Below are 72,089 nucleotides of genomic sequence, written 5' to 3'. Positions count from 1 at the left end.
GAATGTTTCGGATTTAAATTGTTTTTATAAAACTGTGAAATTAATAAACGGCTGCTGTGGCCATTTCACATCCAACCTCGGTGTCATGTGTCGTTACTAAATGGGGGTGGGGGATAGTATGGTTTAAGGTTAACACACGACTCTACCTAGGCAGGTCATGTCTCTTTTAACTGTGCTCTCTGGAACTCTCGGTCCGTGTGCAACAAACTCACCTTTATTCATGACTTATTCCTTTCTAACTCTCTCAACCTTCTGGCTCTTACAGAAACATGGCTACACCTGTCTGACACTGCTTCCCCTGCTGCTCTATCTTATGGTGGTCTCCAGTTCTCTCATGCCCCCAGACCTGAGAACAGGCAGGGTGGAGGAGTAGGTATACACTAGACCTGAGAACAGGCAGGGTGGAGGAGTAGGTATACTTCTTTCCCCACACTGCACTTTCCAGGTCATTCCCCCGGTCCCCTCACTCACATTTCCCTCTTTTGAAGTCCACACCCTCAGACTCTTTCACCCTTTTCCCCTCCGAGTGGCAGTTGTCTACCGCCCACCGGGCTCACCCCGCCAATTCCTGGACCATTTTGCTGCCTGGCTTCCACAATTTCTATCCTCTGAAACACCCACTCTCATCATGGGTGACTTCAACATCCCCATTGATAACCCAATCTCCTCATCTGCCTCCCAGTTTCTATCTTTAACCTCGTCCCTCGGTCTGTCACAACTTACTAACTCTCCTACACATGAAGACGGGCATTCACTTGACCTGGTCTTCTTCCGGCTCTGCTCAGTTTCTGACTTTATTAACTCTCCTCTCCCGCTTTCTGACCACAATCTTCTCTGCTTTACTATCAAATATTCTCTGCCTCCTCAGGTCATCCCTACGTATCAGACATACAGAAATCTACATGCCATTAACACTGTGAAACTCATAGACAGTCTACAGTCCTCATTGTCCCCTATCTCTTCCCTCTCCTGTCCCAATCTGGCTGCCAAACTTTATAACAACACTCTCAAAAATGCATTGGATGAAGCAGCCCCCACTACACTCCGAACCACCCGACAAAGACGACGACAACCCTGGCACACGCCTCAATCCCGCTTTCTTCACCGGTGCTTGAGATGTGCCGAACGACTGTGGAGAAAATCGCATTTGGATGCAGATTTCCTCCATTACAAATTTATGCTCAAAACTTACAACTCTGCCCTTCACCGCGCCAAACAAGTCTACTTCACTTCTCTCATCTCCACACTATCTAATAATCCAAAACGCCTCTTTGATACTTTTCACTCCCTCCTTAGTCCTAAAGTGCAGACGCCGATCACAGATCTCAGTGCTGAAGACCTGGCCAATTATTTTAAAGTTAAAATTGACAACATCCGGCATGATATTATCTCCCAGTCCCCTAGTAACATCGATCCCCTTCCCCCCCGCACTCCCTCTTCTTCACTCTCAGCATTTGACCCAATAACTGAAGAAGAAGTCTCGAGGCTCCTCTCTTCTTCTCGTCCTACTACCTGCCCTAGTGATCCTGTCCCCTCACACCTCCTCCAGTCCCTCTCCCCAGCTGTCACTAGTCACCTCACTAAAATATTTAACCTCTCTCTTTCCTCTGGTATCTTTCCCTCCGCTTTTAAACATGCCATTATAAACCCATTATTGAAAAAACCAACACTTGACCCATCCAGCGCTGCCAACTACCGACCAGTCTCTAATCTGCCCTTCATCTCCAAACTCCTGGAACGCTTGGTCTACTCTCGCCTTATCCGCTATCTCTCTGCTAACTCCATTCTTGACCCCTTACAATCTGGTTTCCGCACTCTACACTCCACAGAAACTGCCCTTACTAAAGTCTCAAATGATCTCTTGGCGGCTAAATCGGACGGTAAATCCTCTCTCCTGATTCTTTTGGATCTCTCTGCAGCCTTTGACACTGTAGACCACAAACTCCTACTTAACATGCTCCACTCTATTGGCCTCCAGGACGCGGCTCTCTCTTGGTTTTCCTCCTATCTCTCTGACCGCTCATTCAGTGTGTCATTTGCTGGTTCCACTTCTTCTCCTCTTCCCCTTGATATCGGGGTTCCTCAGGGATCAGTCCTAGGTCCGCTCCTCTTTTCTCTCTACACAGCTCCTATTGGACAAACCATCAGCAGATTTGGCTTCCAGTACCATCTCTACGCTGATGACACCCAATTATATACCTCTTCCCGTGACATCACCCCTGCTCTAATACAGAACACCAGTGATTGTCTGTCCGCTGTCTCTAACATCATGTCCTCTCTCTATCTGAAACTGAATCTTTCTAAAACTGAGCTCCTTGTGTTCCAACCATCTACTAACCTCCCTAAACCTGATGTCTCTATATCTGTGTGTGGCACTATCATAACTCCTAAGCAGCACGCCCGCTGTCTCGGGGTTATTTTTGACTCAGATCTTTCCTTTACTCCTCACATACAATCACTTTCACGCTCCTGTCATTTTCACCTAAAAAACATCTCCAGAATCCGCTCTTTTCTTACGGAGGAAACTGCCAAAACGCTCATTGTTGCTCTGATTCACTCTCGTCTTGACTACTGTAACTCATTACTAGTCGGTCTTCCCCTCACTAAACTCTCCCCTCTCCAATCTATCCTCAATGCAGCAGCCAGGCTCATCTTTATGACCAACCGCTACACCAACGCCTCTAATCTGTGCCAGTCACTGCACTGGTTGCCCATCCCCTTCCGAATAAAATTCAAACTTATTACTCTCACCCACAAAGCTCTCCACAGTGCTGCACCTCCTTACATCTCCTCCCTCATCTCTGTCTACCACCCTACTCGGGCTCTACGTTCTGCCAACGACCTTAGATTAAAATCCTCCATAATCCGAACCTCCCACTACCGTCTCCAGGATTTCTCTCGTGCTGCCCCGTCCTCTGGAATGCGCTACCCCAGACAATCCGATTAATTCCCAATATCCACAGTTTTAAACGTGCCCTGAAAACACATCTATTTAGACAGGCCTATAACATTCCCTAATCTGACTCCTTTTCATGGCCCTCTATTTAGATTAGTCATCAGAATAAGATTCCCTCACACTCCTTCTCTACATGTCCGTCATACACGGATACTGGCTGGTGACCGGCTCATGCAGCTTTATGTTACCACCGCATGTGTATAAAAATGGCCGGACCATTGTACAGAACAAACACTATTACACTTTGTGTCTCCATTATGTCCTCATAGATTGTAAGCTCTTGTGATCAGGGTCCTCACTCCCCAGGTTTGAATTGTAAATGAACTTTGTCACTATGTAATGTCTGATATTGTTTGTTTCATGTTCCCTCTAAATTGTAAAGTGCTGCGTAATATGTTGGCGCTATATAAATAAAGATTATTATTATTATTATTATTATTACCACACACGCTGCTCCCTGTATATATTACCACACACGCTGCCCCCTGTATATATTACCACACACACTGCCCCCTGTATATATTACCACACACGCTGCCCCCTGTATATATTACCACACACACTGCTCCCTGTATATATTACCACACACGCTGCTCCCTGTATATATTACCACACACGCTGCTCCCTGTATATATTACCACACACACTGCTCCCTGTATATATTACCACACACACTGCTCCCTGTATATATTACCACACACGCTGCCCCCTGTATATATTACCACACACGCTGCCCCCTGTATATATTACCACACACGCTGCCCCCTGTATATATTACCACACACACTGCTCCCTGTATATATTACCACACACACTGCCCCCTGTATATATTACCACACACACTGCCCCCTGTATATATTACCACACACGCTGCCCCCTGTATATATTACCACACACGCTGCTCCCTGTATATATTACCACACACGCTGCCCCCTGTATATATTACCACACACGCTGCTCCCTGTATATATTACCACACACACTGCCCCCTGTATATATTACCACACACACTGCCCCCTGTATATATTACCACACACGCTGCCCCCTGTATATATTACCACACACGCTGCCCCCTGTATATATTACCACACACACTGCTCCCTGTATATATTACCACACACTGCTCCCTGTATATATTACCACACACGCTGCTCCCTGTATATATTACCACACACGCTGCTCCCTGTATATATTACCACACACACTGCCCCCTGTATATATTACCACACACGCTGCCCCCTGTATATATTACCACACACACTGCCCCCTGTATATATTACCACACACACTGCTCCCTGTATATATTACCACACACGCTGCTCCCTGTATATATTACCACACACACTGCTCCCTGTATATATTACCACACACACTGCTCCCTGTATATATTACCACACACACTGCTCCCTGTATATATTACCACACACACTGCTCCCTGTATATATTACCACACACGCTGCCCCCTGTATATATTACCACACACGCTGCCCCCTGTATATATTACCACACACGCTGCCCCCTGTATATATTACCACACACGCTGCTCCCTGTATATATTACCACACACGCTGCTCCCTGTATATATTACCACACACACTGCCCCCTGTATATATTACCACACACACTGCTCCCTGTATATATTACCACACACACTGCTCCCTGTATATATTACCACACACACTGCTCCCTGTATATATTACCACACACACTGCTCCCTGTATATATTACCACACACACTGCCCCCTGTATATATTACCACACACTGCTCCCTGTATATATTACCACACACACTGCCCCCTGTATATATTACCACACACGCTGCCCCCTGTATATATTACCACACACACTGCTCCCTGTATATATTACCACACACGCTGCCCCCTGTATATATTACCACACACGCTGCTCCCTGTATATATTACCACACACGCTGCTCCCTGTATATATTACCACACACGCTGCCCCCTGTATATATTACCACACACACTGCTCCCTGTATATATTACCACACACACTGCCCCCTGTATATATTACCACACACACTGCCCCCTGTATATATTACCACACACGCTGCCCCCTGTATATATTACCACACACACTGCTCCCTGTATATATTACCACACACGCTGCCCCCTGTATATATTACCACACACACTGCTCCCTGTATATATTACCACACACACTGCTCCCTGTATATATTACCACACACGCTGCTCCCTGTATATATTACCACACACGCTGCCCCCTGTATATATTACCACACACGCTGCTCCCTGTATATATTACCACACACGCTGCCCCCTGTATATATTACCACACACGCTGCCCCCTGTATATATTACCACACACTCTGCTCCCTGTATATATTACCACACACGCTGCCCCCTGTATATATTACCACACACGCTGCTCCCTGTATATATTACCACACACACTGCTCCCTGTATATATTACCACACACGCTGCTCCCTGTATATATTACCACACACACTGCCCCCTGTATATATTACCACACACACTGCTCCCTGTATATATTACCACAGACACTGCTCCCTGTATATATTACCACACACACTGCCCCCTGTATATATTACCACACACACTGCCCCCTGTATATATTACCACACACACTGCTCCCTGTATATATTACCACACACTGCTCCCTGTATATATTACCACACACACTGCTCCCTGTATATATTACCACACACACTGCTCCCTGTATATATTACCACACACACTGCTCCCTGTATATATTACCACACACAAACTGCCCCCTGTATATATTACCACACACACTGCTCCCTGTATATATTACCACACACGCTGCCCCCTGTATATATTACCACACACACTGCCCCCTGTATATATTACCACACACGCTGCTCCCTGTATATATTACCACACACACTGCCCCCTGTATATATTACCACACACGCTGCTCCCTGTATATATTACCACACACGCTGCTCCCTGTATATATTACCACACACGCCGCCCCCTGTATATATTACCACACACGCTGCCCCCTGTATATATTACCACACACACTGCTCCCTGTATATATTACCACACACACTGCTCCCTGTATATATTACCACACACACTGCTCCCTGTATATATTACCACACACACTGCTCCCTGTATATATTACCACACACGCTGCTCCCTGTATATATTACCACACACACTGCTCCCTGTATATATTACCACACACGCTGCTCCCTGTATATATTACCACACACGCTGCCCCCTGTATATATTACCACACACACTGCCCCCTGTATATATTACCACACACACTGCTCCCTGTATATATTACCACACACGCTGCTCCCTGTATATATTACCACACACGCTGCTCCCTGTATATATTACCACACACACTGCTCCCTGTATATATTACCACACACGCTGCCCCCTGTATATATTACCACACACACTGCTCCCTGTATATATTACCACACACACTGCTCCCTGTATATATTACCACACACGCTGCTCCCTGTATATATTACCACACACGCTGCCCCCTGTATATATTACCACACACACTGCCCCCTGTATATATTACCACACACACGCTGCTCCCTGTATATATTACCACACACACGCTGCTCCCTGTATATATTACCACACACACGCTGCTCCCTGTATATATTACCACACACACTGCCCCCTGTATATATTACCACACACACTGCTCCCTGTAGATATTACCACACACACCGCTCCCTGTATATATTACCACACACACCGCCCCCTGTATATATTACCACACACACCGCCCCCTGTATATATTACCACACACACTGCTCCCTGTATATATTACCACACACACTGCTCCCTGTATATATTACCACACACACTGCTCCCTGTATATATTACCACACACGCTGCCCCCTGTATATATTACCACACACACTGCTCCCTGTATATATTACCACACACACTGCTCCCTGTATATATTACCACACACACTGCTCCCTGTATATATTACCACACACACTGCTCCCTGTATATATTAACACACACACTGCTCCCTGTATATATTACCACACACTGCTCCCTGTATATATTACCACACACACTGCTCCCTGTATATATTACCACACACACTGCCCCCTGTATATATTACCACACACTGCTCCCTGTATATATTACCACACACACTGCCCCCTGTATATATTACCACACACACTGCTCCCTGTATATATTACCACACACTGCTCCCTGTATATATTACCCCACACGCTGCTCCCTGTATATATTACCACACACACTGCTCCCTGTATATATTACCACACACACTGCTCCCTGTATATATTACCACACACACTGCTCCCTGTATATATTACCACACACACTGCTCCCTGTATATATTACCACACACACTGCCCCCTGTATATATTACCACACACGCTGCTCCCTGTATATATTACCACACACACTGCTCCCTGTATATATTACCACACACGCTGCTCCCTGTATATATTACCACACACACTGCTCCCTGTATATATTACCACACACACTGCTCCCTGTATATATTACCACACACTGCTCCCTGTATATGTTACCACACACACTGCCCCCTGTAGATATTACCACACACACTGCTCCCTGTATATATTACCACACACACTGCTCCCTGTATATATTACCACACACTGCTCCCTGTATATATTACCACACACACTGCCCCCTGTAGATATTACCACACACACTGCCCCCTGTATATATTACCACACACACTGCTCCCTGTATATATTACCACACACACTGCCCCCTGTATATATTACCACACACACTGCTCCCTGTATATATTACCACACACACTGCTCCCTGTATATATTACCACACACACTGCCCCCTGTATATATTACCACACACACTGCCCCCTGTATATATTACCACACACGCTGCCCCCTGTATATATTACCACACACGCTGCTCCCTGTATATATTACCACACACACTGCTCCCTGTATATATTACCACACACACTGCCCCCTGTAGATATTACCACACACGCTGCTCCCTGTATATATTACCACACACGCTGCTCCCTGTATATATTACCACACACGCTGCTCCCTGTATATATTACCACACACACTGCTCCCTGTATATATTACCCCACACACTGCTCCCTGTATATATTACCACACACACTGCTCCCTGTATATATTACCACACACTGCTCCCTGTATATATTACCACACACGCTGCTCCCTGTATATATTACCACACACACTGCTCCCTGTATATATTACCACACACACTGCCCCCTGTATATATCACCACACACACTGCTCCCTGTATATATTACCACACACTGCTCCCTGTATATATTACCACACACACTGCCCCCTGTATATATTACCACACACACTGCTCCCTGTATATATTACCACACACACTGCTCCCTGTATATATTACCACACACTGCTCCCTGTATATATTACCACACACACTGCCCCCTGTATATATTACCACACACACTGCTCCCTGTATATATTACCACACACACTGCTCCCTGTATATATTACCACACACGCTGCTCCCTGTATATATTACCACACACACTGCTCCCTGTATATATTACCACACATACTGCTCCCTGTATATATTACACCACACACACTGCTCCCTGTATATATTACCACACACACTGCCCCCTGTATATATTACCACACACACTGCTCCCTGTATATATTACCACACACACTGCCCCCTGTATATATTACCACACACGCTGCTCCCTGTATATATTACCACACACACTGCCCCCTGTAGATATTACCACACACACTGCTCCCTGTAGATATTACCACACACACTGCTCCCTGTATATATTACCACACACACTGCTCCCTGTATATATTACCACACACACTGCTCCCTGTATATATTACCACACACACTGCCCCCTGTATATATTACCACACACGCTGCCCCCTTTATATATTACCACACACGCTGCTCCCTGTATATATTACCACACACACTGCTCCCTGTATATATTACCACACACACTGCTCCCTGTATATATTACCACACACGCTGCCCCCTGTATATATTACCACACACGCTGCTCCCTGTATATATTACCACACACGCTGCTCCCTGTATATATTACCACACGCGCTGCTCCCTGTATATATTACCACACACGCTGCCCCCTGTATATATTACCACACACGCTGCCCCCTGTATATATTACCACACACGCTGCTCCCTGTATATATTACCACACACGCTGCCCCCTGTATATATTACCACACACGCTGCTCCCTGTATATATTACCACACACACTGCTCCCTGTATATATTACCACACACACTGCTCCCTGTATATATTACCACACACACTGCTCCCTGTATATATTACCACACACGCTGCTCCCTGTATACATTACCACACACACTGCTCCCTGTATATATTACCACACACGCTGCCCCCTGTATATATTACCACACACGCTGCCCCCTGTATACATTACCACACACGCTGCTCCCTGTATATATTACCACACACGCTGCTCCCTGTATATATTACCACACACTGCCCCCTGTATATATTACCACACACACTGCTCCCTGTATATATTACCACACACACTGCTCCCTGTATATATTACCACACACACTGCTCCCTGTATATATTAACACACACACTGCCCCCTGTATATATTACCACACACACTGCCCCCTGTATATATTACCACACACGCTGCTCCCTGTATATATTACCACACACACAGCTCCCTGTATATATTACCACACACACTGCTCCCTGTATATATTACCACACACACTGCCCCCTGTATATATTACCACACACACACACTGCTCCCTGTATATATTACCACACACACTGCTCCCTGTATATATTACCACACACACTGCTCCCTGTATATATTACCACACACACTGCTCCCTGTATATATTACCACACACACTGCCCCCTGTATATATTACCACACACTGCCCCCTGTATATATTACCACACACACTGCCCCCTGTATATATTACCACACACACTGCCCCCTGTATATATTACCACACACACTGCCCCCTGTATATATTACCACACGCTGCTCCCTGTATATATTACAACACACGCTGCCCCCTGTATATATTACCACACACACTGCTCCCTGTATATATTACCACACACACTGCTCCCTGTATATATTACCACACACACTGCTCCCTGTATATATTACCACACACACTGCTCCCTGTATATATTACCACACACACACTGCCCCCTGTATATATTACCACACACACTGCCCCCTGTATATATTACCACACACGCTGCCCCCTGTATATATTACCACACACGCTGCTCCCTGTATATATTACCACACACACTGCCCCCTGTATATATTACCACACACACTGCTCCCTGTATATATTACCACACACACTGCTCCCTGTATATATTACCACACACGCTACTCCCTGTATATATTACCACACACGCTGCCCCCTGTATATATTACAACACACGCTGCTCCCTGTATATATTACCACACACGCTGCTCCCTGTATATATTACCACACACGCTGCTCCCTGTATATATTACCACACACGCTGCCCCCTGTATATATTACCACACACTGCTCCCTGTATATATTACCACACACACTGCTCCCTGTATATATTACCACACACACTGCCCCCTGTATATATTACCACACACACTGCCCCCTGTATATATTACCACACACACTGCCCCCTGTATATATTACCACACACACTGCCCCCTGTAGATATTACCACACACGCTGCCCCCTGTATATATTACCACACACACTGCTCCCTGTATATATTACCACACACACTGCCCCCTGTATATATTACCACACACACTGCCCCCTGTATATATTACCACACACACTGCCCCCTGTATATATTACCACACACACTGCCCCCTGTATATATTACCACACACGCTGCACCCTGTATATATTACCACACACGCTGCTCCCTGTATATATTACCACACACACTGCCCCCTGTATATATTACCACACACGCTGCTCCCTGTATATATTACCACACACGCTGCTCCCTGTATATATTACCACACACACTGCCCCCTGTATATATTACCACACACACTGCTCCCTGTATATATTACCACACACGCTGCCCCCTGTATATATTACCACACACACTGCCCCCTGTATATATTACCACACACACTGCTCCCTGTATATATTACCACACACGCTGCCCCCTGTATATATTACCACACACACTGCCCCCTGTATATATTACCACACACACTGCCCCCTGTAGATATTACCACACACGCTGCCCCCTGTATATATTACCACACACACTGCCCCCTGTATATATTACCACACACACACTGCCCCCTGTATATATTACCACACACACTGCTCCCTGTATATATTACCACACACACTGCCCCCTGTATATATTACCACACACACTGCTCCCTGTAGATATTACCACACACTGCCCCCTGTATATATTACCACACACACTGCTCCCTGTATATATTACCACACACACTGCTCCCTGTATATATTACCACACACACTGCTCCCTGTATATATTACCACACACTGCTCCCTGTATATATTACCACACACACTGCTCCCTGTATATATTACCACACACTGCTCCCTGTATATATTACCACACACACTGCCCCTTGTATATATTACCACACACACTGCCCCCTGTATATATTACCACACACACGCTGCTCCCTGTATATATTACCACACACGCTGCTCCCTGTATATATTACCACACACGCTGCCCCCTGTATATATTACCACACACGCTGCCCCCTTTATATATTACCACACACGCTGCTCCCTGTATATATTACCACACACGCTGCTCCCTGTATATATTACCACACACGCTGCCCCCTGTATATATTACCACACACGCTGCTCCCTGTATATATTACCACACACACTGCCCCCTGTATATATTACCACACACACTGCTCCCTGTATATATTACCACACACGATGCCCCCTGTATATATTACCACACACGCTGCCCCCTGTATATATTACCACACACACTGCTCCCTGTATATATTACCACACACACTGCCCCCTGTATATATTACCACACACGCTGCTCCCTGTATATATTACCACACACGCTGCCCCCTGTATATATTACCACACACGCTGCCCCCTGTATATATTACCACACACGCTGCCCCCTGTATATATTACCACACACGCTGCTCCCTGTATATATTACCACACACGCTGCTCCCTGTATATATTACCACACACACTTCCCCCTGTATATATTACCACACACACTGCTCCCTGTATATATTACCACACACTGCTCCCTGTATATATTACCACACACACTGCTCCCTGTATATATTACCACACACACTGCCCCCTGTATATATTACCACACACGCTGCCCCCTGTATATATTACCACACACGCTGCCCCCTGTATATATTACCACACACGCTGCCCCCTGTATATATTACCACACACGCTGCCCCCTGTATATATTACCACACACGCTGCTCCCTGTATATATTACCACACACGCTGCCCCCTGTATATATTACCACACACGCTGCCCCCTGTATATATTTGTAAAGGATCTGCCAGGCACAGCTTCGGGGTTAACGCCCATAATTAATCAGTCAGCACCTGAATCTACATCCCTGAGACTGACTCCAGCTTCCACCACTCAGGCTGGCAGGCTTAGGAGTGGGAGAGCCTATCGCAGCCTGGCCAGACTCAGCTAGCTCCCGCCCTCGGTCTATTTAAGCCTGCCCTTCCTGTCCCTCGGTGCTTGTGATTCTTTTCGTGTGGTTTCCTGGCCCAGCTACAGCTCCTTCTATTTTGATCCTGCTCTATACAGACCCTGGCTTACTGACTACTCTTCTGCTCTTCGTTTGGTACCTCGCACACTCCTGGCTTGACTCGGCTCGTTCACCACTCTGGTTGCTCACGGTGTTGCCGTGGGCAACTGCCCCTTTCCCTTGCTTGTATTCCCTTGTATGTTTGTCGTGCACTTACTGAGCGCAGGGACCGCCGCCCAGTTGTACCCCGTCGCCTAGGGCGGGTCGTTGCAAGTAGGCAGGGACAGAGTGGCGGGTAGACTAGGGCTCACTTGTCCGTTTCCCTACCCCCCGTCATTACAATATTACCACACACGCTGCCCCCTGTATATATTACCACACACGCTGCCCCCTGTATATATTACCACACACTGCCCCCTGTATATATTACCACACACACTGCCCCCTGTATATATTACCACACACACTGCTCCCTGTATATATTACCACACACACTGCCCCCTGTATATATTACCACACACGCTGCTCCCTGTATATATTACCACACACTGCTCCCTGTATATATTACCACACACACGCTGCTCCCTGTATATATTACCACACACACTGCTCCCTGTATATATTACCACACACACTGCTCCCTGTATATATTACCACACACACTGCTCCCTGTATATATTACCACACACACTGCCCCCTGTATATATTACCACACACACACTGCTCCCTGTATATATTACCACACACGCTGCTCCCTGTATATATTAACACACACACACACACTGCCCCCTGTATATATTACCACACGCTGCCCCCTGTATATATTACCACACGCTGCCCCCTGTATATATTACCACACACACTGCCCCCTGTATATATTGCCACACACACTGCCCCCTGTATATATTACCACACACGCTGCTCCCTGTATATATTACCACACACGCTGCTCCCTGTATATATTACCACACACGCTGCCCCCTGTATATATTACCACACACGCTGCCCCCTGTATATATTACCACACACGCTGCCCCCTGTATATATTACCACACACGCTGCCCCCTGTATATATTACCACACACGCTGCCCCCTGTATATATTACCACACACGCTGCTCCCTGTATATATTACCACACACGCTGCTCCCTGTATATATTACCACACACGCTGCTCCCTGTATATATTACCACACACGCTGCCCCCTGTATATATTACCACACACGCTGCCCCCTGTATATATTACCACACACGCTGCCCCCTGTATATATTACCACACACGCTGCCCCCTGTATATATTACCACACACGCTGCCCCCTGTATATATTACCACACACGCTGCCCCCTGTATATATTACCACACACGCTGCCCCCTGTATATATTACCACACACGCTGCCCCCTGTATATATTACCACACACACGCTGCTCCCTGTATATATTACCACACACGCTGCTCCCTGTATATATTACCATACACGCTGCTCCCTGTATATATTACCACACACGCTGCTCCCTGTATATATTACGACACACGCTGCTCCCTGTATATATTACCACACACGCTGCTCCCTGTATATATTACCACACACACTGCTCCCTGTAGATATTACCACACACGCTGCTCCCTGTATATATTACGACACACGCTGCTCCCTGTAGATATTACCACACACGCTGCTCCCTGTATATATTACGACACACGCTGCTCCCTGTAGATATTACCACACACGCTGCTCCCTGTAGATATTACCACACACACACTGCCCCCTGTATATATTACCACACACTGCTCCCCGTAGATATTTTCACCATCTGTGGGTATGTGGACCCACTGGGCCGTATCGCCGTAGCGGGATAGCAGCTGGCCAACAGGATACCAAGTCAATGTCTATAGTTCAAATAAGGGTACCTGTGGTAATACAGACAGTAGCGATGGTTAGGTTCGGATGGGACCTTGGCAGCAGGGAGACACCAGGCGTGGTGTAACATGGAAAGCTTAGTGTACAGCACAACACGACTCCAACTCTCTATGGCACAGGAACTTGGTAGCATGGGATACCGGTAGCAGGTACGGGAACACTGGGAACTGTAAAACACTAAGAGACCATTTGCAAAGACTAACATGGGTAAACACAGCAATTTCAGGCAATGAAGGAAGGGGCAGGGCCCTTCTTATAGTCCAAGGTGATCATGGGCTAATTTAACATACTTTTCAGGTGCGCACGCTGGCCCTTTAAGGCCAGGTGTGAGCGCTCCCTCTTCGGGGTACAGCAGAATGAAGTGGAAGTGAGCACTTGTGTCTCCTGAGGACGAGACTCTTACTGATCCATGGCTGTGGACGTCGGGGGGTGAGTAATCTCGACGGTCCGCGGCCATGGGTGTCAATTTATACCCCCTCTTACGCCCCCTCCTCTTTTGGCCAGAGCGGAAGAGAAACTTTTTCAGGACGGTAGGAAAATTGAGGTTCTCCTCTGGCTCCCAGGACCTCTCTTCTGGACCAAACCCCTCCAATCCACCAAATAAAAAGTTCCTCCTACTTTCTTGGTGTCCAGGACCTGCTTAACCTCGAATGTATCCAATGAACCACTGAGGGCAACTGCAGGACTAGGAATCTTGGTGTAGCGGTTCAGGACCACATGCTTCAGGAGGAAGACATGAAAGGAGTGGTGATCTTGAGGGTAGGGGGCAGCCGAAGCTTGTAGGAGACAGAGTTGATCTGTTGCAAGATCTCGAAGGGTCAGAGGAACTTGGGAGCAAATTTGTACGATGGCACCCTCAGCCGGATATTTCTTGAGGACAGCCAGACCTTGGTATCTGGAATAAACTGGGGAGGCTCTCTTCTCCTTGTGTCTGCCTTTCGTTTCATGTGGTCCACCGCCAGGAGAATAGAGGAACGGGTTTGCTGCCAGATCTGCTACCTCGGAAGTAATGGACACCGGGAGAGGAATTCGTGGTTGTTGGCCATAGACGATGAAGAATGGTGTGGTTCTTGTGGACTTGCTTGTATAGTTATTATACAAGAACTCGGCCCAAGGAAAAAGCTGCACCCAGTCATCATGCTGCCTGGAGATGAAGTGTTGTAGGTAGTTCTCCATGATCTGATTGATCCTCTCGACTTGACCATTGTACTGGGGATGGTAGGCTGAGGAAAAGCTCAACTTTACATCGAGGAGTTTACAGAGGGCTCTCCAGAACTTTGAGGTGAACTGAACCCCTCGATCAGACAAAATATGCCGAGGTAAGCCGTGCAGGCGGAAGATGTGTTGGATGAAGTGGTTGGCCAGTCGAGAAGCAGAAGGTAGGCCGGTCAGCGGAACAAAATTAGCCATCTTCGAGACTCGGTCCACCATCACCCAGACCACACTGCATCCCACAGAGGAAGGTCCGTGACAAAGTCCATTGCTATATGCTGCCAAGGAGCATTGGGCACAGGCAGCAGCTGGAGCAGGCCAGCAGGTTTGGAGTGAGCAACCTTGTTAGCGGCGCACACTGAGCAGGATGAAACAAAGTCCATAATGTCTTTGGACAGCGTGGGCCACCAGAAATGACGGGAAATCAGGTCTCGGGTCTTACGGGCACCCGCGTGAACTGCCAGTTTGGAGCTGTATCCCCAGCTGAGGATTCTCCCTCTGCCAGGCGCACAAAAGTCTTCCCCATCAAGTTCTCCTGCGATTGAGGGAGAATCGCCTGTATACCAAGCTGGAGAAGTGCATGTTTGAGAGGAATTCTCTACCCTTCCTGGGCTACACCATCTGGGATCAGGGTCTTAAGATGGATCCGGAGAAAGTAAAGCCATCCTGGAATGGCCACGTCCTCACGGCTTAAGGTCCATACAGCATTTCTTGGGATTCGCTAATTTCTACCAGCAGTTCTTCCCAAGCTTCTCACTGACCACTCCCATCTCTACCCTCACCAAAAAAGGCATGAACGCAAAGGTGTGGACTCCAGATTGAATCGGCATTTAATAGCCTGAAGAGTGCCTTCACGTGAGCCTCTACCCTCCATCATCCTGATGTATCTCGACAGTTTTCGTTGGAGGTGGACGCCTCGGTTGGTGCTAGCGCACTTCTGTTCCAGAGAGGTCCCAAAGGCAAGACAGTGGTATGTGGCTATTACTCAAAACTTTTTTCTTCATCAGAGCGCAACTTCTTTATTGGGAATCGGGAGTTACTGGCCATTAAATTGGTCCTGGAGGAGCTGAAACATCTACTAGAGGGCGCAGCTCATACCTTCCTGATATTTACTGACCACAAGAACCTCACCTATCTCCAGACGGCCCAACTGCTGAACCCCGTCAAGCCAGGTGGTCACTGTTCTTTGCCCGGTTCCAGTTTGAGCTCCACTACCGCCCAGCCGACAAGAATGTGAGGGCCGATGCCTTGTCCAAGTCGTTCGAGACAGAGGACACTATGGAGTCTCCACAAAATATTATTGATCCATCCTGCAAGTTAGAAACATCCCTCTGGACATGTCCCTGAGTCGTTGGGTCTGGCGAAAAAATTAAGATGTCATTGAGACAGACCACAACACAGACATAGAGGGGGTCACGGAGATGTAATTAACGAACTCTTGGAAGACAGCAGGAGCGTTACACAGACCGAAGGGCGTAGCCAGATATCATAGTGCCCGTCTCGGATGTTAAATGCAGTCTTCCATTCGTCACCCCGGCAAATCCGGATTAGGTTGTAAGCCCCACGCAGGTCTAGCTTAGAAAAAATCTTGGCTCCTCGTATGCGGTCAAAAAGTTCTGAAATTAGTGGCATCGGATATATATTTTTGACCGTGATCTCGTTGAGGCCCCGGTAGTCGATGCAGGGTCGCAGAGATCCGTCCTTCTTTTTGGCGAAAAAGAACCCGGCTGCGGAGGAGGATTTTCGTATGAAACCTCTCTCCAAATTCTACATAATATAGGCCGACATAGACTGAGTTTCTGGCAAGGAGAGAGGGTATCCCCTTCCACGGGGAAGGGACGCATCCGGAACTAGTTCAATAGGTAAGTCATATGCCCGGTGTGGGGGCAGCGTCTCCGCCTCCCACTTGCTGAAGACATCCGCAAATTGTGAATAGTGAGAGGGCAATACTGCCAATGACTGAGACAGGGGAGGCTGGGCCGAATGGATCTGCCCCAGGCAGTGGCCGAGGCACTTGGGACACTACTGGAGAACCTCTCCGGAATTTCAGTCCAGAACTGGGGCATGTAGTCGAAGCCAAGGCAGACCCAGCAGCACAGGATTGATGGCCTTGGGCAGGACATGAAATGAGGCTAGCTCTGAATGAAGGGCCCCCACTTGGAGCCTCAGCAGTTTGGTCACAGCTACAATTTGGTCGGGCAGAGGCAGTCCATTCACCGAGGCAACGATCAAAGGCCTCTCCAGGGGGGTTGTGGGCAACTGGAGAAGATCCACCAGGTCTTTCTGAATGAAGTTAGCTGCAGATCCATAGTCCAGATAGGCAGATACTGGTGCGTCTTTTCACCGGACACTATGGTCACTGGGATGGACAATTTGGAAGAAAGTCCTTCTCCACCCAGAGTTGTCTCCCCAACCAACCCTAGGCTTTGGCGCTTTTGGGGGCACAGACGCACAAGATGGCCTCCGAGGCCGCAATACAAAAAGAGTCCTGAAGTTGTTTCTCCTGGACAGACAACTTGAGATGGTCCATCTTCGTAGACTCCTCTGGTGGAACAGCTGATGAGGGCAGCAGGGGTTGCTGAAATATAGGAGCTGGCCTAGGGAGTCCTCCCTCCCGATGAACCTCTTGGAACCGTTCTCGGATCCCCATGTCAATCCGGGCGGCCAGAAGAATGAGGTCATCCAGAGTAGATGGCAGATCTCGGCCGGCAAGTTCATCCTGAATTTCAGGGGACGGTCCCTTCCAGAACGTAGCCACCAAAGCCTCATTGTTCCAGCTTAGTTCGGCAGCCAGGGTGCGGAACTGAATGGCGTACTCGCCCACGGAGGTGTCCTCCTGGCAAAGGGTCAACAGGGATGCAGCAACCAATGAAACTCTCCCGGGTTCCTCAAATATAGTACGGAAAGTCTGTACGAACCGCTGTAACTCACGGGTCTCTGGTACCTGACGTTCCCAAATGGGGTTCACCAAGGCTAGGGATTTGCCAGTGAGGAGATTATAAAGGCGATCTTTGTGTCATCAGAAGATAAGGCCTCTGCATTGAATGTGAAGTGAACATTGGTTCAGAAATCCCCTGCAGGTCCTCGCATCTCCATCATAGGGATGAGGTAGTGGCAGAGAAAATTGGGAGTTAGCACTGCCAGCATGTGTAGTAGGAGGAACAGCAGAGCTAACAGGCGCAGGTGCCGGGAAGGCTGCAGCTTGCGTATCCAGCTGATGTGCAATGATGTTCACCGCCTGGGGGAGTTGGTCTTGTCGTGACTGGAGGTCTAGCATATCTGACTGCATGGCTTGTGACGTCGCTATGGTCTTGGATTGACCAGCGGGGTCCATGTCCTGAGAATACTGTCACGATCTGTGGGTATGTGGACCCACTGGGCCGTACCGCCGTAGCAGGATAGCAGCTGGCCAACAGGATACCAAAGTCAGTCTATAGTTCAAATAAGGGTACCTGTGGTAATACAGACAGTAGCGATGGTTAGGCTCGAACGGGACCTTGGCAGCAGGCAGACACCAGGCGCGGTGTAAAACAGAAGGCATAGTATATGGCACAACACAACTCCAACCCTCAATGGCACAGGAACAAGGTGATACAGGTAGCAGGTACGGGAACACTGGGAACTGGAAAACACTAAGGGACGATTTGCAAAGACTAACACGGGTAAACACAACAACACTCAGGCAATGAAGGAAGGGGCAGGGCCCTTCTTATAGTCCAGGGTGATTATGGGCTAATTTAACATACTTTTCAGGTGCGCGCGCTGGCCCTTTAAGGCCGGGCACGATCTTTCCCTATGGGACACAGCAGAGTGAAGTGGAAGTGAGCGCTGGCGTCTCCTGAGGAGGAGATGAGGGCCAGTGCTCACTGATCCATGGCTGCGGACGTCGGGGGGTGAGTAATCCCGACGGTCCGCGGGCATGGGTGTCACAGATATTACCACACATTGCTCCCTGTAAATTCGCCACACCATGTAGATAGTGCTACACTTACTTGTCCCTGTTTTAGCGTCGTCCTCTTCTCCGACGATGCAGGCCTTGTCTCCTCTGACCAGGCCGCATCCAGTGGAACGGTGCAAGCAGTGCGATGACGTCATTGTGCTGCCTGCATAAAAAAAAGGCTGAATGGCTGGGAAAGGAACTGACGGTTCCCTAGCCTTTGGACACGGATACAATTGATTCCAGGCGCCTTCAATTTTGTCACAGTTTTTGCCTCGATTTGCGTAAAAAACGTGACAAAACTGCGATGTGGTCTTTGGGCGGCCATGAATTGTCCTCACTGACCTCCCAGTAACCATGAAGTGTCTGCAGAACCTGCGGGGTGTCCTCACTGATCCTCACGAGTCAGAAGAAGCTCACAAATGTGAAATGAATGTAAGTCCGAAAACATCTGGCTGCGGCTGGATATAAAGGAGCTGATGGGGGAGGGGCTGCACGTCAGACGTGGTCAGGTGAGTGGTCATGGTCACGGCGTTGCCTTTACTGCTTGTTCATGTATGTTGCTGTGATGACCATAATACATAAGACGTTATTCACTTTGCCAGACTTGGACATGACTATAAGCCGGCCGAGCCGATGACTCCATGTCTTATATTTACTGGGATTTGTGTCTTACTTCTTCTCTGTAGTGTTTCCCGTCTCCTGAGCAGTGGGGGGGGGCAGTTAAACAATTGGTTTGTTGGGTGTTTGCAGTGTAGACACAGATGACAAGGGCCGTGTAGTGTCAACAGCCTGGAACATGAGGGAGGGGGCCGGAACCTGATATTGATTCTCTCCACTTATCCCAGGACGCCTCAGCCAAGAGCGGTTATATTCTCACCCAGGGAGTCATGTACAGAGGACTCATAGTGAAGCTACAGCACAGGTGGAGTACACTGCAGTGCACACAGAGCCGAGGCTGAAGATGAAGGGGATTACAGATGAGGAGCTGCACAATATCCTCATCAATACGGTACAATTCTTGTGTGTGTGTGTGTGTGTGTGTGTGTAGCCTGGACCTGGTGGCATCACCTTCAGTAGTCACACAGTGGCCCCTGTGTGTGAGGATGTGGTTGATCTTATGTCCCCTCCATGTGTGGTCCCACCATTAACTATTCACAACCGTCCATCGATATGTGACCCCCGTTTATTATAGAGCTATTAGTGTCTCTTGGGTGGCAGTGGTTTTCCTGACCATGAAAACCACAGATCGATCAGCTCCATCCACGGGTGGAAAACTTTATTTTATTCCATTAAAAGAAGAACCTCAAAACGAATGAGGGGAACAATAATTACAATGAACACGAGTCCAAAACACGTCCATGATGGAGTTACACGTAGAATGCAATTGGGTAATATTTGATTTCTCCATGGGTACTGGCATCAGTCTATCCCTGTCTACTGGGTGCCAATTGACAATCACCCTCTCCACCCATCATTAATCTATCTGCTGCCCCCCAACCATCACCCTCTAAACCCATCACTGATCTATCTGCTGCCCCCCAACCATCACCCTCTAAACCCATCACTGATCTATCTGCTGCCCCCAACCATCACCCTCTCCACCCATCACTGATCTATCTGCTGCCCCCCAACCATCACCCTCTCCACCCATCACTAATCTATCTGCTGCCCCTGATATTTTCACCCTATCCATCCAGACCAATCTATCTACTGCCCCCTGACAATCACCCTCTCCTCTCATCAATCTACTGGGTACCACCTGACCATCACCCTCTAAACCCATCACTGATCTATCTGCTGCCCCCAACCATCACCCTCTAAACCCATCAATGATCTATCTGCTGCCCCCAACCATCACCCTCTAAACCCATCACTGATCTATCTGCTGCCCCTGATATTTTCACCCTATCCATCCAGACCAATCTATCTACTGCCCCCTGGCAATCACCCTCTCCTCTCATCAATCTACTGGGTACCACCTGACCATCACCCTCTCCACCCATCACTGATCTATCTGCTGCCCCCTGACCATCATCATCTCCACCCATCACTGATCTATCTGCTGCCCCCTGATTACACCCTCCTCACCTATCACTGATCTATCTGCTGCCCCCTGATTACACCCTCCTCACCTATCACTGATCTATCTGCTGCCCCCTGACCATAATCATCTCCACCCATCACTGATCTATCTGCTGCCCCCTGATTACACCCTCCTCACCTATCACTGATCTATCTGCTGCCCCCTGATTACACCCTCCTCACCTATCACTGATCTATCTGCTGCCCCCTGACCATAATCATCTCCACCCATCACTGATCTATCTGCTGCCCCCTGATTACACCCTCCTCACCTATCACTGATCTATCTGCTGCCCCCTGATTACACCCTCCTCACCTATCACTGATCTATCTGCTGCCCCCTGACCATAATCATCTCCACCCATCACTGATCTATCTGCTGCCCCCTGATTAACACCCTCCTCACCTATCACTGATCTATCTGCTGCCCCCTGACCATCACCCGCTCCACCCATCACTGATCTATCTGCTGCCCCTGACCATCACCCTCTCCACTGATCACTGATCTATCTGCTGCACCCTGACCACCACCCTCTCCACCCATCACTGAGCTATCTGCTGCTCCTGACCATCACCCTCTCTAATAGTCACTGATCTTTCTGCTGCCTCCTAACCCTTACCCTCTCCACCCATCACTAATCCATCTGCTGCTCCTGACCATCACCCTCTCCACCCATCACTAATCTATCTGCTGCTCCTGACCATCATCCTCTCCACTAATCACTGATCTATCTGCTGCACCCTGACCATCACCCTCTCCACTAATCACTGATCTATCTGCTGCTCCTGACCATCACCGCCTCCACCCATCACTGATCTATCTGCTGCTCCTGACCATCACCCTCTCCACCCATCACTGATGTATCTGCTGATCCTGACCATCACCCTCTCCACCCATCACTGATGTATCTGCTGATCCTGACCATCACCCTCTCCACCCATCACCGATGTATCTGCTGATCCTGACCATCACCCTCTCCACCCATCACTGATCTATCTGCTGCTCCTGACCATCACGCCTCCATCCATCAATCTTTCCGCCCAATCATCACTGAGATATATGCAGTCGTCTCATTATTGCCCATCACTTATCCCCTCACTAACCATTATTAAGCTTTTGGCTTGCCCCTGACCTTCAGCACTGAGCTATCACCTCACACTTGACTGATTCATAACTTACCCAAACACCATCAATTATCTCCACACATCACTGAGCAATGTACAGCCCTGGGCTAATGCCTATGACAAAGCTATCTGCTACCCTCTACCGCCCATGTCCATCCATAGCAGAGCAACCTACTACAACCCTGAGCATCACAGAACTCCACTCACTACTGAGCTTATTACATGTTCAACCATCTAAACCTCTCCCCAAGCTGTTACTCCCTGCTTAACAAGACATCCACCTCTATCTCTCACCAAGTCTGTTATCATAAGCAAGCTCTTATCCCCGACCATCAGCCATCTCCATCCACGACCATGCGGTCATCTTCTAACCAACACCACCAATCTATACCTGTCACCAAGCTGTCTGCAATCCCAGGATTGTCGCCCATGTCCACCCCTAGATCATGCTGTTATCTTCTAACCAACACCACCCACCTATACCTGTCACCAAACTGTCTGCTATCCCAGGACCGTCACCCATTTCCACACCTAGATGATGCTGTTATCTTCTAACCAACTTCACCCACTTATACCCTTCATCAGGACCATCCCTCTTTTTTGCTCATGACCATACTGTTATCTCCTGATCATCCCCTGTGTCCACTTATATTTTAGCTATCTGTCTCCACCTGACTATTACTTTACCAATCATGGACCGATCTGATTAACTTGTGGTCGTCACTGAGGCCTCACCTCAAATGGAGTCATAAGACTGTGACAGAGCTTGTTGATTAACAACATTGGCGGTTTTATTACCAGTCGGCCATAGATTATGGTTGGATCACAATTGAAAACCGCATCAAGCATGAAAGCCGCTCATTAGCACGCTGAACATGATGCACTCTATCAGCTTGCTGACTGGCCTGTGTTCGTGCAGGAGTCTCTGCACTTCTGAGAGCCACCTGTCTGATCTGTTGCTGAGAAAGCCCGAGTTTTCTGAGGAGTTTCAGCAGCTCGAGCAGCAGTATGACGCATTTGATGAGCTCGCAGTTGGGCAAGAGGAGTCTCTGCAGCTAGTAAGGCAGCTTTCCTCCTGACCATCAGTAATCTGGTTGCTATGGGTAACCGCTCCCCTGTACCCTCACATCTAGGATTATCTTGTAAAGTGCACGACCTGCTACTGACAGATAAAAAAACTAATTTACTATAAAAGCAAATGCCTGTATTCGCTTTTATACTATTGGATCGTGATCATGTGATAATGGCTGATAACAGAGAACAACAGCAAGGCCAGGACCTTTACGTAAACCTTCCTGAACACCCGATGTACCTATGTGCCAAATTTGGGGTCAGATTGTTCAGGCGTTTGGATGCCTATAGAGGACGGATAGACATTGACTTTGATAATATAGAACAGCGGAGTTCTCCGGCTTCACACTCGTCTATTTGTTTGTTTGTTTGTGGTTAAAAACTTAATTTCCTAATGATCTGAAGCCGACAAATCCAATAAAGGCCAAGTGCAGGTTCCTATTTGGAGGCAGGACTGGTCTGAAAGGGGTTCAATTTATGAGAATGCTGAAATCCATGGGCTTGGTTCTGATGAGAGATTTCAGCAGCTCGGGCAGCAGCCATGCTTTTTGCCACACGAGTCTTTCGTCTAAGTGCAGGTTCCTTTTTTGGAGGCTTGACTGGTATGAAAGGGCTTCAATTTATGAGAATGCTCAAATCCAGTTAAGGAACAGTGTAGTAGTACAGGAGTACGGCGCAGTACAGGTGCGGCGCAGTACAGGAGCGGCCGCAGTGTAGGAGCGGCTTAGTGTAGGAGCGGCGTAGTATAGGTGCGGTGTATTATAGGTGAAGTTTGTTTACAGCAAGTAACATGTGGAGTAAAGAAAAACAGCTTGGTTGTTATGGAAACCTGGTGTAAAACTGTGTGTATGTGGGTGAGCCTAAGAATGACGGACCTGCGAGCCTCTATTGACTGATACTGGTCATCTGATGTGATATGGAGGAAGGTCCTTGATGTGGAAGCGAGTGGTGTCCTATTTGCTTTTGTGAATATATCAAGAATGGTAGGTCCTAGAGAGCTGAATCCCGGTCTAAACCTTCGGAAGTGCGTGATTTACTGATATACAGGATCTTATGGGGAATTGTGAGGATTGGAGGAAATACACCCCTGAGCCATAAAATAAAACCAGTGACCGGTGAAGTGAATAACACTGATGATCTGGTTACAATGGTGCCTCACAAGGGGGGAATATATATGGGGGGATATATTAGGCAAAAAGTAATCAGTCAGTTTTTGAAGTTTATTTTGGAAACAGGAAGTATGGAGAAGTGTGAAGATCTGAGCGACTGTGACAAGGACCAAATTATGATGTGTAGACGACTGGGTCAGAGCATCTCCAGAATGGCCGGTCTTGTGGGGCGTTCCCAGTCTTGTGGGGTGTTCTCGTTCCTATGGGGTATTCCCGATCTTGTGGGGTGTTCCTGGTCTTGGGTGTTCCCAGTCTTGTGGGCTGTTCTCGGTCTTGTGGGGTGTCCCCGGTCTTGTGGGGTGTCCTCGGTCTTGTGGGGTGTCCTCGGTCTTGTGGGGGTATTCCCGGTCTTGTGGGGGTGTTCCCGGTCTTGTGGGGTGTTCCTGGTCTTGGGTGTTCCCAGTCTTGTGGGGTGTTCCTGGTCTTGTGGGGTGTCCCCGGTCTTGTGGGGTGTCCCCGGTCTTGTGGGGTGTCCCCGGTCTTGTGGGGTGTTCCCGGTCTTGTGGGGTGTTCCTGGTCTTGTGGTCTGTTCTCAGTCTTGTGGGCTGTTCTCAGTCTTGTGGGGTGTCCCCGGTCTTGTGGGGGTGTTCCCGGTCTTGTGGGGTGTTCTGTGGCTAGTACCGACGAGAAGTGCTCCAAAGAAGGACAACTAGTGACCGGCGACAGGGTCATGGATGCACAAGGCACATTGATGTGCGGGGGAGGGAAGGCTAGACCATCTGGTTGAATCCCACAAAAGATCTACTGTACCACAAATTACTGATAAAGGTCCTGCTGGCTATAATAGAAAGATGTCAGAACACGCAGAGCATCATACCACCTACCTAAACATTGCTGCAGACCCCCTTTAATGGCAGCGGTATTTTCTAATGACAGTGCCCCCTGTCAGCAGGATAATGCCCCCACCACACTGCAGACATTGTCCAGGAATAATGAGGAACATGACAAAGACTTCAAGGTGAAAGAATTTCAAGCAGCAGCAGCAGCATATCTCTCAGGATGCAAAGGCGCTATAGTACAGTATTCTCTCCGGACTTTATCCAAAATCTACAATGCAAAAAGAGGGTCGCCAGCATCCAACAGAAAAACTTTCTTTATATTTTGACCTACATACTCACACACTAAGTTTCGACCCACACAGGGGTCTACCCTCCAAATTCCCCAGATGTCAATCGATTGATCATCTGTGGGATGTGCTGGAGAAACAAGTCTGATCCATGGAGGCCGCACCTCACACCTTACAGGATCTGCTGCCAACGTCTTGTACCAGGGACCACAGGAACCTTCACACGTCTTGTACCAGAGACCACAGGAACCTTCACATGTCTTGTACCAGAGACCACAGAAACCTTCACACGTCTTGTACCAGAGACCGCAGGAACCTTCACACGTCTTGTACCGGAGACCACAGGAACCTTCACACGTCTTGTACCTGAGACCACAGAAACCTTCACACGTCTTGTACCAGAGACCGCAGGAACCTTCACACGTCTTGTACCAGAGACCGCAGGAACCTTCACACGTCTTGTACCAGAGACCACAGGAACCTTCACACGTCTTGTACCAGAGACCACAGGAACCTTCACACGTCTTGTACCAGAGACCACAGGAGCCTTCACACGTCTTGTACCAGAGACCACAGGAACCTTCACACGTCTTGTACCAGAGACCACAGGAACCTTCACACGTCTTGTACCAGAGACCGCAGGAACCTGCAGACGTCTTCTACCAGAGACCACAGGAACTTTCACACTTCTTGTACCAGAGACCGCAGGAACCTTCACACATCTTGTACCAGAGACCACAGGAACCTTCACACGTCTTGTACCAGAGACCACAGGAACCTGCACACGTCTTGTACCAGAGACCACAGGAACCTGCACACGTCTTGTACCGGAGACCACCGGAACCTTCACACGTCTTGTACCGGAGACCACAGGAACCTTCACACGTCTTGTATCAGAGACCACAGGAACATCCAGACGTCTTGTACCAGAGACCACAGGAACATCCAGACGTCTTGTACCAGAGACCACAGGAACCTCCACACGTCTTGTATCAGAGACCACAGGAACCTTCACACGTCTTGTACCAGAGACCACAGGAACCTTCACACATCTTGTACCAGAGACCACAGGTGTAATGTCCGTGGTCGCTGACCACAGACTCCTTCCATCCAGTCGACGCCCTTCGCTCAAGAGATGTTTGCACATACGGCCGTCTTGCTCCACAGTGACCACCAGGGTGCGGTCACGAGCTCAGTCCAGAATTGAGAAGCCAGAGTGCAAGCATGTTTGTGATTGAGCTAATTGGTCCAGAGTACCCTGGGCTATAAGAAGGTTCCGGCCCATCCTCCCACGCCTGAGCTTTGTTGTGTATTCCGAGTCTGTCTTGCATATGGCCCCCTAGTGTTTCCTGCTCCCAGTGTTCCTGTTCCTGTATCCTATACTTGTATCCTGATCTAGAGTCATGCTGTGCTGTATACCACGCCTGTCCTGCTTCTCCACGCCTGATGTCCACCTGCTGCCTAGTCCCTGCCAAGCCTGCCTTGCTACTGTCCGAGCTGCCACAGGTACCCTATACGAACTATAGACTTTTACCTGCGTCCTGTTGGCCAGCTGCCATACCGCCAAGACAGTACGGCCCAGTGGGTCCACGAACCCAACGTGACAACAGGAACCTTCAGACGTCCTGTACCAGAGACCACAGGAACCTTCAGACGTCTAGTGGAGTCCATGACAACTGGTCAGAGCTGTACGGGGGGCACGAGGTCGACGCCACGATATTAGGCAGAAAGTTATAATGGTTGTGTGTGTGTGTGTGTGTGTGTGTATGTATATATATATATATATATATATATATAATGAGCCCCACCAGACTATCCTAACCAATTCACAGCTTTGTACTATGAACAAGGGCTGCATCCAGAGATGAACACGATCTGCACCCGAAACTGACTTCAATAACAAGCAAGGGGTCACATCGGGAGAATGCTAAAGCGATAAAGCACCCTAGTAGCCGGCAGGGATTACAATACCACAACATATAATTAGTTAGCAATTAAGCAAAAAGGAGCCCTAATTTCCGTCTAACTAAATGGAGTATTTGCTAAAATATAACTTTTATTAAGTATTCCTAAATAAACAAAAAACCACACACTTTAAAAATTAGCCAATGTTCACAGACAGTGAGGAGTTTGTGTGGCGCGTTGCCAGAGATGCACTCGGTCAGTACGATAAGGTATGAATGTTAGAATCAGGGCCCGCAGAACGCTCTATTTACATCAACAAGGTTGAGACTGTAGCTAACTGCCAATGGAGCAATGAAATTAAAACATGAAAAGAAGCCCCCCCCCCGACATGGTTCGCTACGAACGTAGCGTCCTCAGGGGTACAAATGGGGCTACATCGAGAGAATGAATACCAGTTTGTGAAGGTGAAGATACAAGGCGTGACCTTCGGTAAAGTCTGTATTATGACAACTGCTGATTGACAGAAAATAATTATTGCATATAAGACGGCGAAGAACATGTTGTGTGAGAGATGGAAATGTAAATGATATCACCTCAAACAACCGACCAGAGCAAAACTTCCCTAAACACAATTGATGTCATCCAGAAGTTACAAATACAATAACATACAACTGCCTACAGGGTCACGTAAACATGAGGAGGTGTCATGCATGAGCTGGTAGTGGTGGTACGAGGTAGAATAAGGGTGCACGACAAAGTACAAGGTGGTTTAGAGGATGTGAGGTAGTACGTGGTGGGTCAAGATGTTACCAAGAGAACCATGAAGAAAAATGAGTAGATATAAGATGGTATGAGGAAGATATATGATGGTATGAGTAGATATAAGATGGTAGGAGGTACATATAAGGTGATATGAAGTAGATATATGATAGTATGACGTAGATATATGATAATGTGAGTAGATATAAGATGGTATGAAGTAGATATAAGATGTTATGAGGTAGATACGTGTATATGATGGTATGAGTAGATATAAGATGGTATGAGGTAGATACGTGTATATGATGGTATGAGATGGTATGAGGTAGATATATGATGGTATGAGTAGATCTAAAATGGTATGAGGTAGATATATGATTGTATGAGATGGTATAAGTAGATATAAGATGGTATGAGTAGATATAAGATGGTATCAGGTGGTATACGTAGATATAAGATGGTATGAGGTGGTATGAGGTGGTATGATGTATATATAAGATGGTATCAGGTGGTATACGTAGATATAAGATGGTATGAGGTGGTATGAAGTAGATATATCATGGTAAGAGGTAGATCTATGATGGTATAAGGTGGTATGAAGTAGATATAAGATGGTATGAGGTGGTATGAGTAGATATAAGATGTTATGAGGTGGTATGAAGTAGATATAAGATGGTATGAGGTGGTATGAGTAGATATAAGATGGTATGAGGTGGTATGAGTAGATATAAGATGGTATGAGGTGGTATGAGGTAGATATAAGATGGTATGAGGTGGTGTGAAGTAGATATAAGATGGTATGAGTAGATATAAGATGGTATGAGGTGGTATGAGTAGATATAAGATGGTATGAGGTGGTATGAGGTAGATATAAGATGGTATGAGGTGGTGTGAAGTAGATATAAGATGGTATGAGTAGATATAAGATGGTATGAGGTGGTATGAAGTAGATATAAGATGGTATGAGGTGGTATAAGATGGTATGAAGTATATATAAGGTGGTATGAGGTAGACATAAGATGGTATGTTGTAGATATAAGATGGTATGTTGTAGATATAAGATGGTATGAGGTAGAAATATGATGGTATGAGCAGTAGCGGATTATCATTAGGGCGTTTCGGGCGGTCGCCCGGGGCCCAAGACTGCCAGGGGGCCCAAGGCTCCCAGCGAGCCTATGACCGCCCGAACTCCCTCATGCCCAGTGGCGTCGCTAGCACCGGAGGGAGCCCCGGTGCCAGGACCGCACCTGTCAGGCGAGGGGAGCTTTGCTTCTACTTAGCAGCCGTGGTCTGTGCTGCTTTAGAAGCTCCCCCTCCAGCCCCCCTTCCCTGCTCTAAACATCTCTGCTGCTAGCTGTCGGGACATGGGGGAGGGGAGACTGTCGGCGGGCTCTGTGCTGTGAGCAGGAGAAGAGCTGCAGTGAAGACATAAAAGGTAAGTGCATGTGTGTTTAATGTCAATATTAATGTATGTTTAATGTCCATATTCATGTGTTTACAAGGTGTACTTTGTGTATAATGTGCATACTCGTGTATAATGTGCCTACTTAGTGTATAATGTGCATACTCGTGTGTACTTTGTGTACTATGCATACTTTGTGTATAATGTGCCTACTTTGTGTACTTTGCATAATGTGTGTACTTTGTGTACTGTGCGTACTTTGTGCATAATGTGCGTACTTTGTACTGTGCGTACTTTGTGCATAATGTGTGTACTTTGTGCATAATGTGCCTACTTTGTGCGTACTTTGTGTACTTTGTGCATAATGTGCGTACTTTGTGTACTTTGTGCATAATGTGCGTACTTTGTGCATAATGTGCATAATGTGCGTACTTTGTGCATAATGTGCGTACTTTGTGCATAATGTGCGTACTTTGTGTACTGTGTGTACTTTGTGCATAATGTGCGTACTTTGTGCATAATGTGCCTACTTTGTGTACTTTGTGCATAATGTGCGTACTTTGTGCATAATGTGCCTACTTTGTGTACTTTGTGCATAATGTGCCTACTTTGTGCATAATGTGCGTACTTTGTGTACTGTGTGTACTTTGTGCATAATGTGCCTACTTTGTGTACTAGTGTTTAGGTAGTGTTAGCAATAGTTACGGCGCGGCAGGGTGGTGGTGGAGAAGGGGGGCCCAAGTTTGGGTAACAGCCCAGGGCCCATGGTCTTCTTAATCCGCCACTGGGTATGAGGTGGTATGAAGTATATATAAGATAGTATGAGGTGGTATAAGATGGTATGAAGTATATATAGGATGGTATGAGGTAGATATATGATGGTATGAGGTGGTATGAAATAGATATATGATGGTACGGGACGGTATGAAGTAGATATATGATAGAATGAAGTGGTATGAAGTAGATATAAGATGGTATGAGGTGGTATGAAGTATATATAAGATGGTATGAGGTGGTAAGAGGTAGATATATGATGGTATGAGGTGGTATGAAGTATATATAAGATGGTATGAGGTGGTAAAAGGTAGATATATGATGGTATGAGGTGGTATGAAGTATATATAAGATGGTATGAGGTGGTATAAGATGGTATGAAGTATATATAAGATGGTATGAGGTAGATGTATGAGGTGGTATGAAGTAGATGTATGGTATGGGACGGTATTAAGTAGATATATGATGGTATGAGGTGGTATGAAGTAGATGTATGGTATGGGACGGTATTAAGTAGATATATGATGGTATGAGGTGGTATTAAGGAGATATATCATGGTATGAGGTGGTATGAAGGAGATATATCATGGTATGAGGTAGATATAAGATGGTATGAGGTGGTATGAAGAAGATATATGATGGTATGAGGTAGATATATGATGGTATGAGGTGGTATGAAGTATATATAAGATGGTATGAGGTGGTATGAAGTATATATAAGATAGTAGGAGGTGGTATAAGATGGTATGAAGTATATATAAGATGGTATGAGGTAGATATAGGATGGTATGAGTTAGATATATAATGGTATGAGGTGGTATGAAGTAGATATATAATGTTACGGGATGGTATGAAGTAGATATGAGGTGGTATTAAGTAGATATAAGATGGTATGAGGTGGTATGAAGTATATATAAGATGGTATGAGGTGGTAAGAGGTAGATATATGATGGTATGAGGTGGTATGAAGTATATATAAGATGGTATGAGGTGGTATAAGATGGTATGATGTATATATAAGATGGTATGAGGTGGTATGAAGTAGATATATGATGGTATGAGGTGGTATGAAGAAGATATATCATGGTATGAGGTAGATATAAGATGGTATGAGGTAGTATGAAGAAGATATATCATGGTATGAGGTAGATATAAGATGGTATGAGGTGGTATAAAGTAGATGTAAGATGGTACGAGGTGGCATGAAGAAGATATATCATGGTATGAGGTAGACATAAGATGGTATGAGGTGGTATGAAGAAGATATAAGATGGTAAGAGGTAGATATATGATGGTATGAGGTAGATATATGATGGTATGAGGTAGATATAAGATGGTATGAGGTGGTATGAAGAAGATATATGATGGTATGAAGTATATATAAGATGGTATGAGGTGGTAAGAGGTAGATGGTATCAGGTGGTATGAAGTATATATAAGAGTATGAGGTGGTATAAGATGGTATGACGTATATATAAGATGGTATGAGGTAGATATAAGATGGTATGAGGTAGATATAGGATGGTATGAGGTAGATATATGATGGTATGAGGTGGTATGAAGTAGATATATGATGTTACGGGATGTTATGAAGTAGATATGAGGTGGTATGAAGTAGATATAAGATGGTATGAGGTGGTATGAAGTAGATATAAGATGGTATGAAGTAGATATAAGATGGTATGAGGTGGTATGAAGTAGATATAAGATGGTATGAAGTAGATATAAGATGGTATGAGGTGGTATGAAGTAGATATAAGATGGTATGAAGTAGATATAAGATGGTATAAGGTGGTATGAAGTAGATATAAGATGGTATGAGGTGGTATGAAGTAGATATAAGATGGTATGAAGTAGGGGGTACTAGGAGGTATAAAATGGTACAATGAAGCTGTAAAGGATCTGCCAGGCACAGCTTCTGTATCCACGCCCATAGGTAATCAGTCTGCACCTGCTTCTATGTCTGTGAGACTGACTTCATCTTCCACCACTCAGGATGGCAGGCTGAGGAGTGGGAGAGCCTATCACAGCCTGGCCAGACGGAGCTAGCTCCCGCCCTCTGTCTATTTATACCTGCCTTTCCTTTCTTGTGATTCTTCTCGTTTTGTTTCCTGGCTCTGCTGCAGCTTCTTGTACCATTTGACCCTGCTTCATATTGACCCCAGCTTACTGACTACTCTCCTGCTCTGCGTTTGGTACCTCGTACACTCCTGGTTTGACTCGGCTCGTTCACCTCTCTTGTTGCTCACGGTGTTGCCGTGGGCAACTGCCCCTTTTCCCTTGCTTCTGTGTACTCTTGTCTGTTTGTCTGTCGTGCACTTATTGAGCGTAGGGACCGTCGCCCAGTTGTACCCCGTCGCCTAGGACGGGTAGTTGCAAGTAGGCAGGGACTGAGTGGCGGGTAGATTAGGGCTCACTTGTCTGTTTCCTTACCCCCATCATTTCAGAAGCCGTCATTAGTAAAACGTATTGATGAAGAATTGTGGCAAACATTAATAACTGCATTTTCTGTTTATCTCCACATTTTCTGCCTTCAAAATATATTTACGAAGGAGATTTCCAGCTGATATTCGAGACTCCGTGCTGCCACCATATATCTTTCCAGTAATGTGTTACATGTTGGTCCTCACCCTGACCCCTGTCTGCCTGTTTCTAGGGGGATGCCCGCCACCGCCGTGTCTCCCGTATGGTGGAGGAGGTGCAGAGCATTATGCTGGAGCTGACAACGCAGATCAGTTCCTGGGACTCCAGGTTTCAGAGTATCGCCAACTCCGGGATCCACAGTGACAACCTGAAGGTGAGAGATCGATAAGGAACTGAGGCTATGAGGACAGGACCCCAGACCCATCATCTTGTAGGGTCAGCTTCTCAGTAGTTGGTGTTAGAGGGACAGTGGTCCATGAAGGGACAAAGCTTAAAGAGGTCCCCAAGGCCCCATCAATTCCTTCTGAAAAGACAGATTTATTATAATCCTTATTCTTCTACGTATTACTAGTGGCATTAATAGTATTATTTCTAAATATCTATCGTTTAGTCATATGACCCCATGGCCGATTACATGAACTTTAGTGATGATGTGACCCCTAGAGTTTGTTTGAGCCTTTGTATTGGCCTCCACTGTGGTTTCTTAATCCACCATGGTTCTTGTTATGCATTAGAATTCATGTTTTGTTAGGAGGCCTTTATAGCTGCAGCCTGGCACTGAGCTGACATCTGCTCTGTGGACTCTTTATTTGTCTCATGACTTGTGGATTCTCTTTCTCTTTCTACGGCTGCCGCTGGGATCAGGAACAGCCAGATTTACTGGCTCATTGGATGGTGCTGCTCAGGGGGCGACGTTCACTGCACCCCTGTATACAGGTAACGAGAGATGAGTATTCAAAGGGTGGAGCTGGTGGTATATACTGTAACTACCATGTATCCTGTAGTCAGTGCTGCCCCCAGAACAGGCAGAGCAGAGGTGACTGTACAGGAGGAAAGTCCAGACCAAACCAGTCACACATGAAATCCCTCTAGGTCCCAATGTAATGCGTCATCAATGTGCATGGTGCGAGCCTACTGTCCCCGATGTTTGTCACTGACCTGAGCATGCATGTTTATGGAGGGGTTGGCAGTAGGTAGATAAGCGGTGCCCACAAATTTCAGGGGAAACAATAATAATCCAGCAAAAAAAAAAAAAATCGATCTCACCCGATCTGTATTTCTCCCGGAGGTCGGTTGGTTCTGTTCACACTTGCGTCAGTTCTTTTCCGTCAGGTTTGGTTGGAGTAGTGTAACCTGGTTCTCTCTGCTATCCAGTAATATAGATGGAGACCTGACAGGCCCAAGTGCAACAAATAATATGAGAACAGAGCCTTGTGTGATCCCAATGCGTCTCGTAAGTGGTGAACTACAGGACGTGACAATCACCGGCTCTCTCTCCTACCCCCCCTCCCGTCTCTCAGTGTTACAGATAGCCCGGGGAGGGGGATGAGGTTGTATGGCAGGTCAGAGTGTGGAGAGGGGGAAAGCATCCTAGTGTTCAGAGAGGGCAGATCACACAGGCTGTCAGTATCAGAGTGTAGATAAGGTGGGAGGGGGAATCAGACAAGCTGTAAGTGTAGAGAGAAAGCAGTAGAGGGATGATGCTGTGATGATACATGAGAGCTAGTGAAGACAGCAGCATCCTGGACTCACAGACCTCACATCCATCATGTATTACTGGAAGGACACGTCCAGATGAGAAAAGGAGCAGGTTATTAACTGTACATCAGGGGGTCTGAAAGTGAATGAAGGAATGGACTTTTTTTGTTTCATTAAGTTTTTATTGGAAATTATACAAAATACAAAAGTGAGTCAATAATCCAGTGAAAATACTAATTTGGTAAAGCATTGGAATTGACAAAGAAAAATATCAAATAACAAAATATTACAGTTAAATAAAATGGTAAAATAACATAATATGACCGTCAGTGTCATTATGGACAGGCCGTGATGTCACCGAGATCTAAAGTTATCAAAGGAGATCAAACATGTGTGCTAATCGGGAATCTTACACAGAAAATACCCCAATGAGAGGAGGAAAACATAGGGACTACATTATATATGAGATCATGGGAAGAACCACATGGACCATCAGGCCACATCTTCCACCTGTTCAGGACTTTACATCGGACACAGTCGGCATCTTCAGACTTTAGTTCAAACCAACAATTGTCATTAATATTTTTAATAATCACGGTTGGAAATCCGTTCTCCAGTGTTGGCCGATTTTCAATCTTGGGGAAATTAAAATGTGAGAAACGATCGTGACTTGATCAACAAGGAACATATCAAGACCAATCCCCAAAAGTGCCGAAGCAGGGCCGGGTAGGATGTGGGTGTAATGACGGGGGTGGGGAGACAGACAGGTGAGCCTTAATCTACCCGCCACTCAGTCCCTGCCTACTTGCAACGACCCGCCCTAAGCGACGGGGTACAACTGGGCGACAGTCCCTACGCTCAATAAGTGCACGACAGACAAACAGACAAGAGTACACAGAGCAAGGGGGAGAAAGGGGCAGTTGCCCACGGCAACACCGTGAGCAACAAGAGAAGTGAACAAGCCGAGTCAAACCAGTAGAGTACGAGGTGCCAAACGCAGAGCAGAAGAGTAGTAAACAAGCCGAGTCAAACCAGGAGTGTACGAGGTACCAAAGGCAGAGCAGGAGAGTAGTCAGCAAGCCGGGGTCAATATGAAGCAAGGACAATAGTACAAGAAGCTGCAGCAGGGCCAGGAAACCAAACGAGAAGAATCACAAGCAAAGGAGGAACAGGAAAGGCAGGTATAAATAGACAGAGGGCGGGAGCTAGCTCCGTCTGGCCAGGCTGTGATAGGCTCTCCCACTCCTAAGCCTGCCACCCTGAGTGGTGGAAGATGGAGTCAGTCTCACAGACATAGAAGCAGGTGCAGACTGATTATCTATGGGCGTTAACCCCGAAGCTGTGCCTGGCAGATCCTTTACAGTGGGTTCCTTAAATCCAGACCTCATATTAAAAACCTTCAGCCGCAGACTATGAACAATATGGCGTTCCCACCATAAGTGGAGGAAGTGCCGGGAGAGGAGTTACCACCAGGGATTGGAGAATCTCGGGATGAAGGGCTATTCCTGGTGAGAGACACGTTTGGATGACTTAGACAGTGGACTGACTGACCAGAGCCATCGATCGTCTGTAATCTTCATTTTTAAATGTACCTACCAAGTAGTTTTCAAATGGGAATGTGGGTCATTAGTCTCTGTTTATTGACTGATCGCACCTGGAAATGACTTTACTCCCCGGCTGCGGAGCTGTCAACCAGATGTTAAAGAGATTAGAAACATTTCATTCCACCGGTGGGGATAAACCTTACAAGAGATGTCGAATTTGTAGAAATTTGTCAAATTCCTTATGTTGGATTTTATAGGAAATGTTTAACCCCTTAACGCCAGTCACCTACTGGTATGCTACAGCCGTTAAGGGGAAGTATGGAGCGGGTTCACGGGCTGAGCGCGCTCCATACACAGCGGGTGACCACTATGTTACACAGCCGACACCTCACTGCAACGGGCGGAATCAAAGTTCACTTTGATTCCGCCCGTTTAACACCTTAAATGCCGTGGTCAATTGCGACCACAGCATTTAAAGTGTTAGAATCAGGGGGCGCCCCCTCAAACAAGCCATCACGCCCTCCCCGTGGCACGATCGGCCGGTAACAATGGATGTTAAGGCAGCCTGGGGGCCTAACAATGGCCCCCAGGTCCGCCATCTTTGTACTCCTTTGAAGCCCTTCAAAGGAGAATGTCAGAATCACGATATACTGCAATACATTAGTATTACAGTATATCATGCACGCGATCCAACGATCGCTGCTTCAAGTCTCCTAGAGGGACTAATAAAAAAAGTAAAATACAATTAAATAAAGATTTTTATAATGTTACAAAAAAACAAAATATTAAAAGTTCAAAAATAAACCTTTCAAAAATAAACCTTTTCACATTTTTTCTCTAAAGCAATGTTAAAAAAAATAAAAGTTAACATAACTGGTATCGCCGTGTCCGTAAAAGTCCAAACTATCACAATATGGCGATGTTTAACCCGCTCGGTGAACGACATAAAAAAATAAATATATAAAACACACAAATTGCTGTTTATTGGTAACCTTAGTGCTCCAAAATAATGGAATAAAAAGTGATCAAAAAGTCGCATGTACCCCAAAATGGTATCGGTGAAAACTTCAGCTCACCTCGCAAAAATGAAAGGGAATGTGTCGCTAGAAATTTTTTTAATTTTTTTTTTAGTTAATTTATAACATTTCCCTGTGCTGGTCACTAGAGGGAGCAATTCCCAAAATTGCAACATTGGCATGTGGTAAAGCAACCTCATTGCTTTATGCTGCAAAATTTGAGAATCCCCCCTCCCTTATTCTGGCTAGTGCCGGGAGAAAGGAGGGGATTGAATGTTCAAACCTCCTACACTGTGTGCCTCCATTTTTTGAGCGAATGTAGTAGGCTTACATACAGTAGTAATCACACACTGAAACACGTACATACACAGACCTAACTTACCTGCTCCTGCCGCCGCCGCTCCCTCCGGTCCGTCCGCTCCGTCCGCTCCATCCGCTCCTAGTGCTTGCTTCAGAACACAAGTCCGGAAGCCGCGACCGGAAGTAGTCATCTTAGTGTCCGGCCGCGGCTTCCGGTCCACAAGAATATGGCGCTGGATGTTGCTCGGCCGAAGACCTTCCATTTGGTCTGTTTCCACACAGACGGCGTACACCATAGTGGATGGAACGGCTCCCGTTTGCATTCACTATGGGGCTGTATGTGCCGTATTCCATTTCTGTATGTGTCGTTAATCGACACCTACAGAAATGAAAAAAAAAAATGGCAGCCCCCATAGGGAAGAAAAAGAAAAAAGTAAAAAAAAAGTAAAACACACAAATAAATAATTGAACACACAAATAAATAATTATTTTTTTAATAAAACACTAAAAGCAAATTGATATAACAATAAAAAAAAAGTTGGCGACACCCTTCCTTTAAGCCCTCACATCGCTAAATTGATGGAAAAATAAAAAAGTTCTGGCTCTCAGAAGACGGCGACACAAAATATTTTTTTTTGTTAGCAAATCGTTTTTTTAAAAGTGGTAAAACATAACACAAAACATGTACATTTGGAATCGCCGTAATCGTATCATCCTGTAGAATAAAGTGCATATGTCGTTTTTACCGCCTGATGGACGCCGTAAAAACAAAACCCCCCCCAAAACATGGTGCAATCGCTGTTTTTTGCCCATTTCATCCCACAAATAATTTTTTTCAAGATTCCCAGTACATTATGCGGTACAATAAATGGTGCCATGAAAAACTACAACTTGTCCCGCAAAAAACAAGCCCTGATGTGGCGATATAGACGAAGAAATAGAAAAGTTATGGCTTTTGGAAGGCGCGGAGGAAAAAACGAAAATGAAAACCTCAAATTGGCCTGGTCTTTAAGGGGTTAAATATTGAAAGGAAACAAAATGATTGTCCTGCCAAAACCTCCCCATGCTGGTGGTTCCTGAACTTCTCCTCCGATGTAGAGGCCGCCCCGGTTTATCCCCCTCTGGAGGCTCAGAATACACATCTGTTTGATATAACGTATTTTTCGGACTATAAGACGCAGTTTTTAGCAAGAATAAATCTTGCTAAAAAGTCCCTGCGTCTTATAGTCGGCAGTCAAGGGACCCGGCACCACCGGGCCCCCTGACCGCTCCTTAATTAACCCCTTCCCGACCCATGACGTGCCGGCACATCATAGAGCGGGGAGAGGATGATATATGGAGCGGGGAGAGGATGATATATGGAGCGGGGAGAGGATGATATATGGAGCGGGGAGAGGATGATATATGGAGCGGGGAGAGGATGATATATGGAGCGGGGAGAGGATGATATATGGAGCGGGGAGAGGATGATATATGGAGCGGGGAGAGGATGATATATGGAGCGGGGAGAGGATGATATATGGAGCGGGGAGAGGATGATATATGGAGCGGGGAGAGGATGATATATGGAGCGGGGAGAGGATGATATATGGAGCGGGGAGAGGATGATATATGGAGCGGGGAGAGGATGATATAAGGAGCGGGGAGAGGATGATATAAGGAGCGGGGAGAGGATGATATATGGAGCGGGGAGAGGATGATATATGGAGCGGGGAGAGGATGATATATGGAGCGGGGAGAGGATGATATATGGAGCGGGGAGAGGATGATATAAGGAGCGGGGAGAGGATGATATAAGGAGCGGGGAGAGGATGATATATGGAGCGGGGAGAGGATGATATATGGAGCGGGGAGAGGATGATATATGGAGCGGGGAGAGGATGATATATGGAGCGGGGAGAGGATGATATAAGGAGCGGGGAGAGGATGATATATGGAGCGGGGAGAGGATGATATATGGAGCGGGGAGAGGATGATATAAGGAGCGGGGAGAGGATGATATATGGAGCGGGGAGAGGATGATATATGGAGCGGGGAGAGGATGATATATGGAGCGGGGAGAGGATGATATATGGAGCGGGGAGAGGATGATATAAGGAGCGGGGAGAGGATGATATATGGAGCGGGGAGAGGATGATATATGGAGCGGGGAGAGGATGATATATGGAGCGGGGAGAGGATGATATATGGAGCGGGGAGAGGATGATATATGGAGCGGGGAGAGGATGATATATGGAGCGGGGAGAGGATGATATATGGAGCGGGGAGAGGATGATATATGGAGCGGGGAGAGGATGATATATGGAGCGGGGAGAGGATGATATATGGAGCGGGGAGAGGATGATATATGGAGCGGGGAGGGGATGATATATGGAGCGGGGAGAGGATGATATATGGAGCGGGGAGAGGATGATATAAGGAGCGGGGAGAGGATGATATATGGAGCGGGGAGAGGATGATATATGGAGCGGGGAGAGGATGATATATGGAGCGGGGAGAGGATGATATATGGAGCGGGGAGAGGATGATATAAGGAGCGGGGAGAGGATGATATATGGAGCGGGGAGAGGATGATATATGGAGCGGGGAGAGGATGATATATGGAGCGGGGAGAGGATGATATATGGAGCGGGGAGAGGATGATATATGGAGCGGGGAGAGGATGATATATGGAGCGGGGAGAGGATGATATATGGAGCGGGGAGAGGATGATATATGGAGCGGGGAGAGGATGATATATGGAGCGGGCTCACGCACTGAGCCCGCTCCATACACTGCAGGTGTCATCAGCTGACACGCTGCTCTAATGGCCAGGAACTGTTCCTGGCCGTTTAACTAGTTAAATGCCGCGGTCAATAGCGACTGCGGCATTTATTGTGGTTTTCCCATGAAGGACATTTATGACATATCCACAGGATCCACAGGATATATCATAAATGTCAGATAGTCCCACCTCCCTGACCCACATCTATCTCTAGAATGGGGCCCCCTAAACTCCGTTCTATCTTACCCGGCTCCGCTGTCTTTTGGCCACTTCACGGTTACATGGTCGAGTTACAGAAACATCCGAGTGCTCGCTGAGCTGCGCTGTTTCTGTACCTCCCATAGAACTGAATAGAATTTACGGAAACAGCATAGCTCAGTGAGTTACGCTGTTTCTGTAACTCATCCATGTATTGTACCAGCGATCTAATGATCTAATGATCTAATGATCGCTGGTTCAAGTCCCCTAGGGGAACTAATGAAACGTAATAAAAAAAAATAATTAGCAACATTTTCAGGAAATTTTTTAAAAGTTAAAAAAAACCTTTTCCCATTTTCCCCAAGCACAATGTAAAAAGAAAAAAATAATAAAAAAATTGGTATCGCTGCGTCCGTAAAAGTCTGAAACTATTACAATACCGCATTATTTGACTCGCACAGTGAACGGCATAAAAAACAAAACCAGAATCGTTGTTTTTTGGTCACCATAGCGCTGCAAAGAATGAAATAAATAGTGATAAAAAAATCGTATGTACCAAAAAATGGTGCCAATAAAAACTACAACTCATCCCGCAAAAACGAAGCCCTCACACCGCGCAAACAATGGAAAAATATAAGTTCTGGCTCTCAGAATGTGGTGAAACTCAACAAATTATTTTTTTAACCAATACTTTTTGCTTTGTAAAAGAAGTAAAATATGAAATTTTTCCCTATTTTCTGTTGTCTAAAACCTGGGTGCGTCTTATAGTCCGAAAAATACGGCAGTCCATGGTTTAAGGAGATTACCTCCCATATCAGAGACGTCGCCTGCAGTGTATGTAGGGGGCTCAGTGCGTGAGCCCGCTCCAAACATCATCCTCTCCCCGCTCTATGATGTGCCGGCACGTCATGGGTCGGGAAGGGGTTAAGGAGATTGCCTCCCATATCCGAGACGTCGCCTGCAGTGTGAGGAGTTTGGGAATGAAATTTGTGGCAAACCTTGTGAATGCGTTTAAATGGCGCTGTGGAGAATATTTATGGAGTGAATTGAGTTCAATATCTGCCCAACGTTTGGACCTTTCACCACAAGGAGCGGATCTGATCCAGTATCACCGCTCGATAATATTGTGAAATATTCGGGGTCTTTAGACCCCCATCCGGTGGGATCGATGTGAGATATTGACCTTCACTCCGGGCTTCATTTTTCTCTATATGAACTTTTGTACAATCGATTACAACTTATGTGGGAAATAGCAAGAAAATGGGAACATTCCTAATCAGTAGAGGATTTTATGGAGGATCATGACTACCGGTCCGCGCCGCACCCCGGGCTCCTACTTTATCGGCTTCTTTCCGCATCGTTTCAGTCGTTTTGATCAAACAATTTAGAAATGGGAAAAGAGAGTTTTATTCCTAAATATGAAAGGGAGTTTTTAAGCCAATTACAACGATATTTCCCGGAAAGTTCCTGTTTTATAGAGTTCTTTAGGCCCATATTAAGGATCCGGGATTTGGAGGTGTTGATTTTATAGTAAGATGTAGAACTAAATGTATTGATAATGTCCATACCTGCAGGGTAGGGATGTGCCGGGATCAGTCATCAGGACGTCGTCAGCGACCTGTGTGATGTTCAGCGTTTCCGATCTTACTTCCTTTAACACTTTCAGACCCTCTGATGTGTTCCGCAAATGGTTCCATTACGATTGCGAAAATGAGCGGGGAGATTGGGCAACCCTGCCTAGCACCATTGGATATTTTAAAGGGAGGCGATAGAAAACCCGAAGTATATACCGACCCATTGGGATTAGAATAGAGTGACATTATCGCTGATACGTACAGGACTTGGAAACCACATTTTTGGACGGTGGACCTCAAATACCCCCAATGGACCCTGTCAAACGCCTTTTCCGCATCCAAGGAGAGAAGCAGAGAAGTCCGAGAGGCCTCCAGCGTCTCAATAATATTATTCAAGAATCGCCTTGTTCCATCTGAGGTTTGGCTACCTTTAATGAAGTCCACCCGGTCATTCTACATCATTTTGGGTAAAATATCAACTAATCTGGCAGTCAGAATTTTTGCATATAGTTTCAGATCCTCGAGATATCGGGCGGAAATTATCCGGAGTGTCTGGTGACTTGCCGGGTTTGGGTGAGGTGATGATTAGCGCGTGGAGCATTTCGTTAGGACACGAACCAGAATGAGAAATTGTTGGAGTGTTTTGAGTAAATATGGGGCTAATGTTTCTTGGAAAGGTTTATAATCTTCATTTGTGAGGCCGTCCGGGCCGGCGATTTATTTGGCTTCCGCGATCTCATTGCAGATATGATCTCATCTAATGTTCTGACGGGGAGGGAAGAGAAATTTCATTGAGGAAATAGTTTATTGAGGATTTATTGGGATGATGGGATTCTTCATTCCCTGATATATTATACAATGAGCCGTAATATTCAGAAGAAGACTCAGAAATCTTTTGGGGGTTTAGTCTTGTGGAACCTTTAGAGACGAGAAGCTGATCCTTGATTTGGCTCTTCTAGAATTGATCTTATTTTTCAGCATCTTTGAGCCCCCGTTACCTGCCAATAGAGCGACGTCTCCGCTTTCCTACGGTTTACTTCATATCTATGTTGCATAATGAGATATAAATGGTGAGGCAATCGTTTTAATTCTAAGAGAGCGGAGCGTAGGGGGTTTTGTTTACGTCTGTCTATGTTTGATTTTGGACGAGAGCTCCAATATTGTTTTATTTCTCGCTCCTTTTTCAAGGCGGGCGCATTATAGGAACAAACCTCTTCCGAAGGCCTCGTGTGCACCCAACCGCGGTGTCAGACGTTTCATTATTATCATTGATTCTAAAAAAAGCCTCCATGGTGAGGAAGGGGTGAGATGAATAGATTCGGGAATTAATATACAAATTGCGGCACGACCGGAGCACGTTATTATATCTATGACGACATTCGTGACCTTTCGGAGAAGCCATTTGTCAGTAAGGAAAAAGTCAATATGAGAATATACGTTATGTGGAGCAGAAAAATATGTGGAGTCTCTGTCAGACGCATGAGACGCGCCAAATAGATGTTCCCTAAAGGCATGCGCACACACAAAATCAAAAACTTCTGAAAATACGGAGCTTCAAGGGAAAACCGCTCCTGATTTTCAGACGTTTTTTAAGCCACTCGCGTTTTTTACGGCCATTTTTGGAGCTGTTTTTCTATAGAGTCAATGAAAAACGGCACCAAAAACGTCCCAAGAAGTGACTTGCGCTTCTTTTTCACGGGCGTCTTTTTACGTTTTGTTTTTTGAAAACGAAGCGTAAAAAACGCCCCGTCGGAACAGAACGCTGTATTTCCCATTAAAATGGGCAGATGTTTGGAGGCGTTCGGCTTTCGTTTTTCAAGCGTTTTTCGAGGCGTAAATGCCCCGAAATACGCCTGAAAACACTCCTTGTGAACAACCTAAGCAGTAGATCACGGATACATGGCCCTGTAGTAACGTTGGGTGAGGGGTTTCTATCTAGGGTTGGATCAGAGACCATGTTGAAATCACCGCCTATTAGTAACGAACCATGAGCCAGATTAGCGGCCATTCCAATAGTGGTTTTGATAAATCTGGATTGGTGTATATTGGGGCATAGAGCGTAAAAACAGAGAACGGAGCGTTATTAATAATGAAATATCTCCCCTCCGGGTCGGGGTTTAGGAGTTCTTAAAAGTGATGAGAACGTCCGTTGTTTTTGTCGAGGTGCGAGCAGAGAAAATATGAGGAAAGTTGCGATTTTGAAATGTAAATGAATCTCCCTGGAAAAGAAGGGAATCTCGGACACAACAAATATCGCACTTCTGTCTCCGAATCTCTTTCCATAGTAGAGAACGCTTAGAGGGGCTGTTGAGACCCCTGACGTTCAAGGCGGAGACTTTAAACACCATTTATAGCAAATTATTGTCGTTGCTTTAGGTGAACGACAGTGACCAAGATCCGTAGAATAGACCCGAGTATAAAATACGATGTGGAGAGACCGTAACATCACACGGACTGAGACATGACATAATACCAGAAAAAACATCAGCAAGTAACATAAGACTAAAAGAAAATACAGTATAAATTCACAGTCCAGGTTCGGGGAGACCCTTTAAGGAAGTTTCAGCCGAAGCCGCCAGAGGGGATGGACCAGATATGGAGGAAACCTGAGGTACCGGTCCAGGGCAGGTCAGCTTCGAGGTTCTTGATCAGTGCCATCAAATAAGTGCTTGAAGTGGTAAATAGAGTCCCTGAGAGTCCAGCAGAGGCGAGAAGGATACAGAGTCACGTAGAAATCTGGGAGTGACGACCATTTGGAGATTTCGTCCATTCTTGGACTGGGGTCGGGGGATGTTGTTTTCTTGGGGGAGATTTGTCGCCATCTGGTGGTTGATAGATGGACCACTTAGAAGTTTAGCTTCTTCTTTTGGGTCATCGATGACGTGTGGATCCATTTTTTTTAATTATAAATTTGACAGGGAATCCTCATTTATAAGCAATATTGTGATCCCTCAGGATCTTGGTGAATATAACAAATTCTTGTCTTCTGGAGAGGGTCGCAGACGATAAGTCCGCGTATAAGGAAATCTGCTGAGAGCGCTTAGACCATCCCTGTTTGTGAATTGCAGCTTTCATGATTGCTTCTTTAAAGAGGTTCTGTCATCAGATTATAATCTCCTACATAATGTGATCGGCGCTGTAATGTAGATAACAGTGGTCCTAGTAATAAAGAGGCTGTCACCAGATTATAAGTGCCCTATCTCCTATATAATGTGATCAGTGCTGTAATGTAGATAACAGTGGTCCTAGTAATAAAGAGACTGTCACCAGATTATAAGTGTCCTGTCTCCTACATAATGTGATCGGCGCTGTAATGTAGATAACAGTGGTCCTAGTAATAAAGAGACTGTCACCAGATTATAAGTGCCCTGTCTCCTACATAATTTGATCAGTGCTGTAATGTAGAGAACAGTGGTCCTAGTAATAAAGAGACTGTCACCAGATTATAAGTGTCCTGTCTCCTACATGTGATCAGCGCTGTAATGTAGAGAACAGCAGTGGTTTTTATTTTGAAAAACGATCATTTTCTAGCAAGTTATGACCAATTTTAGATTTATGCTAAATAGTTTCTTGATGACAAACTGGGCGTGTTTTACCTTTTGACTAAGTGGGCGTTTTAAAGAGAAGTGTATGATGCTGACCAATCAGTGACCAATCATAGTCATACACTTCTCTCCATTCATGTCCATCTGTACTCTGCACAGCGTGATCTCGCGAGATCACGCTGTGATGGTGTAAAGGATTTGCCAGACACAGGTTCTGTGTCGACGCCCGTGGGCAATCAGTCTGCACCTGCTCCTAGGTCTGTGAGACTGACTCCATCTTCCACCACTCAGGATGGCAGGCTTAGGAGTGGGAGAGCCTATCACAGCCTGACCAAACGGAGCTAGTTCCCGCCCACTGTCTATTTATACCTGCCTTTCCTGTTCCTCGTTTGCCTGTGATTCTTCTATGCTTGTTTCCTGGCTTGCTGCGGCTGCTGCTGCTTGTACTACTGATCCTCTGCTTGTTATTGACCTTGGCTTTCTGACCACTCTCCTGCTCAGCGTTTTGTACCTCGCTCTCTCCTGGTTTGACTCGGCTCGTTCACTACTCTTGTTGCTCACGGTGTGTCCGTGGGCAGCTGCCCCGTTTCCCTAGCTTCTGTGTACCCCTGTCTGTTTTGTCTGTCTTGCACTTACTGAGCGTAGGGACCGTCGCCCAGTTGTACCCCGTCGCTTAGGACGGGTCGTTGCAAGTAGGCAGGGACTGAGTGGCGGGTAGATTAGCGCTCACCTGTCTGTCTCCCTACCCTGTCATTACATCATCACAGGCCCATATACCTAGTCTACCCTGGTCCCTGACTCATCTATGGACCCCCTTGAGACCCTGGCTCAGCAGATGCAGGGCCTCTCCCTACAGGTCCAGGCCCTGGCTCAGAGGGACAATCTGCCTGATGCTTCCCTGGTAGTGCCCCCCACCTCACCTCTTGAAACCCACCTCAAGTTGCCTGACCGATTCTCAGGGGACCGGAAGACTTTTCTCCTTTCGGGAGAGTTGTAGGCTCTATTTACGCTTAAAGCCCCACTCCTCAGGTTCTGAGAGCCAGCGGGTGGGTATAATTATGTCCCGGCTCCAGGACGGGCCCCAAGAATGCCATTGATTGATTTGCCTAAACCTGTCCCGGTAGTGGGTATCGACTCCACTCCTCTTGCTAATGGTTATTTTACACAGCATACCCCTGTTTTTGAACTCCTTGTTGGCTCCATGCATTTGGAGCAGTGCTATGTACTGTTGATGCAGGGATTATCGTCCGATTTGGTTTTAGGCCTTCCCTGGTTGCAGTTGCATAATCCCACGTTTGACTGGAACACTGGGGATCTTACCAAATGGGGTAATGAATGCATGACGTCATGTTTTGCTGTTAATTCTATTTCTCCCCCTGAGGAGGTGAACACGCTACCTGAGTTTGTTCAGGACTTCGCTGATGTTTTCTCTAAGGAGGCCTCCGAAGTGTTACCTCCTCATAGAGAATACGATTGCACAATCGATTTGGTACCAGGAGCTAAGCTCCCTAAGGGTAGGATATTCAATCTCTCTTGTCCAGAACGTGAAGCCATGAGAGAGTATATCCAGGAGTGCCTGGCCAAGGGTTACATTCGCCCCTCTACTTCTCCAGTAGGTGCTGGCTTCTTCTTCGTAGGGAAGAAGGATGGTGGTCTTAGGCCGTGCATCGACTACCGGAACTTGAATAAGGTCACTGTAAGGAACCAGTACCCCCTTCCTTTGATTCCTGATCTCTTCAATCAGGTTCAGGGGGCCCAATGGTTCTCTAAGTTTGATCTACGGGGGGCTTATAACCTTATCCGCATCAAAGAGGGGGATGAGTGGAAGACTGCGTTTAACACACCCAAAGGTCATTTCGAATACCTCGTCATGCCCTTTGGGTTGTGTAATGCTCCCACGGTCTTCCATAATTTCATAAATGAGATTTTAAGAGATTACCTGGGGGTATTTCTTGTAGTGTACCTAGATGATATACTTGTGTTTTCCAAGGACTGGTCCTCCCACATTGAGCATGTCAGGAAGTTGCTCCAGGTCGTTCGGAAAAGCAAACTGTTTGCTAAAACCGAAAAATGTGTGTTTGGGGTGCAAGAGATACAATTTTGGGTCAAATCCTCACTCCTCATGAATTCCGCATGGACCCCGCCAAGGTCCAGGCTGTGGCGGAATGGGTACAACCTGCCTCCCTGAAGGCGTTACAGTGCTTCCTGGGATTCGCTAATTATTACTGGAGATTTATTGCTAACTTCTCGGTCATCGCAAAGCCTCTTACGGATCTCACTCGCAAAGGTGCTGATCTCCTCCACTGGCCTCCTGAGGCTGTCCAGGCTTTTGAGGTCCTTAAGAAGTGCTTTATCTCGGCCCCGGTGTTGGTTCAGCCCAACCAAATGGAGCCATTCATCGTGGAGGTTGACGCCTCCGAGGTGGGAGTGGGTGCTGTCTTGTCCCAGGGTACCAGGTCCCTCACCCATCTCTGTCCCTGTGCCTACTTCTCCAGGAAGTTTTCGCCCACTGAGAGTAACTATGATATTGGCAACCGCAAACTCTTAGCCATTAAATGGGCATGTGAAGAGTGGCGCCACTTCCTGGAGGGGGCTAGGCACCAGGTAACGGTCCTTACCGACCACAAGAATCTGGTTTTTTTAGAATCTGCCCGGAGGCTAAACCCGAGACAAGCTCGATGGGCGTTATTTTTTACCAGATTCAACTTTTTGGTTACCTATAGGGCTGGGTCTAAAAATATTAAGGCTGACGCACTGTCGCGTAGCTTCATGGCCAGCCACGACCCCTGCGGTCTGAAACTTAAGGCTGAATGCACACGAGGCAAAATATGTGCAGAAAAACCGCAGCGAAGTACAGTACCAGCATAAACAATGAGGGTCTCATGTCCATACTGCTGTATGTTTCGGGACGTAAATGAACCCGCGGTGCGTATTTGCGAAACCCCAGCATGTCAATTTATCCTGCAATTCCACTTGCGAATTCTATCCCTGTTGTTCTACAGAAATACGCAGCAAAACCTGCAACCTGAAACTGCATCAAAACGTAAAAACCACATAAAAACCGCATCAATACATGCACCTGTGCGGCTTTTTCCTGTGAATTTCTTGCGGTTTTGCTGCGTATTTTCCACAGCAACGTACACAACGTGTGCATGTAGCCTAAGGAAACTTTTTTTTAAATTCCAGGTAACAACTAACATGTGTAAGATCATTTTTCCATGTCCGAGGCGTCCGTAGTTATTAAGCGCTGGATATGATGGAGTATAAGACACGTTACGACAGAATGCAACTCTGGAGGAAACAGGAATATGTACAGCAAGGGGTTTGCGCTATTTTGTTGATTTACGTTGATTCCTTCGGCTCTGTGGTGACTTTTCTCTGGATGTTGCAGGTTTTGGCCCCGTCGCAGCTCCTGGTGACCGTTCCCCTGCGGGGCCTGAGCGGGTTTCGTCAGAAGAGTTCGAGGCGTTGGCGTTACTACACCACCAGCGGAGTGCGACTCCTGAGTCCGGTGATGGAGCCGGAGAAGCTTCACCAGTGGTTGGAGGTGGAGCAATTTCAGAAGAGCAGCGGAAACTGGCACGACACCGACGTCACTATCCAGGGCGACCTGGTGCCCGCACGTGTACTCAGCGCTCTCCAGGAACTCCTTCAACGAGCCATCCCTGCCCGTAAACTGACCAGTAAGAGGCTGACAGCCCCTCTACTCATAAATATTCTCTAATGTCCACTGTTATCAGCCACTTCAGGTGGGGAGGCCGGCTGTAGAACAGGCAACTATAACCTTTTACTCTCTGCTATCAGCCACTTCAGGGTGGGGAGAGGATAACTGTAGGTCAAGTGAATCCCGTAAATGGTAGGAAGATGGCACAGTGCTGATCTGTAGAGATGTTAGGAAGATGGGACAGCGCTGATCTGTAGAGATATTAGGAAGATGGGACAGCGCTGATCTGTAAAGATGTTAGGAAGATGGAACAGCGCTGATCTGTAGAGATGTTAGGAAGATGGGACAGCGCTGATCTGTAGAGACGTTAGGAAGATGGGACAGCGCTAATCTGTAGAGATGGTAGGAAGATGAGACAGCGCTGATCTGTAGAGATGGTAGGAAGATGAGACAGCGCTGATCTGTAGAGCTGGTAGGAAGATGGGACAGCGCTGATCTGTAGAGATGGTAGGAAGATGGGACAGCGCTGATCTGTAGAGATGGTAGGAAAATGGACAGTGCTGATCTGTGGAGATGTTAGGAAGATGGGACAGCGCTGATCTGTAGAGATGGTAGGAAGATGGGACAGCGCTGATCTGTAGAGATGGTAGGAAAATGGACAGTGCTGATCTGTGGAGATGTTAGGAAGATGGGACAGTGCTGATCTGTAGAGATGGTAGGAAGATGGGACAGCGCTGATCTGTAGAGATGGTAGGAAAATGGACAGTGCTGATCTGTGGAGATGTTAGGAAGATGGGACAGTGCTGATCTGTGGAGATGTTAGGAAGATGGGACAGTGCTGATCTGTAGAGATGTTAGGAAGATGGGACAGCGCTGCTCTGTGGAGATGTTAGGAAGATGGGACAGCGCTGATCTGTAGAGATGTTAGGAAGATGGGACAGCGCTGATCTATAGAGATGTTAGGAAGATGGTACAATGCTGATCTGCAGAGATATTAGGAAGATGGGACAGCGCTGATCTGTAGAGATATTAGGAAGATGGGACAGCGCTGATCTGTAGAGATATTAGGAAGATGGGACAGCGCTGATCTGTAGAGATATTAGGAAGATGGGACAGTGCTGATCTGTAGAGATGTTAGGAAGATCGGACAGCGCTGATCTGTAGAGATGTTAGGAAGATGGGACCGTGCTGATCTGTAGAGATGTTAGGAAGATGGGGCAGCGCTGATCTATAGAGATGTTAGGAAGATGGGACAGCGCTGATCTGTAGAGATGTTAGGAGGATGGGACAGCGCTGATCTGTAGAGATATTAGGAAGATGGGACCGTGCTGATCTGTAGAGATGTTAGGAAGATGGGGCAGCGCTGATCTATAGAGATGTTAGGAAGATGGGACAGCGCTGATCTGTAGAGATGTTAGGAAGATGGGACAGCGCTGATCTGTAGAGATGTTAGGAAGATGGGACAGCGCTGATCTGTAGAGATGTTAGGAAGATGGGACCGTGCTGATCTGTAGAGATGTTAGGAAGATGGGGCAGCGCTGATCTGTGGAGATATTAGGAAGGTGGGACAGTGCTGATCTGTAGAGATGTTGGGAAAATGGGACAGTGCTGATCTGTAGAGACGTTAGGAAGATGGGACAGCGCTGATCTGTAGAGATGTTAGGAAGATGGAACAGCGCTGATCTGTAGAGATGTTAGGAAGATAGGACAGCGCTGATCTGTAGAGATGTTAGGAAGATAGGACAGCGCTGATCTGTGGAGATATAATGAAGCGCAGCAGCAGAAATATTCTGGATGGAGAACGTCGTTTATCATGCTGCGATGTAGAATAAAGAAGAACCACAGTAAGTAATGGAATAAATTATTATATGAAATCAATCAGTTCATGCAGCGCGAAGCCTTCACAAACAATCCACATGTGTAAGTGCAACCCTAAAACTGAGGTATGAGGACAAATAATGAGGTATGAGGTCATGGAATGAGGTCATGTAATGAAGTATGAGGTCATATAATGAGGTATGAGGTCAAATTATAAGGTCATATAATGAGGTATGAGGTCATATAATGAGGACACATAATGAGGTATGTGGTCATATAATGAGATACGAGGTCATATAATGAGGTATGAGGTCATGTAATAAGGTATGAGGTCATATAATGAGGCATGATGTAATTTAATGAGGTATGAGGCCATATAATGAGGTATGAGGTCATGTAATAAGGTATGAGGTTATATAATGAGGTGTGAGGTCATGTAATAAGGTATGAGGTCATGTAATAAGGTATGAGGTCATATAATGAGGCATGATGTCATTTAATGAGGTATGAGGCCATATAATGAGGTATGAGGTCATGTAATAAGGTATGAGGTTATATAATGAGGTGTGAGGTCATGTAATGAGGTATGAGGTCATATAATGAGGTATGATGTCATGTAATGGGGTATGAGGTCATGTAAAGGGGTATGAGGTCATATACTGAGGTATGAGGTCATGTAATGGGGTATGAGGTCATGTAATGAGGTATAAGGTCATGTAATGAGGTCATGTAATGGGGTATGAGGTCATGTAATGAGGTATGAGGTCATGTAATGAGATATGAGGTCATGTAATGAGGTATCAGGCCATGTAAGGAGACATGAGGTCATATAATGAGGTATGAGGTCATGTAATGAGGTATGAGGTCATATGAGGTATGAGGTCATGTAATGGGGTATGAGGTCATGTAATGGGGTATGAGGTCATGTAATGAGGTATGAGGTCATGTAATGAGGTATGAGGTCATTTAATGGGGTAGGAGGTCATGTAATGTGGTATGAGGTCATATGAGTTATGAGGTCATGTAATGGGGTATGAGGTCATGTAATGGGGTATGAGGTCATGTAATGAGGTATGAGGTCATGTAATGAGGTATGAGGTCATTTAATGGGGTATGAGGTCATGTAATGAGGTAGGAGGTCATGCAATGAGGTATGAGGTCATGTAATGGGGTATGAGGTCATATGAGGTATGAGGTCATGTAATGGGGTACGAGGTCATGTAATGGGGTATGAGGTCATGTAATGGGTTATGAGGTCATCTAATGGGGTATGAGGTTATGTAATGGGGTATGAGGTCATGTAATGGGTTATGAGGTCATGTAATGGGTTATGAGGTCTTGTAATGAGGTATGAGGTCATCTAATGGGGTATGAGGTCATGCAATGGGGTATGAGGTCATGTAATGGGGTATGAGGTCATGTAATGGGGTATGAGGTCATGTAATGGGGTATGAGGTCATGTAATGGGTATGAGGTCATGTAATGGGGTTTGAGGTCATGTAATGGGGTATGAGGTCATGTAATGGGGTATGAGTTCAGATAATGAGGCATGAGGTCAGATAATGAGGCATGAGGTCATGTAATGGGGTATGAGGTCATGTAATGAGGTATGAGGTCATGTAATGGGGTATGAGGTCATATAATGAGGTATGAGGTCATGTAATGGGTATGAGGTCATGTAATGAGGTAGGAGGTCATGCAATGAGGTATGAGGTCATGTAATGGGTTATGGGGTATGAGGTTATGTAATGGGTTATGAGGTCATGTAATGGGTTATGAGGTCATGTAATGGGTTATGAGGTCATGTAATGAGGTATGAGGTCATGCAATGGGGTATGAGGTCATGTAATGGGGTATGAGGTCATGTAATGGGGTATGAGGTCATGTAATGGGGTATGAGGTCATCTAATGGGGTATGAGGTTATGTAATGGGGTATGAGGTCATGTAATGGGTTATGAGGTCATGTAATGGGTTATGAGGTCATGTAATGGGTTATGAGGTCGTGCAATGGGGTATGAGGTCATGCAATGGGGTATGAGGTCATGTAATTGGGTATGAGGTCATGTAATGGGTATGAGGTCATGTAATGGGGTATGAGGTCATGTAATGGGGTATGAGGTCATGTAATGGATATGAGGTCATGTAATGGGGTATGAGGTCATGTAATGGGGTATGAGGTCATGTAATGGGGTATGAGGTCATGTAATGGTGTATGAGGTCATGTAATGGGGTATGAGGTCATGTAATGGGGTATGAGGTCATGTAATGGGATATGAGGTCATGTAATGGGGTATGCGGTCATGTAATGGGTATGAGGTCATGTAATGGGGTATGAGGTCATGTAATGGGGTATGAGGTCATGTAATGGGTATGAGGTAATGTAATGGGGTATGAGGTCATGTAATGGGGTATGAGGTCATGTAATGGTGTATGAGGTCATGTAATAGGTATGAGGTCATGTAATGGGGTATGAGGTAATGTAATGGGGTATGAGGTCATGTAATGGGGTATGAGGTCATGTAATGGAGTATGAGGTCATGTAATAGGTATGAGGTCATGTAATAGGTATGAGGTCATGTAATGGGTATGAGGTCATGTAATGGGGTATGAGGTCATGTAATGGGGTATGAGGTAATGTAATGGGGTATGAGGTCATGTAATGGGGTATGAGGTCATGTAATGGAGTATGAGGTCATGTAATAGGTATGAGGTCATGTAATAGGTATGAGGTCATGTAATGGGTATGAGGTAATGTAATGGGGTATGAGGTCATGTAATGGGGTATGAGGTCATGTAATGGTGTATGAGGTCATGTAATAGGTATGAGGTCATGTAATGGGGTATGAGGTAATGTAATGGGGTATGAGGTAATGTAATGGGGTATGAGGTCATGTAATGGGGTATGAGGTCATGTAATGGAGTATGAGGTCATGTAATAGGTATGAGGTCATGTAATGGGGTATGAGGTCATGTAATGGGTATGAGGTCATGTAATGGGGTATGAGGTCATGTAATGGGGTATGAGGTCATGTAATGGGTATGAGGTCATGTAATGGGTATGAGGTCATGTAATAGGTATGAGGTCATGTAATGGGTATGAGGTCATGTAATAGGTATGAGGTCATGTAATGGGGTATGAGGTCATGTAATGGGGTATGAGGTCATGTAATGGGTATGAGGTCATGTAATAGGTATGAGGTCATGTAATGGGGTATGCGGTCATGTAATGGGGTATGAGGTCATGTAATGGGGTATGAGGTCATGTAATGGTGTATAAGGTCATGTAATGGGGTATGAGGTCATGTAATGGGTATGAGGTCATGTAATGGGGTATGAGGTCATGTAATGGTGTATGAGGTCATGTAATGGGGTATGAGGTCATGTAATGGGGTATGAGGTCATGTAATGGGGTATGAGGTCATGTAATGGGATATGAGGTCATGTAATGGGGTATGCGGTCATGTAATGGGTATGAGGTCATGTAATGGGGTATGAGGTCATGTAATGGGGTATGAGGTCATGTAATGGGTATGAGGTAATGTAATGGGGTATGAGGTCATGTAATGGGGTATGAGGTCATGTAATGGTGTATGAGGTCATGTAATGGGGTATGAGGTCATGTAATGGGGTATGAGGTCATGTAATGGAGTATGAGGTCATGTAATAGGTATGAGGTCATGTAATAGGTATGAGGTCATGTAATGGGGTATGAGGTCATGTAATGGGTATGAGGTCATGTAATGGGGTATGAGGTCATGTAATGGGGTTTGAGGTCATGTAATGGGGTATGAGGTCATGTAATGGGGTATGAGTTCAGATAATGAGGCATGAGGTCAGATAATGAGGCATGAGGTCATGTAATGGGGTATGAGGTCATGTAATGAGGTATGAGGTCATGTAATGGGGTATGAGGTCATGTAATGGGGTATGAGGTCATGTAATGGGTATGAGGTCATGTAATGGGGTATGCGGTCATGTAATGGGGTATGCGGTCATGTAATGGGGTATGAGGTCATGTAATGGGGTATGAGGTCATGTAATGGTGTATGAGGTCATGTAATGGGGTATGAGGTCATGTAATGGGTATGAGGTCATGTAATGGGGTATGAGGTCATGTAATGGGGTATGAGGTCATGTAATGGGGTATGCTGTGACACTGGAGCCGCGATAAACGCTGCACATCATTACATCTCTACAATTCAGCACTGTCCCATCTTCATACCATTTACTGCATATGGCTGTGACCCGTTTAGTGGGGACAGAAACTGACCCTCAATATGTTACCAGTCTATACGTCCCTGTTATCAGTCAGCCCTCATGAACAGTGATATTCAGGACTCCAGGAAAGCTGGGTGGCCAAAAGCTGTCAGATACCGCAGAAGTCTTCACTGTCCGTAGAATGATCCGCACTGATCTCAGTGTCGTTCGGAATCACGCGCGTTATGTTGATGTTCATTCTCAGCATCTGCATTTGTGTCCCCCGTCAGGTAGGGTGAGCGTGCTTGAGTCTATCGGTACCACCATCAGAGTGATCGTAGAGACGACCGGGCAGACGGTGGAGGTGGAGCTGCTCCCGGTGGTGGAGATCCCGGGGTGTTGGCCTCGGAAGGCTCGGTGGCCGCGGTTCTTTAAGCGATGGCCCTCCAAAGACAGTGCGTGTTGTGTGAAGGTCTGTAATTCATGAGGGACTGAAAATGTCACATTCTTCATTCTGTACAATTTAATCATATTATATATCAGTGATGTCAGTAACAGGGGGCGGGGCTGTGACAACCTCTCACACATGATATACAGGCTGGTTGTCAGTAGTAATAGATGAATAGCTGTTACTGTATATAAGATGTGTGGATCTCATGTCTGATCACAGTGTAATTATATTATATATCAGTGATGTCAGTAACAGGGGGCGGAGCTGTGACAACCTCTCACACATGATATACAGGCTGGTTGTCAGTAGTAATAGATGAATAGCTGTTACTGTATATAAGATGTGTGGATCTCATGTCTGATCACATGTAATTATATTATATATCAGTGATGTCAGTAACAGGGGGCGGGGCTGTGACAACCTCTCACACATGATACACATGCTGGTTGTCAGTAGTAATAGATGAATAGCTGTGACTGTATATAAGATGTGTGGATCTCATGTCTGATCACAATGTAATTATATTATATATCAGTGATGTCAGTAACAGGGGGCGGGGCTGTGACAACCTCTCAGACATGATATACAGGCAGGTTATCAGTAGTAATAGATGAATAGCTGTCACTGTATATAAGATGTGTGGATCTCATGTCTGATCACATGTAATTATATTATATATCAGTGATGTCAGTAACAGGGGGCGGGGCTGTGACAACCTCTCACACATGATATACAGGCTGGTTGTCAGTAGTAATAGATGAATAGCTGTTACTGTATATAAGATGTGTAGATCTCATGTCTGATCATAGTGTAATTATATTATATATCAGTGATGTCAGTAACAGGGGGCGGGGCTGTGACAACCTCTCACACATGATATACAGGCTGGTTGTCAGTAGTAATAGATGAATAGCTGTTACTGTATATAAGATGTGTGGATCTCATGTCTGATCACATGTAATTATATTATATATCAGTGATGTCAGTAACAGGGGGCGGGGCTGTGACAACCTCTCACACATGGTATACAGGCTGGTAGTCAGTAGTTATGGATAGAATAAGGATGGTATAATGCAGTATGAGTGGAGTTTATATTTTGGGTAGAGTAACATTTGAAGATGTCACATATATATATATATATATATAATGTCTTATCCTTTGCACACTTCAGCTCATTGGTTGTTTGGTGTCACACCTTTTTTCAGGGTTTTTGTGTCGCTCAGCAATTATTTCTTTACTTTCTTTAGTCTTTTGGTTTTGACCTTATTGCTCGAACAAATTACCACTGGCAGCTGTCGTTCCTACGTGCAGAGCGCCTCCTGCTGGAGGGGATAGACGAGGATGGAGGATGCCGGATGAAGTGTCTGCGGGTGATTCGGCAGCTGAAGGAAGATGTGTGGTGCCCTGGATCTCGCCCTGTTATCACCTCCCAACATCTGCAGGTGAGATGTCTGAGTTTGGGGTCATCAGCAGGGGCACAGTGCTTCTCAATGACCCCCTGCAGGTGGAGGAGCCTCTGTAGGCCACAGCCCCATTTTGTATGTCACCCGTCTCTGGTGAATCTTTTGTCCATATTTAACCCCGATGACGATTTACTGTCCTCTTCCTCACAGATGATCCTCCTCTGGCAGTGTGAGCGGAACCCTTCCTCAAAGGCTTGGCTTGATTTCGGCTCCTGCTTCCTACGTCTTGTGCGCAGACTTTTGAAATGCTCCCGTCAGCGGTTCCTACGTCATTACTTTGTCAGACGTGCAAATCTTCTTAAATACGCAGACACCAACCAGTTAGACAAGCTGGCTGACAAACTGAGTCGATTCTTGCAGAGCCCCACTCTGAATCTGTCTTCATACTATGACCACGCCTCCGTCTGCTGAGACCGCCCCTGAGGAGCAGTTGACTCATAGTGATGGCATTCAGTGATTGAAGATGTGCCGCCTCTCTAGGATTAACAGAGTCAGGGAATACTCATCTGCCCCCAGTGGGAACAATAAGCATTCCTTCTGAATGGCAGCGCTTGTGACCTCTCTGACCTGTTCCATGGAGGGATCGCATGTCCGTCTAGTCCAGTGTGTTTCACTTTGGATGTGAGGATGATCTAGAGCCATTGCGATCCTCGGGGGCGGAGATAACGGTTAGTGACAGCTGTGGTAGGAACGGGCTTATTATGAGATGTGGCTCATCGTCAGCTCTACGTAGCGGAGTCCTTTGTGAGACTGTTTTCAAGATTATAATTGTTGGCACAGGGCATTAGGCCCTATCATTTTCCTGGTGGATTGTGGGGTGACCCAACATGTCATTATATATATATATATATATATATATATATATATATATATATATATATATATATCTATATATATATATATAACGCCACCCCAATATATAGAACACATCTATAGCTAGAGATTATATAAATGTACTCTGTGTAATGTGCTGTAGGGTCAGTTGTTGCCTTTATCCTGTGGATTGTGAGGCTGCACCATTACAATAAAATCCACTATGAACAACTCACTGGAACGTGTAAGATATGAAGGCTGAGGCATGAAGGATGAGGCATGAGACATGAAGGATGAGGTATTAGACATGAAGGATGAGGCATGAAGGATGAGGCATGAGGCATGAAGGATGAAGGATGAGGCATGAAGGATGCGGTATGAGGCATGAAGGATGAGGTATAAAGGATGAGGCATGAGACATGCAGGATGAGGCATGAAGGATGAGGTATAAAGGATGAGGCATGAAGGATGAAGGATGAGGTATAAAGGATGAGGCATGAGACATGAAGGATGAGGCATCAAGGATGAGGTATAAAGGATGAGGTATAAAGGATGAGGTAGGATGGATGAGGTATGAGACATGAAGGATGAGGTATGAGGCATGAAGGATGAGGTATAAAGGATGAAGTATGAGGCATGAAGGATGAGGCATGAAGGATGAGGTATAAAGGATGAGGCATGAGACATGCAGGATGAGGCATGAAGGATGAGGCATGAAGGATGAAGTATGAGACATGAAGGATTAGGCATGAAGGATGAGGTATAAAGGATGAGGCATGAGACATGAAGGATGAGGCATCAAGGATGAGGTATGAAGGATGAGGTATAAAGGATGAGGTATGAAGGATGAGGTATGAGGTATGAAGGATGAGGTATGAAGGATGAGGTATGAAGGATGAGGTATGAAGGATGAGATATGAGACATGAAGGATGAGGTATGAAGGATGAGGTATGAAGGATGAGGTATGAGACATGAAGGATGAGGCATGAAGGATGAGGTATGAGACATAAAGGATGAGGTATGATGGATGAGGTATAAAGGATGAGGCATGAGACATGAAGGATGAGACATGAGACATGAAGGATGAGGCATCAAGGATGAGGTATGATGGATGAGGTATGAGACATGAAGGATGAGGTATGAGGCATGAAGGATGAGGTATAAAGGATGAGGCATGGGACATGCAGGATGAGGCATGAAGGATGAAGGATGAGACATGAAGGATGAGGTATAAAGGATGCATGAGACATGAAGGATGAAGTATGAAGGATGAGGTATAAAGGATGAGGCATGAGACATGAAGGATGAGGTATGAAGGATGAGGTATGAAGGATGAGGTATGAAGGATGAGGTATGAGACATGAAGGATGAGGCATGAGACATCAAGGATGAGGTATGAAGGATGAGGTATGAAGGATGAGGCATCAAGGATGAGGTATGATGGATGAGGTATGAGACATGAGGTATGAGGCATGAAGGATGAGGTATAAAGGATGAGGCATGAGACATGCAGGATGAGGCATGAAGGATGAGACATGAAGGATGAGGTATAAAGGATGCATGAGACATGAAGGATGAAGTATGAAGGATGAGGTATAAAGGATGAGGCATGAGACATGAAGGATGAGGTATGAAGGATGAGGTATGAAGGATGAGGCATGAGACATAAAGGATGAGGTATGAAGGATGAGGTATAAAGGATGAGGTATGAAGGATGAGGTATGAGACATAAAGGATGAGGTATGAAGGATGAGGTATGAAGGATGAGGTATGAGACATCAAGGATGAGGTATGAAGGATGAGGTATGAAGGATGAGGTATGAGACATGAAGGATGAGGTATGAAGGATGAGGTATGAGACATGAAGGATTAGGTATGAAGGATGAGGTATGAAGGATGAGGTATGAAGGATGAGGTATGAGACATCAAGGATGAGGTATAAAGGATGAGGTATGAAGGATGAGGTATGAGACATGAAGGATGAGGTATGAAGGATGAGGTATGAGACATGAAGGATGAGGTATGAAGGATGAGGTATGAAGGATGAGGTATGAGACATGAAGGATGAGGTATGAAGGATGAGGCATGAGACATAAAGGATGAGGTATGATGGATGAGACATGAAGGATGAGGTATGATGGATGAGACATGAAGGATGAGGTATGAGACATGAAGGATGAGGCGTGAAGGATGAGGGATGAGGTATGAGACATGAAGGATGAGGTATGAGACATGAAGGATGAGGCGTGAAGGATGAGGTATGATGGATGAGGTATGAAGGATGAGGCGTGAAGGATGAGGTATGATGGATGAGGTATGAGACATGAAGGATGAGGCGTGAAGGATGAGGTATGATGGATGAGGTATGAAGGATGAGGCGTGAAGGATGAGGTATGATGGATGAGGTATGAGACATGAAGGATGAGGTATGAAGGATGAGGTATGAGGTATGAAGGATGAGGCGTGAAGGATGAGGTATGATGGATGAGGTATGAAGGATGAGGCGCACGCTTTTGCTGTCTATACTATATGAAGAAACATGTCACATTTTATTATAATATTCTCAGACATGATTACAGATATTTGCAATGCCTGATAACAGAGGACAACAGCCATGCCAGGGACCTGTGCAGGATGAAGTGTGGATTACTGCAGGTTTAGTGACATGTAATATTCAGGGTATTTGGTCCTTGAGGTGGTCCCTGTGGTTTCTACATTGAGGGTTGAGGCCCTGTTCACATTGTCCCTTCATTATAGGACTTGTGAGCTCCACGTCTCCACAGGCTCTGAGGGGGCTACAGGCGGTGATGAAGAATCGGACCCCCCTGCTGGGGACTTCTTCTGGGACCCCTCTCCTGTATGTTCATGGCGGACATTGTTCTCTAGTCATTGTAAGAACAGGAGAATCAAGAGAAAGGAGGCAACAACTACTCCTGCGTCCCCCATCTGTCCTGGGGTGCCCACATATTTTGGGGAACACTAGAGGTTGGAAGGAGCTGAATGGGCGCCTTTCTCTACCAGAGCTCGTGTGACTGGGTGTTTCGGAAGGACGCGCAGTTTCCAGATTGGCCACCAGGTGTCAGTGCTGCTCCAGAGAACGGCGGTTCCACCATGCGACTTCTTATTGCGCCTCCTCCGATATCTCAGTGTAATGAAATGTTCTGCGACTTTCTAATATACTTTGTTTTTCCATTTCTTTTTTAAGATCTCTGCTAGATGTCAGTGAATGTAAATATTCTTACAACCAGAAGTAATAATAATAGTCCATAGGATTACTCGTAGGGGAACGCAGACTTCCAGCTCCGCTTTGTGTGGGTTGAGCTGTTATGATTTGTGACCACAAAATGATGATTGAAGTCAGGCGTGAATGAGGTGGGCACCTGGCATGAGGGAGTACGAGGGTCCCATCCTGAGGGAATATGAGGGTCCCCATCCTGAGGGATTATGAGGGCCCCATCCTGAGGGATTATGAGGGTCCCCATCCTGAGGGAATATGAGGGTCCCCATCCTGAGGGAATATGAGGGTCCCATCCTGAGGGAATATGAGGGTCCCCATCCTGACGGATTATGAGGGTCTTATCCTGAGGGAATATGAGGGTCCCATCCTCAGGGAATATGAGGACCCCATCCTGAGGGCATATGAGGGTTCTATCTTGAGGGAATATGAGGGTCCCATCCTGAGGGAATATGAGGGTCCCATCCTGAGGGAATATGAGGGTCCCATCCTGAGGGAATATGAGGGTCCCATCCTGAGGGAATATGAGGGTCCCATCCTGAGGGATTATGAGGGTCCCCATCCTGAGGGAATATGGGGTTCCCATCCTGAGGGAATATGAGGGTCCCTTCCTGAGGGAATATGAGGGTCCCATCTTGAGGGAATATGAGGGTCCCTTCCTGAGGTAATATGAGGGTCCCTTCCTGAGGGAATATGAGGGTCCCCCGTCCATTGTCACATTACTCCAGGTCCATGAGCCGGCGTGCTCTGAACAGGTGGCAGAGGACATGAAGAAGTTAATAGGTGACTAGAATGTGGAGGGATATTTAATAGCTGCCTGTAAATGTCCAGTACGGGCCGTTCCCTGTATGGAGTGCGGTATAACAGGTCGGATAACTCAGGAAACTTATAGCGTCGCCCCACCTCCGCCCTACAGGCACAAAGTCTTCTGAAGGGGCCGGGAAGCTTCATCCCTCATAAAGCAGCTCTACAAGAGACTTTATCACATGAGACCCGCGCACGCAGGGAATATCCGGTCCTAACCAGCGCAACTATAAGATATTGTACAGGAAAGAATCTGCCATGTGCGTGCGAATAGACGGCCGGCGGGGCCTTCACCAGAACCTTCACCCAATGGCTGCAACTTAGAGGCAAGGGATTGGTAACCCAATCCAAGGAGTCATCATGGCGCCCGGCGTCTCTAGCTCAGCTCGTAGGGTCTGGGGGAGATGGAGGATAAATGTGGCCATCGGTGCCGGACAGTCATGGGGGTGGAAAGAGGAGTCATTGTCTGGGGAAGGCGTGGAGAAGCAGAAGAGCGGGTAGAGGCATATGATAGGGATTGGAGGACACTAAAGTGGGGGGAGTATGAAGGGGGTTTTAGGTAGGCCATGCAGTGGGGGGTTAGATTTGGAAAGGTGAAGACCCACCTGGTTATTGTGTTAAATGTTTTGACAGAGGGAGGGGGCTCTCTTTGTCACCCAACAGTGGCCCATGAGTGCCATTGCCGGCCACCGACAGGTTTCAATTGCAATAACCACGGCCTGCCCTGCTGTATGCCTATTAGGCGGTGTCAGAGGCCGGCCCGATAGATTGCCTGTCAGTTTTACACTGTACTAAGTATTCCAAAGTATTATATCAGCCATCCGAAAAAAGGTAAAAGAAACGAAAACTGTTCAATAAAGTTTCTGAAAAAAAAAAGTGAATGTAAAAGTAAAATAAAAACATTCGTTTCTATAAAAAGTGGTTTTATTTACTAAAAGTGTAAAAAAATTATAAAAAATACACATGTATGGAATCACTGCGATCGTAGCAACCTGAGCCACTAAGGTAACTCATTAATTAAACCGCAGGGTGGACACCATACAAAGAAAATGACAAAATAGCTTTTTTTCCATCCCCCCCCCCCAAAAAATAGAATAAAAGTTAATCAAGAATTCCCATGTGCACCAAAACAGAAGCAATGACAACGCAGCTCGTCCCGCAAATATCAAGCTCACATGTGGCGACAGCGACAGAAAAATAAAAAACGTACGGCTCTTGGAATGTGAAGATGAAAAACGAATGTTTGGTCATTAAGGGGTTAATAACGAAGCGGAGCGAGCGCCGATACATCCATGAAGAAATACGACTTCTGCGAGAACTAAAAACCGAGCGCTTTTCTATAACAGACGGTTTATATTTACAGACACGTGGGGACATAGAGGAGGTGGTGGTCCCGCTGGAGTCCCCCCCAATAATTACAGGACGGACGTCACAAGGTCTCCGGCACATTCCCAGGTAATAGAAGGTGAATCTGGGGAAATACATAACAGCGAGTGCAGGTTCCGTCTTAGGATTCCCCTCATTACTTACGATGGAAGGAGCGATGATCTCCATGTAAAACAACTTCAGAAATATTCCCAGTCCAGATGTGTCCGATCCCTCCTCGTCCGGATGTGTCCGATCCCTACTCGTCCGGATGTGTCCGATCCCTCCTCGTCCAGATGTGTCCGATCCCTCCTCATCCAGATGTGTCCGATCCCTCCTCGTCCGGATGTGTCCGATCCCTCCTCGTCCGGATGTGTCCGATCCCTCCTCATCCAGATGTGTCCGATCCCTCCTCGTCCGGATGGGTCCGATCCCTCCTCGTCCGGATGTGTCCGATCCCTCCTCGTCCGGATGTGTCCGATCCCTCCTCGTCCGGATGTATCCGATCCCTCCTCGTCCTGATGTGTCCGATCCCTCCCAGTCCGGATGTGTCCTTTTGTTTGGGGCCCCCACTATCGTACTTAGCCCCATTTTGTCTGACGGATGTCCACATTATTTGTAGTTAGATGCCGGTACTTGGCTCCAATAAAAAAATAAGTCCTTGCAACATCATAAACAACGATACTTGTGCGGGCGGGGGAGGGGTGGGCTCAAGGTATCTTGTTGCTGTGCGTTGCTGAGGCCCGACTATGGCTGCTGATGTGACCCGACCCGTCCATCAGTGGCATAGCTAGGGGAGTAAATCACATCTGAGTGGGCCCCCCACATATTATAATGCCCCCATATATTATAATGCCCCCATAGCTGCCCCCACACCGCTTAATGCCTCCATAGCTGCCCCCACACAGTATAATGCCCCCATTCAGTATATTGGCCCATCAAAACCCCTTTCACTATACCCAGTATAATGTCCCTACAGTGCCTAATAGAAAAATAATAACTTACCTATCCCTGTTCGCACGACGAGTGGAGGGGGTTCTTCTTCTCCTTTGGTCTGAGCTATGAATGACTCGGTGCAGATGGGGGTGATGATGTCACTGCATCGTGCCTGTCTGTGCCACTCACTGCATCACGCCTGTCTGTGCCGCTCACTGCATCGCTCCTGTCTGTGCCGCTCGCTGCATCTTGCCTGTCTGTGCCGCTCGCTGCATCGTGCCTGTCTGTGCCGCTCACTGCATCGTGCCTGTCTGTGCCGCTCCATGCAGTGTGCCTGTCTGTGCCGCTCACTGCATCGTGCCTGTCTGTGCCGCTCACTGCATCGTGCCTGTCTGTGCCGCTCCATGCATCGTGCCTGTCTGTGCCGCTCACTGCATCGTGCCTGTCTGTGCCGCTAACGGCATCGTGCCTGTCTGTGCCGCTAACGGCATCGTGCCTGTCTGTGCCCCTATTTGTCCAGGGAAGGGGGGGGGGGGGCAGGTTGTATTAAGGGATTTCTTATGTCACTTATTTGTGTTGTTAACATCATAGATCGAAATACAACAGCCGATCCTGTAAGTTGTGAGGTGCGGCCTCCAGGGATCGCACGTTTCTCCAGCACATCCCACAGATGATCGGATTGAGATCTGGGGAATTTGGAGACGACATCTTAAAATCTTTGTCATGTTCCTCATCATTCCTGGACAATGTCTGCAGTGTGGCGGGGGCGCTATCCTGCAGTGTGGCGGGGGCATTATCCTGCAGTGCGGCGGGGGCGTTATCCTGCAGCGTGGCAGGGGCATTATCCTACAGTGTGGTGGGGGCATTATCCTGCAATGTGGTGGGGGCATTATCCTGCAGTGTGGCGGGGGCATTATCCTGCAGTGTGGCGGGGGCATTATCCTACAGTGTGGCGGGGGCATTATCCTGCAGTGTGGCGGGGGCATTATCCTGCAGTGTGGCGGGGGCGTTATCCTGCAGTGTGGCGGGGGCGTTATCCTGCAGTGTGGCGGGGGCATTATCCTGCAGGTGGCGGGGGCATTATCCCGCAGTGTGGCGGGGGCATTATCCTGCAGTGTGGCGGGGCATTATCCTGCAGTGTGGCGGGGGCATTATCCTGCAGTGTCGTGGGAGCATTATCCTGCAGTGTGGCGGGGCATTATCCTGCAGTGTGGCGGGGGCATTATCCTGCAGTGTGGCGGGGGAATTCTCCTGCAGTGTGGCGGGGGCAAAATCCTGCAGTGTAGCGGGGGCATTATCCTACAGTGTGGCGGGGGCATTATCCTGCAGTGTGGCGGGGCATTATCCTGCAGTGTGGCGGGGGCATTATCCTGCAGTGTGGCGGGGGCATTATCCTGCAGTGTGGCGGGGCATTATCCTGCAGTGTGGCGGGGGCATTATCCTGCAGTGTGGCGGGGGAATTCTCCTGCAGTGTGGTGGGGGCAAAATCCTGCAGTGTGGCGGGGGCATTATCCTGCAGTGTGGGGGGGCATTATCCTACATTGTAGAGGGGGCATCATCCTGCAGTGTAGCGGAGGCGTTATCCTGCAGTGTGGCGGGGGCATTAACCTGCAGTGTGGCGGGCGCATTATCCAGCAGTGTGGCGGGGGCATTATCCTGCAGTGTGGCGGGGCATTATCCTGCAGTGTAGCAGGGGCATTATCCTGCAGTGTGGCGGGGCATTATCCTGCAGTGTGGCGGGGGCATTATCCTGCAGTGTGGCGGGGGGAATTCTCCTGCAGTGTGGCAGGGGCAAAATCCTGCAGTGTAGCGGGGGCATTATCCTACAGTGTGGCGGGGGCATTATCCTGCAGTGTGGCGGGGCATTATCCTGCAGTGTGGCGGGGGCATTATCCTGCAGTGTCGTGGGAGCATTATCCTGCAGTGTGGCGGGGCATTATCCTGCAGTGTGGCGGGGGCATTATCCTGCAGTGTGGCGGGGGAATTCTCCTGCAGTGTGGTGGGGGCAAAATCCTGCAGTGTGGCGGGGGCATTATCCTGCAGTGTGGGGGGGCATTATCCTGCTGACAGAGGGCATTATCCTGCAGTGTGGTGGGGGCATTATCCTACATTGTAGAGGGGGCATCATCCTGCAGTGTAGCGGAGGCGTTATCCTGCAGTGTGGCGGGGGCATTAACCTGCAGTGTGGCGGGGGCATTATCCTGCAGTGTAGCAGGGGCATTATCCAGCAGTGTGGCGGGGGCATTATCCTGCAGTGTGGCGGGGGCATTATCCTGCAGTGTAGCAGGGGCATTATCCTGCAGTGTGGCGGGGGCATTATCCTGCTGACAGAGAGCATTATCCTGCAGTGTAGCAAGGGGATTATTCTGCAGTGTGGCGGGCGCGCTATCCTGCAGTGTGGCGGGGGCATTATCCTGCAGTGCGGCGGGGGCGTTATTCTGCAGCGTGGCAGGGGCATTATCCTACAGTGTGGTGGGGGCATTATCCTGCAATGTGGTGGGGGCATTATCCTGCAGTGTGGCGGGGGCATTATCCTGCAGTGTGGCGGGGCATTATCCTGCAGTGGTGTGGCGGGGGCGTTATCCTGCATTGTGGCGGGGGCGTGATCCTGCAGTGTGGCGGGAGCATTATCCTGCAGTGTGTCGGGGGCATTATCCTGCAGTGTGGCGGGGGCATTATCCTGCAGTGTGGCGGGGACATTGTCCTGCAGTGTGGCGGGGGCATTATCCTGCAGTGTGGCGGGGGCGTTATCCTGCAGTGTGGCGGGGGCATTATCCTGCAGGTGGCGGGGGCATTATCCTGCAATGTGGCGGGGGCATTATCCTGCAGTGTGGCGTGGCATTATCTTGCAGTGTGGCGGGGGCATTATCCTGCAGTGTCGTGGGAGCATTATCCTGCAGTGTGGCGGGGGCATTATCCTGCAGTGTGGCGGGGGAATTCTCCTGCAGTGTGGCGGGGGCAAAATCCTGCAGTGTAGCGGGGGCATTATCCTGCAGTGTGGCGGGGGCATTATCCTGCAGTGTGGCGGGGCATTATCCTGCAGTGTAGCAGGGGCATTATCCTGCAGTGTGGCGGGGCATTATCCTGCAGTGTGGCGGGGGCATTATCCTGCAGTGTGGCGGGGGGAATTCTCCTGCAGTGTGGCAGGGGCAAAATCCTGCAGTGTAGCGGGGGCATTATCCTACAGTGTGGCGGGGGCATTATCCTGCAGTGTGGCGGGGCATTATCCTGCAGTGTGGCGGGGGCATTATCCTGCAGTGTCGTGGGAGCATTATCCTGCAGTATGGCGGGGCATTATCCTGCAGGGTGGCGGGGGCATTATCCTGCAGTGTGGCGGGGGAATTCTCCTGCAGTGTGGTGGGGGCAAAATCCTGCAGTGTGGCGGGGGCATTATCCTGCAGTGTGGGGGGGCATTATCCTGCTGACAGAGGGCATTATCCTGCAGTGTGGTGGGGGCATTATCCTACATTGTAGAGGGGGCATCATCCTGCAGTGTAGCGGAGGCGTTATCCTGCAGTGTGGCGGGGGCATTAACCTGCAGTGTGGCGGGGGCATTATCCTGCAGTGTAGCAGGGGCATTATCCAGCAGTGTGGCGGGGGCATTATCCTGCAGTGTGGCGGGGGCATTATCCTGCAGTGTAGCAGGGGCATTATCCTGCAGTGTGGCGGGGGCATTATCCTGCTGACAGAGCGCATTATCCTGCAGTGTAGCAAGGGGATTATTCTGCAGTGTGGCGGGCGCGCTATCCTGCAGTGTGGCGGGGGCATTATCCTGCAGTGCGGCGGGGGCGTTATTCTGCAGCGTGGCAGGGGCATTATCCTACAGTGTGGTGGGGGCATTATCCTGCAATGTGGTGGGGGCATTATCCTGCAGTGTTGCGGGGGCATTATCCTGCAGTGTGGCGGGGCATTATCCTGCAGTGGTGTGGCGGGGGCGTTATCCTGCATTGTGGCGGGGGCGTGATCCTGCAGTGTGGCGGGAGCATTATCCTGCAGTGTGTCGGGGGCATTATCCTGCAGTGTGGCGGGGGCATTATCCTGCAGTGTGGCGGGGGCATTATCCTGCAGTGTGGCGGGGGAATTCTCCTGCAGTGTGGTGGGGGCAAAATCCTGCAGTGTGGCGGGGGCATTATCCTGCAGTGTGGGGGGGCATTATCCTACATTGTAGAGGGGGCATCATCCTGCAGTGTAGCGGAGGCGTTATCCTGCAGTGTGGCGGGGGCATTAACCTGCAGTGTGGCGGGCGCATTATCCAGCAGTGTGGCGGGGGCATTATCCTGCAGTGTGGCGGGGCATTATCCTGCAGTGTAGCAGGGGCATTATCCTGCAGTGTGGCGGGGCATTATCCTGCAGTGTGGCGGGGGCATTATCCTGCAGTGTGGCGGGGGGAATTCTCCTGCAGTGTGGCAGGGGCAAAATCCTGCAGTGTAGCGGGGGCATTATCCTACAGTGTGGCGGGGGCATTATCCTGCAGTGTGGCGGGGCATTATCCTGCAGTGTGGCGGGGGCATTATCCTGCAGTGTCGTGGGAGCATTATCCTGCAGTGTGGCGGGGCATTATCCTGCAGTGTGGCGGGGGCATTATCCTGCAGTGTGGCGGGGGAATTCTCCTGCAGTGTGGTGGGGGCAAAATCCTGCAGTGTGGCGGGGGCATTATCCTGCAGTGTGGGGGGGCATTATCCTGCTGACAGAGGGCATTATCCTGCAGTGTGGTGGGGGCATTATCCTACATTGTAGAGGGGGCATCATCCTGCAGTGTAGCGGAGGCGTTATCCTGCAGTGTGGCGGGGGCATTAACCTGCAGTGTGGCGGGGGCATTATCCTGCAGTGTAGCAGGGGCATTATCCAGCAGTGTGGCGGGGGCATTATCCTGCAGTGTGGCGGGGGCATTATCCTGCAGTGTAGCAGGGGCATTATCCTGCAGTGTGGCGGGGGCATTATCCTGCTGACAGAGCGCATTATCCTGCAGTGTAGCAAGGGGATTATTCTGCAGTGTGGCGGGCGCGCTATCCTGCAGTGTGGCGGGGGCATTATCCTGCAGTGCGGCGGGGGCGTTATTCTGCAGCGTGGCAGGGGCATTATCCTACAGTGTGGTGGGGGCATTATCCTGCAATGTGGTGGGGGCATTATCCTGCAGTGTGGCGGGGGCATTATCCTGCAGTGTGGCGGGGCATTATCCTGCAGTGGTGTGGCGGGGGCGTTATCCTGCATTGTGGCGGGGGCGTGATCCTGCAGTGTGGTGGGAGCATTATCCTGCAGTGTGTCGGGGGCATTATCCTGCAGTGTGGCGGGGGCATTATCCTGCAGTGTGGCGGGGACATTGTCCTGCAGTGTGGCGGGGGCATTATCCTGCAGTGTGGCGGGGGCGTTATCCTGCAGTGTGGCGGGGGCATTATCCTGCAGGTGGCGGGGGCATTATCCTGCAATGTGGCGGGGGCATTATCCTGCAGTGTGGCGTGGCATTATCTTGCAGTGTGGCGGGGGCATTATCCTGCAGTGTCGTGGGAGCATTATCCTGCAGTGTGGCGGGGGCATTATCCTGCAGTGTGGCGGGGGAATTCTCCTGCAGTGTGGCGGGGGCAAAATCCTGCAGTGTAGCGGGGGCATTATCCTGCAGTGTGGCGGGGGCATTATCCTGCAGTGTGGCGGGGCATTATCCTGCAGTGTAGCAGGGGCATTATCCTGCAGTGTGGCGGGGCATTATCCTGCAGTGTGGCGGGGGCATTATCCTGCAGTGTGGCGGGGGGAATTCTCCTGCAGTGTGGCAGGGGCAAAATCCTGCAGTGTAGCGGGGGCATTATCCTACAGTGTGGCGGGGGCATTATCCTGCAGTGTGGCGGGGCATTATCCTGCAGTGTGGCGGGGGCATTATCCTGCAGTGTCGTGGGAGCATTATCCTGCAGTGTGGCGGGGCATTATCCTGCAGTGTGGCGGGGGCATTATCCTGCAGTGTGGCGGGGGAATTCTCCTGCAGTGTGGTGGGGGCAAAATCCTGCAGTGTGGCGGGGGCATTATCCTGCAGTGTGGGGGGGCATTATCCTGCTGACAGAGGGCATTATCCTGCAGTGTGGTGGGGGCATTATCCTACATTGTAGAGGGGGCATCATCCTGCAGTGTAGCGGAGGCGTTATCCTGCAGTGTGGCGGGGGCATTAACCTGCAGTGTGGCGGGGGCATTATCCTGCAGTGTAGCAGGGGCATTATCCAGCAGTGTGGCGGGGGCATTATCCTGCAGTGTGGCGGGGGCATTATCCTGCAGTGTAGCAGGGGCATTATCCTGCAGTGTGGCGGGGGCATTATCCTGCTGACAGAGCGCATTATCCTGCAGTGTAGCAAGGGGATTATTCTGCAGTGTGGCGGGCGCGCTATCCTGCAGTGTGGCGGGGGCATTATCCTGCAGTGCGGCGGGGGCGTTATTCTGCAGCGTGGCAGGGGCATTATCCTACAGTGTGGTGGGGGCATTATCCTGCAATGTGGTGGGGGCATTATCCTGCAGTGTTGCGGGGGCATTATCCTGCAGTGTGGCGGGGCATTATCCTGCAGTGGTGTGGCGGGGGCGTTATCCTGCATTGTGGCGGGGGCGTGATCCTGCAGTGTGGCGGGAGCATTATCCTGCAGTGTGTCGGGGGCATTATCCTGCAGTGTGGCGGGGGCATTATCCTGCAGTGTGGCGGGGGCATTATCCTGCAGTGTGGCGGGGACATTGTCCTGCAGTGTGGCGGGGGCATTATCCTGCAGTGTGGCGGGGGCGTTATCCTGCAGTGTGGCGGGGGCATTATCCTGCAGGTGGCGGGGGCATTATCCTGCAATGTGGCGGGGGCATTATCCTGCAGTGTGGCGTGGCATTATCTTGCAGTGTGGCGGGGGCATTATCCTGCAGTGTCGTGGGAGCATTATCCTGCAGTGTGGCGGGGGCATTATCCTGCAGTGTGGCGGGGGAATTCTCCTGCAGTGTGGCGGGGGCAAAATCCTGCAGTGTAGCGGGGGCATTATCCTGCAGTGTGGCGGGGGCATTATCCTGCAGTGTGGCGGGGCATTATCCTGCAGTG

At 47.7% G+C, this 72,089-nt stretch overlaps 1 protein-coding gene across 2 annotated transcripts; it reads left to right on the top strand.

The window, feature by feature from the left end:
* The first annotated feature begins 20,300 nt into the window (after positions 1–20,300).
* LOC142741685 (protein mab-21-like 3) lies at positions 20,301–58,898 on the top strand. Of its 2 annotated transcripts, XM_075851030.1 has the most exons (8): positions 20,301–20,386; positions 20,723–20,886; positions 33,887–34,027; positions 34,519–34,590; positions 49,685–49,976; positions 56,264–56,445; positions 57,672–57,866; positions 58,038–58,898. In XM_075851030.1, the coding sequence occupies exons 2-8, from the start codon at positions 20,839–20,841 to the stop codon at positions 58,296–58,298; spliced, it is 1,191 nt and encodes a 396-aa protein (XP_075707145.1). In that variant the 5' UTR covers positions 20,301–20,386; positions 20,723–20,838; the 3' UTR covers positions 58,299–58,898. The 2 variants fall into 2 exon arrangements, with proteins under 2 accessions (XP_075707145.1, XP_075707146.1); XM_075851031.1 differs by lacking the exon at positions 34,519–34,590.
* The last annotated feature ends 13,191 nt before the right edge of the window (positions 58,899–72,089 follow it).

Source organism: Rhinoderma darwinii, chromosome 2 (genome assembly GCF_050947455.1).
Source record: "Rhinoderma darwinii isolate aRhiDar2 chromosome 2, aRhiDar2.hap1, whole genome shotgun sequence".
In the NCBI taxonomy this organism is placed as follows: Eukaryota; Metazoa; Chordata; class Amphibia; order Anura; family Rhinodermatidae; genus Rhinoderma; species Rhinoderma darwinii.
Note: the sequence above shows the minus strand (reverse complement) of the source record. Positions and strands in the feature narration are given on the sequence as shown.

Coding starts and splice junctions, on each gene's coding strand:
- LOC142741685 (XM_075851030.1), top strand. CDS start 20,839: ATGAAGGGGATTACAGATGAGGAGCTGCACAATATCCTCATCAATACG. Junction 56,446..57,671: donor ACAGTGCGTGTTGTGTGAAG/GTCTGTAATTCA, acceptor TACTTTCTTTAG/TCTTTTGGTTTTGACCTTAT. Junction 57,867..58,037: donor TCACCTCCCAACATCTGCAG/GTGAGATGTCTG, acceptor TCTTCCTCACAG/ATGATCCTCCTCTGGCAGTG.